The sequence below is a fragment of the Aegilops tauschii genome, chromosome 3, assembly GCF_002575655.3.
Source record: "Aegilops tauschii subsp. strangulata cultivar AL8/78 chromosome 3, Aet v6.0, whole genome shotgun sequence".
NCBI classification, from domain to species: domain Eukaryota; kingdom Viridiplantae; phylum Streptophyta; class Magnoliopsida; order Poales; family Poaceae; genus Aegilops; species Aegilops tauschii.
This window is the reverse complement of record NC_053037.3, coordinates 10,644,704-10,712,553: the sequence shown is the minus strand read 5'-3', so window position 1 is coordinate 10,712,553 and position 67,850 is coordinate 10,644,704. Positions and strand designations below refer to the sequence as shown.

General features: G+C 45.0%; 2 protein-coding genes, 1 long non-coding RNA gene, 1 other non-coding gene and 1 pseudogene across 4 annotated transcripts; 2 read left to right on the top strand and 3 right to left on the bottom strand.

Moving 5' to 3' along the window:
• Window positions 1-19,778: 19,778 nt before the first annotated feature.
• On the top strand, window positions 19,779-21,913 carry LOC120976350 (uncharacterized). Its single transcript, XR_005771648.2, has 2 exons — window positions 19,779-20,839; window positions 21,275-21,913. It is a non-coding gene; the product is annotated as an uncharacterized lncRNA (long non-coding RNA).
• A 23,176-nt stretch (window positions 21,914-45,089) lies between these two features.
• LOC120962190 (small nucleolar RNA Z103) lies at window positions 45,090-45,183 on the bottom strand (annotated as a pseudogene).
• Window positions 45,184-48,118: 2,935 nt separating this feature from the next.
• On the bottom strand, window positions 48,119-48,218 carry LOC120962189 (small nucleolar RNA Z103). The gene has a single exon (XR_005753037.1). It is a non-coding gene; the product is annotated as a small nucleolar RNA Z103 (small nucleolar RNA).
• A 3,214-nt stretch (window positions 48,219-51,432) lies between these two features.
• LOC109770143 (F-box/kelch-repeat protein At3g44120-like) lies at window positions 51,433-52,490 on the bottom strand. The gene is made up of 2 exons (XM_040402054.1): window positions 52,183-52,490; window positions 51,433-52,090 (listed from the first exon to the last, which is right to left on the bottom strand). The coding sequence occupies exons 1-2, from the start codon at window positions 52,488-52,490 to the stop codon at window positions 51,433-51,435; spliced, it is 966 nt and encodes a 321-aa protein (XP_040257988.1).
• An 8,564-nt stretch (window positions 52,491-61,054) lies between these two features.
• On the top strand, window positions 61,055-62,759 carry LOC109770164 (E3 ubiquitin-protein ligase SINA-like 3). Its single transcript, XM_020328877.4, has 2 exons — window positions 61,055-61,641; window positions 61,747-62,759. The coding sequence occupies exons 1-2, from the start codon at window positions 61,399-61,401 to the stop codon at window positions 62,476-62,478; spliced, it is 975 nt and encodes a 324-aa protein (XP_020184466.1). The 5' UTR covers window positions 61,055-61,398; the 3' UTR covers window positions 62,479-62,759.
• Window positions 62,760-67,850: the final 5,091 nt, after the last annotated feature.

The window sequence follows — 67,850 nt, the reverse complement described above, 5'->3', positions numbered from 1 at the left end:
ATCCCTTTGTAACAGATGAGTTTCCGTATGAAACCCTGATACTTCGAAAGAGATTGTCCGTTTTGTACACTAAGTGCATCTAGTTTTTGCCATAACCCTCTCAACTTTTTTGCACATGCTACGTGGGTGAAATGATGATACCATGCCAACTTTCAACCTTTTCAGAGTTCATTATCATAAAATAATTATCAAAGTATTTTCTATTCAAACATTAAAAGCAAAAAGAATTTTAGAAAAGAACTTTTTTTATTAGAAACTTTAATAGCAAAAACAATTATCATAATATAATATATATAAGTAGAAACAAAATAAAATAAATAAGTAGAAACAAAAAAAACTTTAATAAATAAGTAGAAACAAAATAAAATAAAATAAACTTTAATAAAATAAGTAGGTAGAAACAAAATAAAATAAAATAAACTTTAATAAAATAAATAAGTAGAAATAAAATAAAATAAACTTTAATAAAATAAAATAAATAAACTTTCATAAAATAAATTAAAAATAGCAACAGTAAGTATTTTGTTGTAAGTAGAAACAAAATAAAAAAATAAAGCAACAAAGAAAACAAAAAAACTGCAAAAAAATAAAAAAAAATGCCACCTACTGGGCCACCACGGCCTGAATACGACTAGAAACCCAGCTAGTTGGGCCAGGATTCAGGCCCGCGGAAGGCCCAGCAGGCCCACAGGCATAGCAGTGTCATATTAGGCCCATAGGCCTGCAGTTCAGAGGAGTTCGAGAGGGAAGAGGCAGCGGAGCTTATAAACAGGTGCCGGGCGCTCTCAACTAGCGAGGTGGGACTAAACTCCCACCACCACGCCGCTGTGCAAGGCCATTGGTCCCGGTTGGTGGCATGAACCGGGACCAATGCCATCCTTTGGTCCCGGTCCATGGCACCAACCGGGACCAATGCCCCCCATTTAGTCCCGGTTGGTGCCACCAACCGAGACCAAAGGCCTCTGCTTCCCGCCCTTTGGGCTGCTGAAAAGATACCTTTGGTCCCGGTTGGTGGCACCAACCGGGACTAAAGGGGGCATTGGTCCCGGTTGCTGCCACGAACCGGGACTAAAGCCTTTGATATATAAGCCAACACTTGTGAAAATTTCGTCAGTTCTTCGATCCCTCCGACGACGCCGCCAGGCTGCCCGAGCTCGCCCCGTCGACGCCGTCGCCGCCCTTTGCCCCGTTGACGCCGCCACCCCTGCCCCGACCACGCCGCCGTCGGCCCACCCTGACCACGCCGTCGTTGCCCCGCCCGACCACGTCGCCGTCGCCCCTGCCCCGCGACCACGCCGCGCGCCCTCGCCGTGCCTCGGCCTCGCCCTGCTCGGCCCGATCGACCACGCCGCCGTCGCCCCTGCCCCGACCACGCCGCTGTCGCCGCCCTCTACACCGACGCCGTGCCTCTGCCCCTGCCCCGACCACGCCGCACCTCTCCTTGGTCAGGCCGGCGCCGCCCCCCTTCCCCTGTCCTCTCCGCCCTGTTTTTTCCATATATATATATATATATATATATATATATATATATATATATATGATTTTTTTTCCAGATTATATGTGTGAGTATATCTGATTATATGTCCTTTTTCAGTTTTTTGTTGTTTTTTGCATTTTTAAAAATGTATATATGTATGTATGTTCTCTGTGTATATATGTTCATGTATGCAAAAGATAGATTTTTGGAAAAGTTTTATCTATGTATGTTCTCTGATTTAGTGCATTTTAGGTTAGTTTCATTTTTAGAAAAGTTATATATATTTAGGAAGAAGGAAGAGAAGGAAGGAAGAAGAAGAAAAAGTTTTATAAATGCAAAAGTTACATTTTTAGAAAAAGTTTTATATATCTAGCTAGGAAGAAGGAAGAAGGAAGAAAAAGAGAAACTTTTATATATGCAAAAGTTACATTTTTTAGAAAAGTTTTATCTAGGAAGAAGGAAGAAGGAAGAAGAAGAAAAAGAAGTGGAGAGGAAAAAGGAAAATTAGAAGAGGAAGAAAGAGAAGAAGAAGGAGAAGAAGAGGAGAGGAAGAAGAGGAGAGGAAGAAGAGGAGAAAAAAATAAGAAGAGGAAAAAAGAAGAAGAAAAAGAGGAGAAGAAGAAAGGAATAGAGGAGGAGAAGAAAAAGTAGAATTATTCTATTTTCTTCTTCTCCTCTATTCCTTTCTTCTTCTCCTCTTTTTTTCTTCTTTTTTTTTCTTCGATCTCCTCCTCTATTCCTTTCTTCTTCTCTTTTTTTTCTTCTCCCTCTTCTTATTTTTTATCGGGTATGTCGTTTTTGATATACCCCCTCCCCGATAACTTCGACATCAGGGGGGAGTCGATATACCCCCTCCCCGATAACTTCGACATGAGGGGTGTCGAGGGTCGCCGAGGGTTCGAGGGGCGAGGGTCGGGAACTAGGGTAGAGGTCACCGAGGGTCGAGGGTCGTCGAGGGTTCGAGGGGCGAGGGGTCGAGGGTTCGAGGGTGGTCAAGGGGCCAAAGGTTCGAGGGTCGTCGAGGGGTCGAGGGTCGAGGATCGCCGAGCGTTGTCGTCGAGGCCACGCCGAACCCTTGAAGCATTGCCGAGGCCACCCCAAACCCTAGAGAAGCGTCGAGGCCACTAATATGATTCCTTGTTGTGATTAGGTAGCTAGGTCTACGTTTTCCACTAATATATCCACCTGCTGTCATGTTTGTATAATAATTGCCATGTTGTAATATTTGCAGAAACAATGGAGCACGGACGAGACGAGGCAGCAAAACAGGTGTTGGGGGACATAATCTTAGCCGGAGCTAATGTCTTGTTGTATCTTAACGACAATGATGGTCTGGAAGGACAGGGTGAAGAAGCAGGCTACGGTGATCGAACAATGGAGGAGGAAAGACATGATTATGATGGCTCCGGTGACCGAATGCCGGTGCAAGAAGTAGACCGTGATGACGGCTACGGTGACCGAACAGAGTCCGGCCAGGTATATATATATATATAAAGTCTGTGCTGACTAGCTAACTGATGCATTCATTGTTTTGGTATGTACACATATTAATTAACTCTCGTCTTTCTTCTTTTTTCTAGCCCTCCGGATCGAGCACAACTTCGCTAAAGAAACGAGGCCCAAAGAAAAAGTTGTGCTCGGATGAAAGGTTTGAGATCACAGCAATCGCGCGCGATGGCCAACCGATTGGACCCATCCGGACCAAGAAAGCATTTTCTGCTCTGTGCGGGGTTCTTGTTAGGGACAAGATCCTGATCAGCATCCATCAATGGTTTAAGCCTAAGAAGGAAGACCCTGAGATGTCTTATGTCAACGATATGCAGAAAGATGATCTATGGACCGCGCTGAAGGAAAATTTCACCGTACCGCCAGAGGAGGATCCGGAGAAGCCAGTTAAAGAGAAATTGATCAAGTCTCATGCTCTTAAGAAGAACTATTTAGGAGGTGGAAGAATGAGTTGAAAACATCGTTTGTCGACCAAGAAAAGACACCAGAATTCACCGGCCGGTATGAGAAGATCAGAGATCACTGGCCCGCATTTGTGGCCCACAAGACATCGCACAAGAGTAAGAAGATGTCAGTGACAAACAAGAAAAATGCTGCGAAGAAGCAGCTTCACCATCGCACGGGGTCAGGTGGATACCTCAAAGCCCGGCCGTTGTGGGCCAAGGCTGAAAATGACCTGCTTCATAAAGGGGTCGAACCAGAGACATTGAACTGGCCAGACCGTTGCTGGACTTGGTTCTTCGGGGTTGGCGGAACCTTGGACCCTGTATCAGGGAAGTGCGTTTGGACGAACGACCAACTTAACATACCCTTCAAGAAGCTTCAGCAGTATATCAGTGCAGCGCAGCAAGGGACGTTCGTTCCAGACAGAGAGAACGACGAGCTCACAATGGCCCTCGGGAATCCTGAGCACCCTGGACGGACACGAGGCACCCTAGGCTCCGTTCCGTGGAAGGCTGGCTTTCCGAACGCAGGCGGTTACAATTGCTAGGAGAGGAGGAAGAAAATGGAGTAGACCCAACTCCAGGTGCTGCACGCAAGGGTACAAGGGCTAGAGGAACGAGAAGCAGTTCGCAGCAAGCAACCTGCCAAAGCTACCCCGTCATCTCAGCGGAGAAGCAGCGTGGCTTCCACCGAGCTGCTTCAGCTGGAGCCTGTCTTCACGGTTCCTGCTAGCTACCCCGTGGATGGTATCATGGAGTCTCAACATTGCCACCTTATGACACAATGGCAGAACTTCAAAGTCAAGGTGGATGTTGATGTCTACTACACAACCTTCTTCTTGTAGACGTTGTTGGGCCTCCAAGTGCAGAGGTTTGTAGGACAGTAGGAAATTTCCCTCAAGTGGATGACCTAAGGTTTATCAATCCGTGGGAGGCGCAGGATGAAGATGGTCTCTCTCAAGCAACCCTGCAACCAAATAACAAAGAGTCTCTTGTGTCCCCAACACACCCAATACAATGGTAAATTGTATAGGTGCACTAGTTCGGCGAAGAGATGGTGATACAAGTGCAATATGGATGGTAGATATAGGTTTTTGTAATCTGAAAATATAAAAACAGCAAGGTAACTAATGATAAAAGTGAGCACAAACGGTATTGCAATGCTAGGAAACAAGGCCTAGGGTTCATACTTTCACTAGTGCAAGTTCTCTCAACAATAATAACATAATTGGATCATATAACAATCCCTCAACATGCAACAAAGAGTCACTCCAAAGTCACTAATAGCGGAGAACAAACGAAGAGATTATGGTAGGGTACGAAACCACCTCCAAGTTATCCTTTCTGATCGATCTATTCAAGAGTCCATAGTAAAATAACACGAAACTATTCTTTCCGTTCGATCTATCATAGAGTTCGTACTAGAATAACACCTTAAGACACAAATCAACCAAAACCCTAATGTCACCTAGATACTCCAATGTCACCTCAAGTATCCGTGGGTATGATTATACGATATGCATCACACAATCTCAGATTCATCTATTCAAACCAACACAAAGTACTTCAAAGAGTGCCCCAAAGTTCCTACCGGAGAGTCAAGACGAAAACATGTGCCAACCCCTATGCATAGGTTCATGGGCGGAACCCCCAAGTTGATCACCAAAACATACATCAAGTGATTCACGTGAATTTCCCACTGTCACCACAGATAAGCACGGCAAGACATACATCAAGTGTTCTCAAATCCTTAAAGACTCAATCCGATAAGATAACTTCAAAGGGAAAACTCAATCCATTACAAGAGAGTAGAGGGGGAGAAACATCATAAGATCCAACTATAATAGCAAAGCTCGCGATACATCAAGATCGTATCACCTCAAGAACACGAGAGAGAGAGAGAGAGAGAGAGAGAGAGAGAGAGATCAAACACATAGCTACTAGTACATACCCTCAGCCCCAAGGGTGAACTACTCCCTCCTCGTCATGGAGAGCGCCGGGATGATGAAGATGGCCACCGGTGAGGGTTCCCCCCCCCCCGGCAGGGTGCCGGAACAAGGTCCTGATTGGTTTTTGGTGGCTACAGAGGCTTGCGGCGACGGAACTCCCGATCTATTATGTTCCCCGAAGTTTTTAGGGTATATTGATATATATAGGCGGAAGAAATACATCAGGGGAGCCACGAGGGGCCCACGAGGGTGGAGGGCGGGCCCAGGGGGGTGGGCGCGCCCCCTACCTCGTGCCTTCCTCGTTGCTTCCCTTACGTATACTCCAAGTCTTCTGGATTGCTTCCGTTCCAAAAATAACTTTCCCGAAGGTTTCATTCCATTTGGACTCCGTTTGATATTTCTTTTCTGCGAAACACTGAAACAAGGAGAAAAACAGAAACTGGCACTGGGCTCTGGGTTAATAATTTAGTCCCAAAAATAATATAAAAGTGCATAGTAAAGCCCATTAAACATCCAAGATGGATAATATAATAGCATGAATACTTCATAAATTATAGATACGTTGGAGATGTATCAGCATCCCCAAGCTTAATTCCTGCTCGTCCTTGAGTAGGTAAATGATAAAAGAAAGAATTTATGAAGTGTGAATGCTGGCAGGTGCATAAGTTTGATCAATGATAATTTCAATCACCTTTTCTAGCATCATTATATGTCATAACAGTAGCTCAACTCATAGAACTTTGCATGATCAAGTAAAGAACTATTCACATGTTAAAGTATAGATCATAAACTTTCTTGAAAACTAACAAACCGTGTTATTAGTCATCAAACAATTACAATTCATCTTATTTTCAGGAAGAGTCTATGTCAGAGCTTTGATTTAGCAAACTCCACATACTCAACTATCATTTAGTCTTTCACAATTGCTAACACTCACGCGATATTTATGGGTTCAAAGTTTTAATCAGACACAGAGAAAGATAGGGGCTTATAGATTCACCTCCCAACCTTTTACCTCAAGGGTAATGTCAACAATAATAGTTCATGATGCCTTACATCCAATTGGATATATATATCAGAATCTTTCCAACACGAGGTGCTTGCCAAAGGATAAAATGAAAAAAGGAAAGGTGAAGATCACCATGACTCTTGCATAAAATAAAATATAGGCCCTTCGCAGAGGGAAGCAGAGGTTGCCATCCGCTTTTATGGTTGGATGCACAAAATCTTAATGCGAGGGAACGTCACTTTATATTGCCACTTGTGATAGGGACCTTTCTTATGCAGTCCGTCGCTTTTATTTCTTCCATATCACAAGATCGTATAAAGCTTATTTTCTCCACACTAAAAGATCATACATATTTAGAGAGCAATTTTTATTGCATGCACCGATGACAACTTACTTGAAGGATCTTACTCAATGCATAGGTAGGTATGGTGGACTCTCATGGCAATACTGGTTTAAGGGATGTTTGGAAGCACAAGTAGTATCTCTACTTGGTGCAAGGAATTTGGCTAGCATGAGGGGGAAAGGCAAGCTCAACGCGTTGGGCGATCCATGACAATATACTTTATTTCGGATATAAGAAAACATAACCCAATACATTGTCTTCCTTGTCCAACATCAATATTTTATCATGTCATATTTTAATGAGTGCTCACAATTACAAAAGATGTCCAAGATAGTATAATTATATGTGAAATCTCTCTTCCTTCAATATTCTTTCATGAATTGTTCGAGTGACCAATACAATGTTTGCTAACCTTCAATAAATTTACCACCTCTACTTCTTATATGTAAAGTCATTACTCCCCATGGGATAATCATATGAAACATATATAATTTCAGATTTATGATATTCAATTCATTCAACCATTTACTCATAGGATATAAGGGAAGCACACGAGTAAATGACAAATTACTCCAAAAAGATATAAGTGAAGATCAATGAGTAGTAAAATAATTATGTAGCTATGTGAAGACTCTCCCATTTAATAATTTCAGATCTTAGTATTTTATTCAAACAGCAAGCAAAGGAAAATAAAATGACATGACGCTCCAAGCAAAACACATATCATGTGGTGAATAAAAATATAGCTCCAAGTAAAGTTACCGATGAACGAAGACGAAAGAGGGGATGCCTTCCGGGGCATCCCCAAGCTTAGGCTCTTGGTTATCCTTGAATAGTACCTTGGGGTGCCTTGGGCATCCCCAATCTTAGGCTCTTGCCACTCCTTATTCCATAGTCCATCGAATCTTTACCCAAAACTTGAAAAGTTCACAACACAAAACTCAACAGAAAACTCGTCAGCTCCGTTAGCGAAAGAAAACAAAACACCACTTCAAGTTACTGTAATGAACTCATTCTTTATTTGTATTGGTGTTAAATCTACTGTATTCCAACTTCTCTATGGTTTATAAACTATTTTACTAGCCATAGATTCATCAAAATAAGCAATCAACACACGAAAAACAGAATCTGTCAAAAACAGAACAGTCTGTAGTAATCTGTATCAAATGTATACTTATGGAACTCCAAAAATTCTAAAATAAATTGGTGGACCTGAGGAATTTGTCTAGTAATCTTCTGCAAAAATAATCAACTTAAAATCACTCTTCTGTAAAAAATGACAGCTAAATTCGTGAGCGCAAAGTTACTGTTTTTTTACAGCAAGATCGCATAGACTTCACCCAAGTCTTCCCAAAGGTTCTACTTGGCACAAACACTAATTAAAACATAAAACCACATCTAACCAGAGGCTAGATGATTTATTTATTACTAAACAGGGGCAAAAGCAAAGAAAAAATAAAATTGGGTTGCCTCCCAACAAGCGCTAACGTTTAACGCCCCTGGCTAGGCATGATGATTTCAATGATGCTCACATAAATGATAAGAATTGAAACATAAAGAGAGCATCATGAAGAATATGACTAGCACATTTAAGTCTAACCCACTTCCTATGCATAGGGATTTGTGAGCAAACAACTTATGGGAACAATAATCAACTAGCATAGGAAGGCAAAACAAGCATAACTTTAAAACTTTAAGCACATAGAGAGGAAACTTGATATTATTGCAATTCCTACAAGCATATATTCCTCCCCCATAATAATTTTCAGTAGCATCATGAATGAATTCAAGAATATAACCAGCACCTAAAGCATTCTTTTCATGATCTACTTGCATAGAAATTTTACTACTCTCCACATAAGCAAATTTGTTCTCATGAATAGTAGTGGGAGCAAACTCAACAAAATAACTATCATGTGAAGCATAATCCAATTGAAAATTAAAATCATGATGACAAGTTTCATGGTTATCTTTATTCTTTATAGCATACGTGTCATCACAATAATCATCATAAATAGGAGGCATGCTTTCATCATAATAAATTTGCTCATCAAAACTTGGGGGACAAAAAATACCATCTTCATCAAACATAGCTTCCCCAAGCTTGTGGCTTTGCATATCATTAGCATCATGGGTATTCAAGGAATTCATACTAACAACATTGCAATCATTCTCATCATCCAAAAATTTAGTGCCAAACATTTTAATGCATTCTTCCTCTAGCAATTGAGCACAATTATCGGAATCCTTATTTTCACGGAAGACATTAAAAAGATGAAGCATATGAGGCACCCTCAATTCCATTTTTTGTAGTTTTCTTTTATAAACTAACTGGTGATAAAACAAGAAACTAAAAGAATCGATTGCAAGATCTAAAGATACACCTTCAAGCACTCACCTCCCCGGCAACGGCGCCAGAAAAGTGCTTGATGTCTACTACACAACCTTCTTCTTGTAGACGTTGTTGGGCCTCCAAGTGCAGAGGTTTGTAGGACAGTAGCAAATTTCCCTCAAGTGGATGACCTAAGGTTTATCAATCCGTGGGAGGCGTAGGATGAAGATGGTCTGTCTCAAGCAACCCTGCAAACAAATAACAAAGAGTCTCTTGTGTCCCCAACACACCCAATACAATGGTAAATTGTATAGGTGCACTAGTTTGGCGAAGAGATGGTGATACAAGTGCAATATGGATGGTAGATATAGGTTTTTGTAATCTGAAAATATAAAAACTGCAAGGTAACTAATGATAAAAGTGAGCACAAATGGTATTGCAATGCTAGGAAACAAGGCCTAGGGTTCATACTTTCACTAGTGCAAGTTCTCTCAACAATAATAACATAATTGGATCATATAACAATCCCTCAACATGCAACAAAGAGTCACTCCAAAGTCACTAATAGCGGAGAACAAATGAAGAGATTATGGTAGGGTACGAAACCACCTCAAAGTTATCCTTTCTGATCGATCTATTCAAGAGTCCGTAGTAAAATAACACGAAGCTATTCTTTCCATTCGATCTATCATAGAGTTCGTACTAGAATAACACCTTAAGACACAAATCAACCAAAACCCTAATGTCACCTAGATACTCCAATGTCACCTCAAGTATCCGTGGGTATGATTATACGATATGCATCACACAATCTCAGATTCATCTATTCAAACCAACACAAAGTACTTCAAAGAGTGCCCCAAAGTTTCTACCGGAGAGTCAAGACGAAAACGTGTGCCAACCCCTATGCATAGGTTCATGGGCGGAACCCGCAAGTTGATCACCAAAACATACATCAAGTGATTCACGTGAATATCCCATTGTCACCACAGATAAGCACGGCAAGACATACATCAAGTATTCTCAAATCCTTAAAGACTCAATCCAATAAGATAACTTCAAAGGGAAAACTCAATCCATTACAAGAGACTAGAGGGGGAGAAAAATCATAAGATCCAACTATAATAGCAAAGCTCGCGATACATCAAGATCGTATCACCTCAAGGACAAGAGAGAGACAGACAGAGAGAGAGAGAGAGAGAGAGAGAGAGAGAGAGATCAAATACATAGCTACTGGTACATACCCTCAGCCCCGAGGGTGAAGTACTCCCTCCACGTCATGGAGAGCGCCGGGATGATAAAGATGGCCACCGGTGAGGGTCCCCCCCCCCCGGCAGGGTGCCGGAACAGGGTCCCGATTGGTTTTTGGTGGCTACAGAGGCTTGCGGCGGCGGAACTCCCGATCTATTCTGTTCCCTGAAGTTTTTAGGGTATATGGATATATATAGGCGAAAGAAATACATCAGGGGAGCCACGAGGGGCCCGCGAGGGTGGAGGGCGCGCCCCCTGCCTCATGCCTTCCTCGTTGCTTCCCTTACGTATACTCCAAGTCTTCTGGATTGCTTCCGTTCCAAAAATAACTTTCCCGAAGGTTTCATTCCGTTTGGACTCCGTTTGATATTCCTTTTCTGCGAAACACTGAAACAAGGATTAAAACAGAAACTGGCACTGGGCTCTGGGTTAATAAGTTAGTCTCAAAAATAATATAAAAGTGCATAGTAAAGCCCATTAAACATCCAAGATGGATAATATAATAGCATGAATACTTCATAAATTATAGATACGTTGGAGACGTATCAGCTGTCGGCTCTGTTCGACCTCCTGAACCCGACGCAACTTTTCACTGCCGTCCAATTCCAGAAGGATATGCTAGGGTGACGGTGGATGAAATAACGGAGGGATTTGAGGACCTCGAGCTTGACCACCCTACCGGTGAAGGGGAGACTCGGCTGGGTTCTGCTCTGAAGACTCCATGCCTATGGCGGAAGGAGCTCATCAACCTTCCGAACCCCGCCTCCTCCTCCTCCTCCTCCGGCAAGTCAGGGCACTCTGCCTCCTCCTCCGCCTCCTCCTCCGACGAGTGATCAGGGCACTCAGCCTCCTTCTCCGGCGCGTGGCGGCACTCCGCCTCCTTCTCCGCATGCGCCGGCGCGCCTGAGCAGCCAGCCTCCTCCTTCTCCGCCTCGTCAGCAAGGGCGGAAGAGACCCGCCGCCGCTCCGGCTGCTCCGGCGCGTCGTAGTCCTTCTCCTCCGCCTCGTAAGCAAGGAAAGAAGACAGCTGCAGCCGCTCCGTCTGCTCCCGCGTCTAGCAGTACAGCCAGAGGCGGGAGGCAATACAGATTCGGTCCATCTCTCAAGCCTCTAGAGAAGTTACCATACGAGATGACCATGGAGGAAAACAAGAAGATCGTGGAAGCCGAAGTGAGGGACTACTTTCAAGGGGTGAAAGCAAAGAAACATACACCTCCGGAGGAGAAGATAGATCCGGTGAAAGCAAAGCGCACTATCGATGCCCTGAAGCGAGCACAACCTTCTCCGCCGCAATCCAACTATGATCGCATTATTGAAAGGTCATATATCGAAGCGGAGCGGTCGGGAAGTACTATCAGTGATCAAAGGCTAGCAGAACGACGAGCTGGGAAAAAAATTGCCCAGCTTGGCGAACAAGCGAACCAATCGTGCCCCCCGCTCAAGGTGTCTAGCGATATCGTCGCTAATCATCCGGAGATTTTGCCCAATACCAATCTTGGAGATTACCTGCCCGACGATGTACATTATGATTTCTTGGAGGTGGACGAACACAAATACCATTACGGGAAGCCTCTCGTCAAAGATGAAAGATCTCTAACAACGATGATGCGAAGATTCCATGGTTGGTACATGAAAACCTACAGAGAGTCGGGGGGATGAATACTTTGACGCTGAGAGTTAAAGAGGAGCATGACCTCGTTGGAATTGAACTGTTGTCTATTCCATTTGAGGAGTTCTTCCAGTTTTTCAATCAAAAGGCCCTCGACAAATTAACGGTCACTTGCTACTGTCTGTAAGTACTACTTCTGTCATTAAGTCTCTATATATAGCTCAGCTCTTTCATTGCATGTATATATAATTATCCTCACTATATTATGTAGATTGAAGATCGCCGAATTGAAGAAAAGACAAATCGGTGATATTGGATTCATTAACACAAATCTCATAGATCAATTTACGGTTAAATTTCAGGCCAAAGATACCGAGGCCAACTTGCTACGATCGTTGGTAATAAATCAAAACAAAGATATAATACTCTTTCCTTACAAGTTCAAGTGAGTGTTACTGTCTTGTGCATATTCGGTTTCCCTTATTAGTCGAGGTTATAGTAATGTAATTGATGAGTTATGCATGCATGCGCAGGTTTCACTATATTCTCCTAGAGATTAAGCTTGAGTAGGGACTAGTAACCGTCTTAGACTCGAGACGAAAAGTTCTCCAGGAGTATGCGAACATGACTGAAATGCTCGAGAAGTAAGTTAAATTGATCATTATCGCACCATATCGGCAACTTTGTTCACTTCTTGATATCAAGTAATTGTTTTCTTTGTCTGGAAGGGTTTGGAAAAAATTCACCGCAAAAGCTCCGGGACTGCCGGCGAAGCTGCGATTTAGACACCCGAAAGTAAGTACTACTAGCTAGTTCCGCGCATCTCTTAGTGATTCAAGCGTTAGTTTCATCAATACCATTTAGCATGCTTTCTTATTAGTTTGATTGACCTCTATTTCTTGTAAAGTGGTTGTGGCAGGAAGTTGGGAATAATTACTGTGGATAGTACGTTTGCGAGTCCATCCGCCACACGACCTGTGAGCGGGGTTACTCTAAAAAACAATATGAAGTGCGTAAGCAATAATATTCACAATTTTATTTTATTACCATCATTTGTGTTGAGTTTCATTCATTCATATATATGTATTGACCCCCTTCTTCAATTAATAGATGTTTCAGATGCGGGATGAACTCCTAGCACCAGATCGCATGCGAGCAATTCAAGAGGAATTGGCGGCATTCTTTCTTGACCACGTGATCAATAAAGACGGAGAATACCACGTGGACCCTGAGTTCATATATAATTAGGGGATTATATTGTAAGAGATCTTATATTGTATATATGTAGCCAGTAGCGTCGGATAGATATACGAAAACTTGTTGTTCGACCAATCTCTCGGAGAAGGAGAGGTCGATATCACTTCTCTCTGTATGCATATGTTCATGACAATCTTCTGTTTCCTTCATTTGCTTACTAGCTAGTGTGTTGAGTCCTCTCTATACGTATAGTACGTAGCGTCGACCAAGCACGGAGATAAAAGAGGACACTTCTCTCTATTAATTAGCTAGCTAACACAATATATGAAACACCTAAATTAACCTCCCCCCCCCCAAAACCCCCTAAACCCACCCCCTTTAAAAAACAAAAAACATCAGCTCCTGCCAGCTGCTGACGCGTGGATGCCTTTTGGTCCCGGTTGGTGCTACCAACCGGGACCAAAGGCCCTCCTTCCTGGGCTCGCCGCAGCGGCCACGTGGAGGCCCATCTGTCCCGGTTGGTGTAAGAAACGGGACTAAAGGTATAGGGCTTTAGTACCGACCCTTTAGTCTCGGTTCCCCAACCGGGACAAATGGGCCTTATGAACCGGGACAAATGGGCCTTTTTCTACTAGTGGAAGGCATCATCGTGTAACTTATGTTGACCCACTCGTGCTGCTTCGGGGGAAACCCTAAGATCTGGTCGTCCAGATCGGACGATGGCGGTACTGCGGTGTTGTCACTCTCTTGGGAGCATCGTTTATGGAGCAGCGCTGGAAGATAGAGGCATGAGGTGGAGCGGCTAAGTCTTGCACGGAATTTTGGTGGAGATGTCAAGTCATGCCTGGCCGACAGGTGCTACGTTGTGTCATGCCTGGTCCGCAGGCGCTACGCACAATAGATCTTCCAGAGTCTTCGCGTTTGGATGAATGTGCACAGGGTGGTGGCGACGTTGGGCGCCGTGGTGGCGTCGACGGATGTCTGGACTCGCAAGGATGATTCGGATCTCTATCCTGAAGATGGGTCAGCGGTCCGAGGGTGATGGCGGCTTCTGGCTTCTAAAACGTGTGCATGTGGTGCACGCTTTAGGTCTGCTGCACCGGCTGTTGGTCCCGATACGTTATGTGGATGGATCGGCGACGACACCGGCTTTAGATATGGGCGGTGAGAGTACTCCACGTTATCGAGTTTTAGGTGTGAGTGATGGCTTCGGGTGGCTTGATGTATTTTCTTGTCAGATCTTTGTGAAATAATTAATAAAGATCACTGTATGCATCGATTGATGCAGAGGCTGGGGTTTAACCTCCTTTTCCAAAAAAAATGATTGGGTTTGGCAAATGACTACTTCTGGAAATCCTAGTTAGCTGTAGCTCTCAGTTTCTGGAGGAGGCACTGGTGTTCTTTTATTCTTGATTAGATATTTCATCCGATTGTTCGTGGATCTGCAGAAGACGTCTGGCTGCTCCGAGGTAAGCCAGGCCGACCACCACTCTGTCCTTGAGCCACATAGGCCTCATGGTTTGATTACTACATATGAATTTTGTAGCCATTAGTAGTTACTTCCATTTGTTTCATGAAGGACGTACAACAAAATGGCGTACAAAAGAACAGAAGGTTGTGTCCGCCCGTTGTTACTGCCAAAACTAGCTTGCAGCCCTGTTACTATGTACATTTGTAGTCCATAGTGGAAGAAACTGTACATTTTCTCGGTGTTTCAGTTCGTGTGTTGACGCCAATTATTACTGGAGCTTGTGTAATGGGAAATAGGTGTGATGAGTTTCTGCGAGTCGCATTTGAATGCCATTGTGGTGATTGGAGATGATTCTTTCGCATGGTTTGCTAAGGTTCAAGTTTGCCAAGGCAGTATATTCTCATGAGCTAGTTGTGTTTGTCTGCTGCTGGTCTACTGCATAACGTACCATGTAATCTCTATTTGTGTTTCTCATGAGCTATTTTCCGATCTCATGTGCTGCGCTGCTATTGCATAACGTATTATTATTTTTCTTCTATTTGCCCTCTACATAAGGGCTGATGCATTCCACTAAGAATCCGCTAACGGGCCGCCTTTTTTTTTGCGGAAAAACTTCCAATCTATTCATCTTCAGTCATGGCAGTACAACGAACACCAGAAATAAAAATTACATCCGGATGCGTAGACCACCTAGCGACGACTACAAGCACTGAAGCGAGCCGAAGGCGCGCCGCCGTCATCGCCCCTCCTTCGCCGGAGCCGGGCACAACTTGTTGTAGTAAACAGTCGGGAAGTCGTCGTGCTAAGGCCCCATAGGACCAGCACCCCAGAACAGCAACCGCTGCCGATGAAAATAAACATAGATCGGAAGGATCCGAACCGAAGACACACGAACGTAGACGAACAACGACGAGATCCGAGCAAATCCAGCAAAGATAGATCTGCCGGAGACACACCTCCACACGCCCACCAACGATGCTAGACGCACCGCTTGAACGGGGGCTAGGCGGGGAGACTTTTATTCCATTTTCAGGGAGCCGCCACCGTCTCGCCTTCCTGAGTAGGACACAAACCCTAACAAGATTGAAAAAAACGACTACAAACGGAGCCCTCCCGCCGGCCCTTGCCAGGATCCACCGCACCTCCATGGCCCTTGGGCCACCGGAGACGAGGCGGACCTGCGCCGGCGCCGGCGAGAGGCATGAACCCTAATTTTCTTTCTTGGAGGAGGAGGAGGAGGAGGCGGAGCCCTGGCTCTAGGTACGGGCCGCCTCTTTGATTTGCAGGATTATGAAAATACAGCAATGCAAAAAGTATATGATTAAAGTGGCACATCCACTTAAATCCAATAGTGGTTGATGCCACAGGAAAAAATAAAGATATTGTAAAAAGAAGTTGGAGCGGATGTTAGATTTCTTTTGAAATGTAGTACAAAAGATTTCATAGGAAAGATTTCTATGGAATCCAATCCTATAGATTAAGGGGCCAATTGTAGAAAATATTCATAAGAATTTTAATCCTCCAGATTTTTTATAGAATTTCTTCAAATCAAAGGAGCCCTATCAGTTGTGGTTTACGAACCTGCACCCTGATCGGCATTAGCTTGCTTCTTACAGCCGTAGTCTTCCAAACAAGCTGCAAGTGCAAGACACATTTGAGATGACCTGACTTCTTACTTTAAGCCATGCAGATAAATGCCATGGAACTAAACTTTGAAACACCCATTTCCAGTTCAGTTAGTATTTTTGCCTTCATTTATATATAACACTCTTCAAAAACACATTCGAAACATGTGAACGAGTAAATGAAAAATGTTAAATAAGTATTAAAAAATGTTGAACATGAATTAACAAAATGTTGAAAAAGTATTTGAAAATGTTGAACAAGTATTAAAAATGTTGAATAAATATATTACAAATGTTGAATAAGTATTAAAATTTATTGAACGAGTATTTAATAAATGTTGAACAACTATTTTAAAATATTGAATAAGTATTAAAAATGTCCAACAAGTATTTGAAAATGTTAAATTAAGTATTAAAAAATGTTGAACGGGTATTTGAAAAATGTTGAATAAGTATTAAAATGTTGAACAAGTATTTTGCAAATGTTGAATAAGCGTTCGCACAATGTTGAACACGTATGCAAAAAATGTTGATCACTTATTATTATTTTTTGACATATATGAAAATGTAGAGTGAAAACGAAAACAAACATTAGAAAAAACAAAAATAAAAACAAAAATGGAGAAGAAGAAAAAAACCAACAAAAAATAGAGAACAAATAGTGAAAACCACGACTCATTTGGACTTAAGTTGCCTCATCCTACTACAATGTAACAAACCAAAGGATGGTGTAGGCATCAACGCCTTTGCTCCAAAGCCAGGGTTCGATTTCCTGATGCGCTCTATTTTCTCTTTGCACTTTTTCTTTACTGTACATGTGTGTGAACAGCCGGACCAATTAGTGTCGGGCCTTCAGCGAGTGATCCTCTTTCAGCTCGCTTAAGGCGAGAAATAGATCTCGCGCGCATTCTGCAGCAAATACATGCCGCATCGAACAGGGTGCGCTCGACTAGGCCGGCCCATTGTGGCGTACCGCATATGCGATGGTTAAAATTAGTAAAAAGGTTGCTCGTGATAGCTGGGTCTGGCCGGCCCCATTAGTGTTGAGGCTTCAACGAGTTTCGGCTCGCTTAAGGCGAGAAATAGCTCTCTCCTGCATTCTGCAGCAAGTACATGGCCCATCGTACGGGGTGCGCCCAACTGGGCTAGCCCATTGTGGTGCGCCGTGTATGCGATGGTGAAAAGTTGTAAAAAGGTTGTTCGTGGTAGCTGGGATTCGGACCCGCGCCTGACACTCACGCACGCTCACTGCTAGCCACTATGTCCGAAGACATCTCGTTACAGATATACATAGCAATGGTTAGAAACTAATAGCAGTAGCAAACTTAACACTATTTGACAGAATCCCGAACAATATTCCGAAATTGAAGTAATTTTCTGAAATTACGAACAATTTTTGACAACCCCGACAATTTTCAAAAATGGCGAACACACTTTCAAGTTGCCTAATTTTTTTGTAAACAGGAAAAAAAATCGAATCTGTGAACAAACTTTCAGAACATGAAAAATTTTATAATCATGCACATATTTTGAATTTTTAGAACAAATTTCGAAACGGAGAACAATTTTGAAAATCCCAAAGGAAAGTGAAGCGCGAACAATTTTTGAATATGTTAATTTTTGTAATTTTTTAACCTTTCTGAAATCAGGAATATTTTTTGTAATTTTTGAACATTTTTTGAAATCAGGAACATTTGTTGAAATCCTTGTCATTACTTGAAATGTTCCGAAAAATTTGAACAAAAGCATTCTGAACAATTTAACAAAAATGAAAACATTTTTGAAATTCATTAAAAAATTTGAAAAAATGCAAAAAAATGAGTTTAAAAATAATTTATGAAAACATGATCATTTTTAAAACATTTGAATGTTTTATGAAGGCACGACTACTTTTTTAAGTTTCTGAACAATTTTCGAAATATAAACTTAAGAAATGGAAAATAAACTTGAAAAAAATAAAGAGAAAAGAAAAAGAAAGAAGAAAAAATGAGCAAAAAACGAAAAAAAATACTAAAAACTATGAAAACCAAAAAGAAACTTGGAAACAAAGTTCCTAAATCTAGAAAAAACCATCTTGGAAAATCTAGATTTTTTTTAATCTATCTTGAAAACTCTAGAAGGTTCCCAAACCGAAAACCTGCAACACGTCAATGGTCCGGGCCGGGTCACCGCTCGCCAGTTGCCTCAAATTGCATTTTACCCGATTCAGGAGACCCGCTGTGTTACGGTGGATCCTATATGTCGTTCGCCAGCGTCAAATCAGCGCACCTTCGCTAAAGCGAAGCGAAGTTGGCGACCGACAGGAGCTGGTTTTGGGAATTTTCCAGAAGGTTCTCTAAACTGTTTTTCCATGTTTTGTTTTCTCGTTTCAGAAAATGTTCTCGTTTTAGAAAATGTTCTCGTTTTAAAAGTGTATATTCTAAAACAATTACGATTTCCAAACAATTGGTCGCATTTAAAAAACTGTTCACATTTTTGTCCAAGAAATGTGGAAAAGGATGAAAAACCTTGGACCTTCCGCTTTTTTTTTGTTTTGAAATAGAGGCTTACCCCCGGCCTCTGCATCATAATGATGCATGCAGCCATCTTATTAAAAGTTCGCAAAATAGCACAAAGTCGTCAAAGTATTACAGCTCGCAAAGAGGAGCGAAAATAAAAAAGACAAAGTTCATGCCGACAATGACAACCGGAATGGCAATAAGAAGGATAACCTCTCTAGACTCCTATCCTGTTATGCGACCGCCATCCGAACCGGTTGAATAAAGCCCGTGCTACCATCTCCCATTGGTTGCACCCAGTAACCAAAGGCTCCCTGGATCATAGGAGTGAGTAAGGACCACGTACGGATCCAAGCAGTAGCTCTGAAGATGACCTGCAAGAAAGTTAAATTGTTTTGTCTTTTAAAAATCAAATCATTCCTGCAATTCCATATAGCCCACAAAAGCGCATATATTACAATCCGAATATGAGCCATCGTAGTATGTTCAACCCCAGTTAACCACGTTCCAAACAACGATGTAATGTCAACTGGAGTAGTAATGTTAAAGGCATTAAAATGGGGGAGAATTTCACTTCCCGACCTCTGCACCAACTATGGATGCGTACGACCATTTTAGTATGAGTACCAAGATAAACATGGTCCTCAGAATTTTTTAAACGAGTATCAAGATATTTTTTGATGAGTGGTTTCATCACACATCAAACTTGATCCTCAATAAATGGGAGAAAACCCCTATGCATCACCTGTCAATTCTAGAAATTAAACTCGGGTCGTTAGGTTGCACAACCACATGCCCAACCAGTGAGCGAAGGCTCTCTTTGCACCTGCCGCTTTTAGATTGTACTTCATGTAGTACTCCATATCAGCCGTACTCAGTCGATAGTTTAGCTGGCCAGCATCACTACGCATCGCTAGCGCGCTTTTCTTTTTGCGATTCGCTCGGCGGCTGCTCTGGGCTGGCCCATTTGTCCTTTAGCGAAAGCAGCTCATTTTGACGCTCACGAGCCTTCCTAATGGACGCACATTGCGCCAAGTTGCCGCTGTTTCACAAATAATATTATATTTTTTCTTTTTCTTTTTCGGTTTCTATTTCTTTTCTTTTCCTTTATCCATTTTCATTTTATTTATTTCTATTTCCATTTTCGTGCATTATACACAGTTCATTATGTGTTTATATACACAAAAATGTTCATCTTATATTTAAGGAGAGTTCACCCTATATTGCGAAAATATTTAACATTTTTTAAGTGTTCATTATGTATTTCAAAATTGTCTACCGTATATCACAAAAATATTCATTGCGTATTTAAATATACAGTCATCGTATATCATAAAATTGGTCAATGTGAACATAAATATTGTTCAAACTATATCACAAAAATGTTCAGTGTATATTTAAAAAAAAATTCAGATCATATTAATTTTTCCAAATATATATTTAAAACATGTTCATCAAATAAAAAATTCAACATTTTTAGGTAATTTCAAAAGTCTATTTATGTTTTTCAAATTTTTGTTCACTGTATGTTAAAAATGTTCAACGCCTATACGAGAATTGTTCTGCACCCATTGCGAAGAAGTATTATTCTCACAAAAGTTACAAATTAAGTATTTAGCATGTTTTCTTTAAGGAGAAGTATTTAGCAGGTGTTATGTCTTTTTTGTTTGTTGAGAAAACAGCAGTTTTTTTTTTCAAGAAATAACAGCAGGTGTTATGTGCGCGTAGACATGTAGTAGTGTGTACGCATCTTCTAATTGGGCCATTGCTCGGCCCAGCTTCTCACCTATCTCCCCTTTCCTTCTTCTTTCGGCTCCCACCTACAACGCCAGGCAGAAGACCGAATAAAGGGGGACAAGATCCCAAGACAGAGAGAGGCGGCTCGCTTCCAGCAAGAGCAACCATAAATCTGCGATCCGGCGGCTGGCCTCGCCCCCGCCACTGCTTTCAGCGGAAGGAAGGGAGGAAGCGATGGGAAAGCGGGAGGAGAGGGAGAAAGATGAGGGCGGTGTCAGACTGTCAGCCAGAGGATGAAGGTCGGGGCGGCGGCCCCCGTCTTCACCATAGACGACCTCGACGTCCTTGACTGCTCCGTCTGCTGCCACCCCCTGCGCCCTCCCATTTTCCAGGTAATATCCCTTGTGTTTGATTCGATCTCTGCTGATACAACTCAAGCCCTAGGAGCTTCTCAGAGGCGATAGCATATCAATAGATCTGGGGAACTATCTGGCTGTCTTATAATATTTCGAATTTCGTTAATTATTAGATTCGATTACTATTATATTACTTCCAGTTCGTCTGACTTTGTCCGCAAACTGCAAGATTTTCCCGAAATTATTTAGTTAGTTAGAATCGGATAGGCTGATTACAAGATTGTATGTTTTTGGATTGTAGTTGCAAAATTGCAAGTTAAGGTTGAAAATTCTGAATAATCAGAACAACATCACATCCGATGCACACATTATTAGTCCAAATGGCTAACAAAACAGATCGTTGCATTTTTGTCATTAGCATAATTACTGACCCATATCATATGCACTGATTTGTTGTTTCTGTTTCATCAGTGTCAGTACACTGTGGGTCGTAGCATATGTTCGTCTTGCCATGACAAGCTCCCAGGCAAATGCTGGTTCTGCTCCCTTCCCACAGTCTACAACCGCTGCAACAGGCTAGAATATGTGGTAGAATCCCTCAAAGTTGCTTGCCCCAATGGATGCACTGCGAGTATAAAATACTACAAAAAAGAAGAGCATGAGAAAGAATGTCCGCAAGCACCATGCTTCTGTCCCATAGCCAACTGTGGTTAAGCGGACCAACTGCAATGCTCCTGGAGCATTTCTCAGCCAAGCACAACTTGCGCGCCTTGGAAGTTCCATACAGCGAGTTGTTCGGGATATATATGCACGTCAATGCTGATCCTCCGACATCAGAAAACCGCTCTTGTGGGTCAGGATGGACACCTTTCCTGGTCTACATGAAGCTGGAGTCCTTCGGTGGTGTCGTCAAGGTCTGCTGTGTCCAGCCTCACAATACTGGGATTAAGTTCAAGTGCGGGCTGGCATTGTCATGTACTAAAACGGGCTACTCCTTGGCTACGGAGTTCCAAACGAGGAACACTAATCTGTATGATGGGCTTCCCGATGATGGCTTCCCGTTCCTTGTGCCGAAGGTGTTACTTCCAGCTGCCGGTACAAGTGCCACAATCGTAGTGCATATGGAACTCACGCCACAATAGGCCCCATTTGCGGGTGATGGGGCACTTGGGGATCATTGGGTTTGACTAGTGACTATATCTGAATCTTTCAGCTTTGGAGAGGGCAATATTGTTCTTTTGGTCTTTATTAGACATCCATCATATCGCATGCTGTCGGTGTCAAAACCGGCGGATCTCGGGTAGGGGGTCCCGAACTGTGCGTCTAAGGTCGATGGTTACAGGAAACGGAGGACACGATGTTTACCCAGGTTCGGGCCCTCTCTATGGAGGTAATACCCTACTTCCTGCTTGATTGATCTTGATGAATATGAGTATTACAAGAGTTGATCTATCACGAGATCGTAATGGCTAAACCCTAGAAGCCTAGCCTGTATGACTATGGTAATGAGTATATCCTTTCCGGACTACACCCTTCGGTTTATATAGACACCGGGGGATCTAGGGTTACATCGAGTCGGTTACATAAGAAGGAATCTTCATAGTTGGTCGCCAAGCTTGCCTTCCACGCCAAGGAGAGTCTAATCCGGACACGGGTACAGTCTTCGGCCTTCATGTCTTCACAGCCCACCAGTCCGGCCCATGGATAACAGGCCGGACGCCCGAGGACCCCTTAGTCCAGGACTCCCTCAGTAGCCCCTGAACCTGGCTTCAATGACGAGGAGTCCGGCGCGTAGATTGTCTTCGGCATTGCAAGCCCTTTTTTCCGAACTCCAAGATAGTCTTCGGACGCGATGATAGTATCCGGACCTGTCACACACACCATACACAACCACAGAGAGAATATAATTTTACACGAGTCTAATCCGCTAACAAACTATTGCAGCAGGACATCACGCCCGACCGGTCATAATTCCGAACCGTTTTGTGCCCGACGCTCCACGTCCCGAGACGCGGTTGCCATTGGCACGTCTTGTCAAAGCAGAGATCGTGTCCATTTATCGTGGGATTCTCATCAATGCGGACATGGGAAACCCAACCGTGCCATTTATACAGGCCTTGGGAATAGGCGAGCCTTTAGGGCGAGTGGGGAGGCGCTTGATATTTGCAGCCTTTATAAGGGGATAAGGATTTCTTTCTTCACCCACACCCTTTCTCTTCTTCAGCCCTTCCGTCCTTGAGCTCCAGCGCCCAAGCTTTTCCTCGTTCGAGAAAGTACTCCAAACATGTCCGGATCCGGAGCTGGAGGCAAGTGGATGGCCTCCTCCGTGAAGAAGAAGGACATCAAGGAGCTCCGGGAGGCCGGATACCTGGCCAAGGAGATCGCTCACCGACTCCCGGCCAAAGGACAGATCGTCCCTACTCCAGAGCCCCATGAGAAGGTTGTGTTTCTCACACATTTTGTCCGCGGGCTGGGATTCCTTCTCCACCCGTTCGTCCGCAGACTAATGTTTTACTACGGGCTAGACTTCCATGACCTAGCCCCTAACTTCATTCTCAACATCGCAGCATTCATTGTCGTGTGCGAGGCCTTTCTCCGCATCCCACCTCATTTCGGTCTATGGCTGAAGACCTTCAATGTGAAGCCGAAGGTGGTGAGCGGTCAACAAGCAGAGTGCGGAGGCTCCATGGTGGGCAAGATGCCCAATGTTACCTGGCCCGAAGGCTCCTTCGCGGAGACGGTGAAGGGGTGGCAATCGGGGTGGTTCTACATCACCGAGCCGCGCGACACTGACTAGGCGGCGGCCCCCGGATTCCGATCCGGAATCCCGATGCGGCTCACCTCCTGGCAAGAGAGGGGCCTAACCTGGGGTCCCTCAGACGAGCTGAATGGGCTCCAAACGTGCGTCCAGAACATGATAGACAGGAAAATCAAGCTTGTCAATGTGATCCAGGTCATGCTCGTTCGTCGGGTCCTTCCGTGCCAATGCCGGACTTGCTGTCTATGGGAGTACGATCCGGCCAAGCACCAGACGCTACAAGAGCTCTTCGGCACGACGCACGAAGACATCTTGAAAGTGCCCTTCAAGGCCGGCGAGACACCACCGCCCACGACCGAGGATCGTGGGCTTAGCTTAAAACGCCAGGCTAATTCGGTAAGTTCTTTCATGTTTTCAAGGTATGCCCTTTACTAGCGTATTTTGAGGAAAAAGTCTAAGCCTCCCTATCCATGTTTTCAGGCCTGGATCGAGGTAGCAGAGGGGATTAACTGTCCGGCTCCGCTGCCCGAAGACCCAGAATTCCCCTTACTGACGAAAATGTTGTTTCCAGCACCTTATGAGGTGCCGGAGAAGATGGCCAAGAAAGCGGCCAGAGGGGCCCGGGGGGGCCCTCGCCGAAAAGGCGCTTCGGACGTGATGTCCGAAGACGAGACTCACTCTTCGTCCGCCGAAGACGATGACGAGGAGGAGGAAGAAGAAGATGACTCCCCACCTGAGGCGGGGAGGAAGAAGAGAGCGGCCTCCACTAACCTGGAGGCGAAGGCGTCCAAGAGGGGGAAAGGCTCCCTCGCGGATAACTCCGCGTGGGACGTCAATAGCAATCCGGAGCGACCTCCTCGGACCAAGCCTCGGGCCGCATTGTAAGTATCAAAATCTTTATGCACGCCCAAACGTCTGGCCTTTCCGCCTTGTAATATTGATATGTTTGAATCATGTTATTGCAGTCCGGCCCGGGACAGTTCTCCGCGATCTTCATCAGAAGATTCGCTAGACCCAAAAGAGAGGGCCAGCCCGTCGCCGCCGCCTGCTTACTCTCCCTCGGCCAAGGGTGATGATGAGGAGGTGCCTCGAAGGACCTCCTCCGACCGGGGGAAAGTTCCGGAGATCATCAGGGTGGCGCCCCAGGATGACTCCCGGGCCGCCGGACATATGGAGGAAAAGCCAATGTAGAGACGGATGACGCGGGTCGAGTTCTATTCGACCCTCAGCCGAACTCTATTCCGGAGACCTATACGGCTCCAGAGTCAGGCGAATGGCCTTCCCTGAAAAGAGGGGGTGTGCCACCAGTGACCTCTGTCCAACCAGAGGTGCCGGATTATCTACTAGAAGCGCTGCAAGGTGCCTCCATTGTGGATGAGCACCGTGCCCATATGGGTATGGTGATCAAAAAGGTTCAGTCTGCCAAAAACGGCTGACCGAAGCCTGCGCTAGCCTTCTAACAGGCTTTGAGGTGAGTAGTGTAATTGTAGGAAGAATATCACAGTATAGACAGTAGCCCCTGATGCTCTGTTCGGTGTCCGGAAAGAAAAAGCCGAACAGAGGATCAAAAATAATTTCCGCAGGAGTCTAACGTAAGGTGTCTATGTGAATAAGCAGGCCTCGTTGTGGGCTGCTACCGCTCAAACCGCGGAGGTCTCCGGACTGAAGCAGAAACTGGAGCGGGCCGAGGAAGATCTTGGCCTCATGAAGAAGCAGCTGGAGGATAACCAAGGTATGCAGTAACCTGCGTGTATATTGAAGAATAAATGGTTCAAGCTGACTAAAGTGTCATGAACTTTAATAGGGGCCATGACCGAGGTGGCGGCCCTAAAAAAGGTGTTAGCCGAGGCCGAAGAAAAAGCGGCCAGGGAACATGCCGCACGCGAGAAGCACGAGGCCAGGGTCAGCAAGATTCAGCAAGAGCTCCAGGACGCCGTCAAGAAGTACGAGTCCTTGGAGCGTGATTCTAGGACACAAGAATCCGAACTTGCTAAGGCCCGCAAGAGCGCGCAAGATGCCCGAGCCGAAGCCTAGAGCGCCATCCAGGAAATACAACGGCCAAGAAGATTGCGGCGGGTAAGGCTTTTCACTATGCAAGGCAAGTATGCAAAGGAAGCGGTCCTTGTACTTACCCGAACTTGTGTTTTCCAAGGATGTTTACCGATCTGCCGCGCAGCGTATCAGATGCTGCCGAGTTCTAACGGGCCGAAGAAGGGATGTCTACAGAGAGGCTGTTCTGGTCCCAATATCTTGGACCAGAACATCCGGTGCCTTTAGCGACCACTTGAAACAATTGGTCGAGCTGCACAAGTTGGCCGAGTTAGCCATGAAGGACCTGATAGTCCGGCTGTGGCCTGCCGAGCCCGTGCCCGGCAGCTACTTTGGACTTGTGAATCGGCTTGTGAGTGCCTGCCCACGGCTTGAAGTCGTGAAGCGGTCGGTCTGCATTGAGGGTGCATGGATGGCGTTCGCGCGCGTCAAGACGCACTGGGCGAAGATGGATTCCAAGAAGTTGATGACCGAGGGGCCACCTGAGGGCAAGGAGCATCGTCGACCCGAGCTGTATTTCGACGATGTCCTTGAGGGATCCCGCCTTGTGGCGGAGCAATGTGCGAAGGACGTGATATTCCCATGAAAACATTCGGGTTGTCCTGTAATCTGAAATAAGATCAGTATGTAATATGATGCTTGTGATTAAATTTTACCTCCTGTGCGGCCGTTTATGAAAATCTGAGGCTTGACCAGTCATCGGCTTCTGCCCCACGTAGATAGTACGAGGGTGTTCGGGATAAATCTAAACACTCTTTACTCCACATTCTGGTCCTTAAAGGAGGTGTTTAGCGCAACGAACAAGGCAATCAGACTATACGGCCTTTATTACCCTCACTTAGCCATAGGAGTTTGACCATGAAAATTTCGGCGAAGCCCCTGGTGTTTGGAAGGCCGAACTAGGGGCGTTATACACGCCTAATCGGAAAAACCCGATTCCTCGCATAAAGCGGAAAAAATCTCTAGGGATTTGAGACCTCTCGAACAGCTGACCAGCTCTCGCCACATCATGACAGTCAGTTTTCGGCTTTCTCTACCGAGGTGCTCATCCGGAAGAACTGGGACACAATCGCAGTAGTTCTCCCTTTACTACCCTAGCCGATATAGCGGAACGTAAGGTAGCAAACATAGGAGTCGGGCAACCCAACTATTGACCAAAGACATGATTCGGAGCCGATGCATATAATGCTATAAGTTCGGGGTGCCGAACTGTACTGCAAAAGTGTTCGGACTTTTGTTGCCGTAATGCGGGGCATGATGAAGCCCCTGGCGCAGTAATACGTACCAGAATGTACGCGTGCAACGAGTAATAAATACAAAGGAAAAAAGGGGAAGATTAAGTAATAAACTGACGCTGCCCTTTATTTTTGTAATGTGATTAATACGTCGAGGCATGTTTGTACATGTAATATGATAAGCAAGAAAGGTTATTTAACATGCCAAGACCAAGTGCAAGCTGCGTGTAGGTATGTAAAACAGGTATAGCAATCGTTAACGGAGGCCACCTGGGGTTCCCTTGTGCGCCAAAGTTCCTTGCCTCCTTGGTGTGTCCGACAAACGGGTTGTCAGAAGAAATCTCGAAGAGAGAGCAAGGACCTGAAATTGAAAAGAAAAGGTACGCGAATCCTGGGGTCGGTCGAGCCGCACTGTGGATCGCGAGCTAGCTATGCCTCCATCCATATCCATGGGTTTTTGGGCGGGTAGTTATGTACGCGTGGTGTGAGTGCCACTCCCTTATCGGGGCTGGGGCGGAGGCCGAATTGCTAATCAAGCTCTTGACGAGCCGAGCTGTCCTGCTGCAATGTAGTCCGGACCCTCTTAACGATGTCCAGGGGCTCGGCAGCCGGATTATAGTTCTGCTTGAGAAGGCCGTTCTGTACCTCTGCTGCTAGGGCGGCTGTGTGCTCCTCAGTACGGAGGGAGCGTTCCGTGTTTCCATTGACTGTTATGACGCCGCGTGGACCGGGCATCTTGAGCTTGAGATAAGCATAGTGTGGTACCGCGTTGAATCTAGCAAACGCGGTTCGTCCGAGCAGTGCGTGGTAGCCGCTGCGAAAGGGGACGATATCGAAGATTAGCTCTTCGCTTCGGAAGTTGTCCGGGGAACCGAAGACCACCTCCAGCGTGATTGAGCCCATACAACGGGCCTCTACGCCTGGTATGACTCCTTTAAAGGTAGTCTTCGTGGGCTTGATTCATGAGAGATTAATGCCCATTTTGCGCATTGTATCCTGATAGAGCAGGTTGAGGCTGCTACCACCGTCCATTAGGACTCCTGTTAGGTGAAATCCGTCAATGGTTGGGTCGAGGACCAGTGCAGCCGAACCGCCATGACGGATACTAGTTGGGTGATCTCGACGATCAAAGGTGATCGGGAATGACGACTACGGATTGAATTTTGGGGCGGTTGGCTCTACCGCATAGATGTCCCTGAGTGCGCGCTTGCGCTCCCTTTTGGGGATGTGTGTAGCATATATCATGTTCACCGTTTTGACTTGAGGGGGAAATTTCTTCTTCCCCCTGGTGTTCGGCTGCCGGGGCTCTGCATCGTCGTCCTCACTTTGCGATCCCATTTCCTTGCTCTCGGTATTTGACTTGCTGGCGTGCTTGAAAACCCGGCAATCTCTGTTGGTATGATTGGCTTGTTTGTCTGGGTGCCGTGTATCTGGAACGGACGATTGAGTATGCGGTCCAAGCTGGATGGTCCCTCGCTGTTCCTTTTATAAGGTTTCTTTCGCTGGCCGAACTTGGAGTCACTAAATCCGGCGTGAACTGCAGTGTCATCGGTGTTATCGCCATTTCTTCGGCGTTTGTGTCTATTGCGCCGGGTCTTGTCGGTGCTGTTTTTGGCCTTGGAGGGGCCTGCCTCGTTGGCTGTGTTTTTACTACGAGCCAGCCAACTATCTTCACCCGCGCAAAAGCGGGTCATGAGTGTCGTGAGGACTGCCATAGACTTCGGCTTTTCTTGGCCGAGGTGGCGAGCGAGCCATTCGTCACGGATGCTATGTTTAAAGGACGCTAGTGCCTCGGCATCCGGACAGTCAACTATTTGGTTCTTCTTGGTTAGGAACCTAGTCCAGAATTTTCTGGCTGATTCTCCAGGCTGTTGGACTATGTGACTTAGGTCATCGGGGTCTGGTGGCCGGACATAGGTACCTTGGAAATTGTCAAGAAAAGCTTCTTCTAAGTCCTCCCAGCTGCCGATGGAACTTTCAGGCGGGCTGTTTAACCAGTGTCTAGCTGGCCCTTTGAGTTTTAGTGGGAGGTATTTGATGGCGTGGAGATCGTCTCCTCGGGCCATATGGATGTGGAGAACAAAATCCTCGATCCATACTACGGGATCGGTTGTTCCGTCGTATGATTCAATATTGACGGGCTTGAACCCCTCGGGGAATTCATGATCCAATACTTTATCTGTGAAGCAGAGCGGGTGTGCGGCGCCTCTATATCGGGCCGCGTCACGGCGCACCTCGGATGAAGTCCGCCTGCGGTTATCGGCCCGGACGTGACTAGGTTTGTCACGTCCGAATAGGTAGCCATTGTCGCGAGTCGAAAGGCGTCCTGGCGATCCGTAGATTGATCTCGTGTGTCCTACTCTACTGTCCAGGTCATGCCGAAGGTCGTGTGTATAGTCCCGAGCTGTTTTGTCTCCGTTTTTACGAGGCGGTGGGGCGGCTGCTGTTCGTCCTGAGTTGCCGTTTTATCCCGATCGCGGGGTGGTCGGTCCGCCGCACTATCCCGACCACGTGGTGGTCGTTCCGCATTGTGCGAGGGAGGTACGGGCTCCGGTGCCTCCTCATCGAACTGAGGTACCAGTCTGCGTTTCGGGTAACTCTTGGCTGGACGCTTGAGGCTGTATTCTTCGGCTGCCAGGACATCAGTCCATCTGTCAATGAGTAGGTCTTGATCAGCTTGAAGCTGCTGCTGCTTTTTCTTCAGGCTTCTTGCAGTAGCTATTAGTTGGCGATTGAGGCGCTCCTGCTCGAGGGGTGCCTCAGGCACGATGAAATCCTCGTTGCCGAGGCTCTCCTCATCCTCGGAGGGTGGACGGTAACTATCATCATCCGGGTCGTTGGGCATGGCCTATTTATCAGGATTAACTTGCCAGTTGTCTCGTTCCTCCTGTTCGGATGTTGCTCCCAGGGTCTTCATTGTTTTTGGCGTCGTCCGGAGTACTATTTTCTCCGGTGCCAGTGTTGCTATCTTTTGAGCGACGTGACTTAGAACGGCGTTTAGGGCGCCGGCGCTTGGACTGTGTCTCGGAAGGTTTATTCGCAACTGGGTCTTCTTTGTCATCGCCGCTAGCTTTTTTAGGTGTGTCAACCATGTACACATCGTACGAAGAGGTGGTCGTCCAACGTCCAGTGAATGGCGGGTCTTGGCCTTGCTCCTTGTCGGCATTGTTGTCCATACCGTCGATGTCTTCGGAGCCATAATCAAGCACGTCGGTTAAGTCCTCGACAGTGGCTATGAAGTGGGTGGCGGGTGGGAAGCGAAATTCTCCATCATCAGCCTCTAGTTCGAACCAGACATAGTTCGCTGTGAGTCCCCCTCCAAGGACAAGTTTTTTAATGAATCTAGAACATCGCCCAAGGGCGAGTGTTGGAAGACGTCTGTGGCACTGAACTCGAAGATCGATGACTGATCCAGGTCGGTGTCCGCAGGCGTACGCGGTTCGGAACCTATAGCCAGAAACGAGTCCGGAATTCCGTTGACGCAAATATTCCCAGGTGTTGAGTCTGTGTGCGGCTCCAATGTCGCGGACACCGTGGCTTCGGATGGCGCTATCTGCTCCGGATCTAAGGCCGTGGCAGTTACAGGAACCATCTCCTGAATATGGTTCGATGACAGATTTAAGTCATGTTCATCAGAGCGAGGGGGAGCGATCGTCGTGGTCTCAAATTCGTTGAAGATCAACTCTCCATGGATACCCGCGATGTAGTTCAAGCTTCCTAATCTGACCTGGTGGCCAGGGGCGTAGCTATCGATCTGCTCTAGATGGCCAAGCTAGTTGGCCCGCAGTACGAAGCCGCCGAATACGAAAATTTGTTCGGGGAGGAAGGTTTCTCCTTGGACAGCGTCACTATCGACGATTGAAGGGGCCATTGAACCTTTCGTTGACGGCACAGCGGAACTCTCAATGAAAGCACCAATGTCGGTGTCAAAACCGGCGGATCTCGGGTAGGGGGTCCCGAACTGTGCGTCTAAGGTCGATGGTTACAGGAGACGGGGGACACGATGTTTACCCAGGTTCGGGCCCTCTCTATGGAGGTAATACCCTACTTCCTGCTTGATTGATCTTGATGAATATGAGTGTTACAAGAGTTGATCTACCACGAGATCGTAATGGCTAAACCCTAGAAGCCTAGCCTGTATGACTATGATAATGAGTATATCCTTTCCGGACTATACCCTCCGGTTTATATAGACACCGGGGGGATCTAGGGTTACATAGAGTCGGTTACATAAGAAGGAATCTTCATAGTTGGTCGCCAAGCTTGCCTTCCACGCCAAGGAGAGTCCAATCCGGACACGGGTACAGTCTTCGGCCTTCATGTCTTCACAGCCCACCAGTCCGGCCCATGGATAACATGCCGGACGCCCGAGGACCCCTTAGTCCAAGACTCCCTCACATGCTTAGCACTATGTTTGTAATTTTGGCTAATTTTTGCTTCAAATCATCGAGAATCAGCACAAACATACATTGCTGAACTCGATTTTTCAGCAACATGCATGATATGTGCACCATGTTTTGTTTTATCAGCACTTGAACTTGTATCGAACCATCATTATGAATGATCTACAAAAAGATTTGATAGCGAAAATTGCCTAAGGCTTCCAACAGTAATTACATGGCCATGTTGCAAAAGCCTAAACACTGCATCACTAGTAGGAAAAGGGCCATTTATCCCGGTTCGTAAGGCCCATCTGTCCCTGTTGGGGAATCGGGACTAAAGGGTCGGTACTAAAGCCCTATACCTTTAGTCCCGGTTCTTACACCAACCGAGACAGATGGGCCTCCACGTGGCCGCTGCGGCGAGCCCAGGCAGGGGGGCCTTTTGTCCCGGTTGGTAGCACCAACCGGGACCAATAAGCGTCCACGCGTCAGCATTTCAGGGGTTGGGGTTTTTGTTTTTTTAGGGGGGGGGGTTGGGGGTTTTGGGGGTTTTGTAGGGTTAATTTAGGGTTTCATATATTGTGTTAGCTAGCTAATAGAGAGAAGTGTCCTCTTATATCTCCGTGCTTGGTCGACGCTACGTACTATACGTATAGAGAGGACTCAATCGACACGCTAGCTAGTAAGCAAATGAAGGCAACCATTAAGTACAAAAGATCGTCATGAACATATATATACAGAGAGAAGTGATCGACCTCTCCTTCTCCGAGAGATTGGTCGAACAACAAGTTTCCGTGGTCAAGATACAATATTAAGATCTCTCACAATATAATCCCCTAATTATATATGAACTCAGCTTCCACATGGTATTCTCCGGCTTTACTGATGACGTGGTCAAGAAAGAATCCCGCCGATTCCTCTTGAATTGCTTTCATGCGATCTTGTGGTAGGAGTTCATTCCGCATCTGCCACCTCTAATTTGAAGAAGGGGGTTAATACATATATATGAATGAAACTCAACAGAAATGATGGTGTAATAAAAAGAAATTGTGAATATTATTTCTTACGCACATCATATTGTCTTTTAGAGTAGCCCCGCTTATTCTTGGTCGTCGCGTTGTAGATGAACTCGCAGACGTAGTATCCACAGTAATCATTCCCTTGTTCCTGCCACAAGCACTTTACGAGAAATAGAGGTCAATCAAACTGAAAATGAAGCATTATAAATGGCATTGATGAAAGTAGCTAGAATCAACGGGAGATGCACGGAACTAGCTAGCTAGTAGTGCTTACTTTCGGGTATGTAAATTGCAGCTCCCCCGGCAGTCCTGGAGCTTGTGCGGTGAATACTTTCCAAACCCTGCGAGACAAAGAAAACAATCACTTGATATCAGGAAATGAACAAAAAGTTGCCAATATGGTGCGATAATGATCGATTGAACTTACTTCTTGAGAATTTTAGTCATGTCCGCATAGGTCTCAGGATCTTTTCGTCTCGAGTCTAAGACGGTTACTAGTCCCTGCTCAAGCTTAATCTCCAGGAGAATATAGTGGAAGCTGCGCACGCATGCATAACTCATCAATTACATTACTATATATAACCAAGAGTAATAAGGGAAACCGAATATGCACAAGACAGTAACACTCACTCGAAGTTGTAAGGAAAGAGTATTTTATCTTTGTTTTGATTTATTACCAACGATTTGAGCAAGATGGCCTCGGTTTCTTTGGCTTGAAATTTAACCGAAAATTCATCTATGAGATTTGTGTTAATGAACCCAATATCATAGATTTTTGCTTTTCTACATTCGACGATCTTCAATCTGCATAATATAGTGAGGATAATTATAAATACGTGCACTGAAAGAGCTGAGCTATATATAGAGACTTAATGACAGAAGTAGTACTTACAGACAGTAGCAAGTGACCATTAATTTATCGAGGGCCTTTTGATTGAAAAACTGGAAGAACTCCTCAAATGGAATAGATAACAGATCAATTCCAACGAGGTCGTGCTCCTCTTTAACTCTCAGTGTCAAAGTATCCGTCCCCCAGACTCTCTGCAGGTTTTCATAACCCAATCATGGAATCTTCACATCATCGTTCTTAGAGTTTTTTCATCATTGACGAGAGGCTTTCCGTAATGGTATTTGTGTTCGTCCACCTCCAAGAAATCATAATGTACATCGTCGGGCAGGTAATCTCCAAGATTGGTATTGCGCACAATCTTCGGATGATTAGCGACGATATCACTAGACACCTTGAGCGGGGGGCACGATTGATTCGCTTGTTCGCCGAGCTGGGCAATTTTTTTCCCAGCTCGTCGTTCTGCTAACCTTCGATCACTGATAGTACTTCCCGACCGCTCCGCTTCGATATATACCTTTTCAGTAATGCGCTCATAGTTGTTTTTTGGTGGAGACTTTGGTGGTTTCTTCAGGGCATCGATAGTGCGCTTTGCTTTCACCGGATCTATCTTCTCCTCCGGAGGTGGATGTTTCTTTGCTTTCACCCCTTCAAAGAAGTCCCTCACTTCGGCTTCCACGATCTTCGCGTTTTCCTCCACGCTCCTCTCGTATGGTAACTTCTCTAGAGGCTTGAGAGATGGACCGAATCTGTATTGCCTCCCGCCTCAGGCTGTACTGCTAGACGCCGGAGCAGACGGAGCGGCTGCAGCTGTCTTCTTTCCTTGCTTACGAGGCGGAGGAGAAGGACTACGACGCGCCGGAGCAGCTGGATCGGCGGCGGGTCTCTTCCGCCCTTGCTGACGAGGCGGAGAAGGAGGAGGCTGGCTGCTCGGGCGCGCCAGTGCAGCCGGAGAAGGAGGCGGAGTGCCGCCACATGCCGGAGAAGGAGGCTGAGTGCCCTGATCACTTGCCGTAGGAGGAGGCGGAGGAGGAGGCGGAGTGCCCTGACTCGCCGGAGGATGAGGAGGAGGCGGAGGCGTCCAGTTCGGAAGGTTGATGAGCTCCTTCCACCATAGGCATGGAGTCTTCAGAGCAGAACCCAGCCGAGTCTCCCCTTCAACGGTAGGGTGGTCAAGCTCGAGGTCCTCAAATCCCTCCGTTATTTCGTCCACCGTCACCCTAGCATATCCTTCTGGAATTGGACGACAATGAAAAGTTGCGCCGGGTTCAGGAGGTCAAACAGAGCCGACAGCCGCCTTGACTTTGAAGTTCTGCCATTGCGTCATAAGGTGGCAATGTTGAGACTCCGTGATAGCATCCACGGGTTAGCTAGCAGGAGCCGTGAAGACAGGCTCCAGCTGAAGCAGCTCGGTGGAAGCCACGCTGCTTCTCCGTTGAGATGGTGGGGTAGCTTCGGCAGGTCGCTTGCTGTGAACTGCTTCTCGTTCCTCTAGCGCTTGTACCCTTGCGTGCAGCTTCTGCGTTTTGTTATGCTCCACTTTCCTCCTCCTCTCCTGGCATTTGTAACCGCCTGCGTCCGGAAACCCAGCCCTCCATGGAACGGAGCCTGGCGTCATCGTGTCCGTCCAGGGTGCTCAGGATTCCCGAGTGCCATTGTGAGCTTATCGTTCTCTCTGTCTGGAACGAACGTCCCTTGCTGCGCTGCGGCAATATAGTCCTGAAGCTTCATGACGGGTATTCGCAGTTGCTCGTTCGTCCAAACGCACTTCCCTGATACAGGGTCCAAGGTCCCGCCAACCCCGGAGAACCAAGTCCAGCAACGGTCTGACCAGTTCAATGTCTCTGGTTCGACCCCTTTATCAAGCAGGTCATTCTCAGCCATGGCCCACAATGGCCGGGCTTTGAGGTAGCCACCTGACCCCGTGCGATGGTGATGCTCCTTCTTCGCAGCTTTTATCTTGTTTGTCGCTGACAACTTCTTACTCTTGTCCAATGTCTTGTGGGCCACAAATGCGTCCCAGTGATCTCTGATCTTCTCATACCAGCCGGTGAATTCTGGTGTCTTTTCTTTGTCGACAAACGTTGTTTTCAGCTCATTCTTCCACCTCCTGAATAGATCCGCCATCTTCTTAAGCGCATGAGACTTGATCAATTGCTCTTTAACTGGCTTCTCCGGATCCTCCTCTGGCGGTAGGGTGAAATTTGCCTTCAGCGTGGTCCAAACATCATCTTTCTGCATATCGTTGACATAAGACACCTCAGGGTCTTCCTTCTTAGGCTTAAACCATTGGTGGATGCTGATCGGGATCTTGTCCCTAACAATAACCCCGCACTGAGCAGAAAATGCTTCCTTGGTCCAGATGGGTTCAATCGGTTGGCCATCGCGCGCGATTGCTGTGATCGTGAACCTTTCATCCGAGCACAACTTTTTCTTCGGGCCTCGTTTCTTTACCGAAGTTGTGCTCGATCCGGAGGGCTAGAAAAAAGAAGAAAGACGAGAGTTAATATGTGTACATAATAAAACAATGAATGCATCAATTAGCTAGTCAGCACAGGCTTAATTAATATATATACCTGGCCGGACTCTGTTCGGTCACCGGAGCCGTCATCACGGTGTCCTTCTTCCACCAGGATTCGGTCACCGGAGCCATCATAATCATGTCCTTCCTCCTCCATTGTTCGATCACCGTAGCCTGCTTCTTCACCCTGTCCTTCCAGACCATCGGTGTCATTGAGATACGATAAGACATCAGCTCCGGCTGCGATTATGTCCCCCAACACCTGTTCTGCTTCCTCGTCTCGGCCGTGCTCCATAGTTTCTGCAAATATTACAACATGGCAATTATTATACAAACATGACAGATGGATATATTAGTGGCAACCGTAGACCTAGCTAGGTATTTAGAATAAGGAATCATATTAGTGGCCTCGACGCTTCTCTAGGGTTTGGGGTGGCCTCGGCAACGCTTCAAGGGTTCGGGGTGGCCTCGACGACAACGCTCTTTTAACATGGTAAATTTGGGTGGCCTCGGCAGCGCTTCTAGAGTTTGGGCCGGACCGCCTCTCTCATGATTGTCCGACGTCCGGACCAACAAGGGATTTAACAAAATGGCGCCATTCTGGATGTGCAGAAAATTGTCTAGTGTCAAAGGATTCAACAAAACCATGTCTTCATCATTAGGTGAAAGTAACAGGCGCATGATGGTACGAAGCTCTCCAAAGTTATTTTGGAACGGAGTCCCAGATAGGATAATTCGCTTCTTGGTACAAAGTTCAGCAAGAGCCTTCCGAATATCGCTATTTGGAAGGCCTTTGCTGAAATTCGTACCAAAAAACGAATTATCCCATCCGGGACTCCCTTCCAAAATAACTTTGGACAACTTCGTACCATCATGCCCTGGTTACTTCCGACTAATGATGAAGCCATGGATTTCTTCAATACTTTGACACTAGGCAACCTCTCGACCCTAAACCCTGGACGACCCTCGAACCCTCGGCCCCTCGACGACCCTCGAACCCTCGACCCTAGACCCTTGACCCTAGACCGCTCGGCGATCGTCGACCCTCGACCCCTCGACGACCCTCGAACCCTCGGCTCCTTGACGACCCTCGACCCCTCGAACCCTCGACGACCCTCAACCCTTGGTGACCTCTACCCTAGTTCCCGACCCTCGCCCCTCGAACCCGCGGCGACCCTCGACCCCCCTCATGTCGAAGTTATCGGGGAGGGGGTATATCGACTCCCCCCTCATGTCGAAGTTATCGGGGAGGGGGTATATCGACAACGACATACCCGATAAAAAATAAGAAGAGGAAGAAGAAGAAAAAAAAAGAAGAGAAGAAGAAAGGAATAGAGGAGGAGATCGAAGAAGAAAAAGAAGAAGAAAAAGAGGAGAAGAAGAAATGAATAGAGGAGGAGAAGAAAAAATAGAATCTTTTTTTTCTTCTTTTTTCCTCTTCTTATTTTTTTCTCCTCTTCTTCCTCTCCTCTTCTTCTCCTTCTTCTTCTCTTTCTTCCTCTTCTAGTTTTCCTTTTTCCTCTAGTCTTCTTTTTCTTCTTCTTCCTTCTTCCTTCTTCCTACATAAAACTTTTCTAAAAATGTAACATTTGCATATATAAAAGTTTTTATTTTTCTTCCTTCTTCCTTCTTCCTAGCTAGATATATAAAAGTTTTTCTAAAAATTTAACTTTTGAATTTATAAAACTTTTTCTTCTTCTTCCTTCCTTCTCTTCCTTCTTCCTAAATATATATAACTTTTCTAAAAATGAAACTAACCTAAAATGCACTAAATCAGAGGACATACATAGATAAAACTTTTCTAAAAATCTATCTTTTGCATACATGAACATATATACACAGAGAACATACATACATATATACATTTTTATAAAAATGCAAAAAACAAATCATCATATATATGAACAAAAAATCTAGAAAAAAGGACATATAATCAGATATACACACATACATATACTCACAGATATACATATAATCTGGAAATAAAACATCATATATATGTAAAAAAACCAGGGAGAGGACAGGGGAAGGGGGCGGCGCCGGCCTGACCAAGGAGAGGTGCGGCGTGGTCGGGGCAGGGGCAGAGGCACGGCGTCGGTGTAGAGGGCGGCGACGGCGGCGTGGTCGTGGCAGGGGCGACGGCGGCGTGGTCGATCGGGCCAGGCAGGGCGAGGCAGAGGCATGGCGAGGCAGAGGCACGACGAGGGCGCGCGGAGTGGTCAGGGCAGGGGCGGCAGCGGCGTGGTCGGGGCGGGGCGGCGGCGGCGTGGTCGGGGCGGGGCAACGGCGGCATGGTCGGGGCGGGCCGACGGCGGCGTGGTCGGGGCAGGGGCGGCGGCGTCGACGGGGCAGAGGGCGGCGACGGCGTCGACGGGGCGAGCTCGGGCAGCCTGGCGGCGTCGTCGGAGGGATCGAAGAACTGAAACGAATTTTTCACAAGTGCTGGCTTATATAACAAAGGTTTTAGTCCCGGTTCATGGCAGCAACCGAGACCAATGCTCCCCTTTAGTCCCGGTTGGTGCCACCAACCGGGACCAAAGGTCTCTTTTCAGCAGCCCAAAGGGCGGGAAGCAGAGGCCTTTGGTCCCGGTTGGTGGCACCAACCGGGACTAAAGGGGGGCGTTGGTCCCGGTTTGTGCCACGAACCAGGACCAAAGGTATGCATTGGTCCCGGTTCGTGGCACCAGCCGGGTCCAATGTCCTGCGCCTGCCAAAGCCGCGGTGCGGTGGGATGTTTAGTCCCACCTCGCTAGCTGAGGAGCGACCACACCTGTTTATAAGCGATGCCCCGCCATCTCCATTGAACTCCTCAGAACTGCAGGCCTATGGGCCTAATCTCACACCGCTATGCCTGTGGGCCTGCTGGGCCTTCTGCGGGCCTGAATCCTGGCCCATGGATAGGTTTCTAGTCGTATTCAGACCGTGGTGTCCCAGTAGGTGGCATTTTTTATATTTTTCCCAGTTTTTTTGTTTTCTTTTTTTCTTTATTTATTTTATTTTGTTTCTACTTACAACAAAATACTCACTCTTGCTATTTTATTTATTTGATGAAAATTCTTTTTGCTTATAATGTTTTGAACAGAAAATACTTTAATAATATTAGTTCCATAAATTTTATTTATTTTATTAAAGTTTAGTTTATTTTATTTTATTTTATTAAAGTTTATTTTATTTTATTTATTTTGTTTCTCCTTATATATTTTATTAAAGTTTATATTATTTTATTTTGTTTCTACTTACTTATTTTATTAAACTTTATTTTATTTTATTTTGTTTCTACTTATTTATTAAAGTTTTTTTGTTTCTACTTATTTATTTTATTTTGTTTCTACTTATTTATTTTATTTTATGATAATTATTTTTGCTATTAAAGTTTCTAACAAAAAAAGTTCTTTTCTAAAATTCTTTTTGCTTTTCATGTTTTGAACAGAAAATATTTTGATAATTATTTTATGATAATGAACTCTGAAAAGGTTGAAAGTTGGCATGGTATCATCATTTCACCCACATAGCATGTGCAAAAAAGTTGAGAGGATTACGACAAAAACTAGATGCACTTCGTGTAGAAAACAGACAATCTCTTTCGAAGTATCAGGGTTTCATACGGAAACTCATCTGTTACAAAGGGATTTCATTTTTTGAACTTATTTCAACTCCAGACTTTTTGTGTGTTCAAAATGCACCATTCAAAGCCACATCATCAATTTTCAACCCTTTCTGACTTCATTTGTTATTTTCCATGCATTTACTGATTTTTTTAGCTATAAGACCCTGAAATTCAAAAGCATTTCAAATGAACTCTGAAAAGGTTGAAAGTTGGCATGGTATCATCATTTCACCCACATAGCATGTGCAAAAAAGTTGAGAGGGTTACGGCAAAAACTAGATGCACTTCATGCACAAAACAGATAATATCTTTCGAAGTATTAGGGTTGCATACGGAAACTCATATGTTACAAAGGGATTTCATTTTTTTTGAACTTATTTGAACTCCAGACTTTCTGTGTGTTCAAAATGCACCATTCAAAGCCGCATCATCAATTTTCAACCCTTTCTGATTTCATTTGTTATTTTTCATGCATTTACTGATTTTTTGAGCTAAATGACCCTGAAATTGAAAAACACTACAAATGAACTCTCAAAAGGTTGAAAGTTGGCATGGTATCATCATTTCACCCACATAGCATGTGGTAAAAAGTTGAGAGGGTTAGGGAAAAACTGGATGCACTTCGTGTACAAAATGGACAATCTCTTTCGAAGTATCAAGGTTTCGGACGAAAACTCATCATCATCGGGCACATCGTCTGGTTCCTCTTGATCTTCAGCAGCTTCCCCCATTGCAGCATCACCGTATTCAGGGGACACATAGTTGTCATCGTCCTCTTCTTCTTTGTTGTCTTCCATCATAACCCATATTTCTCCATACTTCGTCCAAACATTATAGTGTGGCATGAAACCCTTATAAAGCAGCTGGGTGTGAAGGATTTTCTGGTCAGAGTCAGACTTCGTATTCCCACAATTAAGGCATGGACAACACATAAAACCATTCTGCTTGTTTGCCTCAGCCACTTCAAGAAAATTATGCAGGCCCTTAATGTACTCGGAGGTGTGTCTGTCACCGTACATCCATTGCCGGTTCATCTACGTGCATTATATATAATTATGTGTGCCAAAACCATTACAGATTCACATGGATAGATAAGTGACCAAATTAATAGAAGTTCGTCATCACATTAAAAATAAAGTACATACATAGTTCTCATTGAACAACATATAGCTCTCCAGAGCATCTAGTTAAACCATACATTGAAACTATGTAAAACCTTTCAATGCAACAACAAATGCGATCATAATCACAACCAAGGTAACAATTGATCCAACAGCATAATGATACCAAGCCTCGGTATGAATGGCATATTTTCTAATCTTTCTAATCTTCAACCGCATTGCATCCATCTTGATCTGATTATCGACGACATCCGCAACATCCAACTCCAATATCATCTTCTCCTCCTCAATTTTTTTATTTTTTCCTTCAAGTAATTGTTTTCTTCTTCAACTAAATTTAATTTCTCGACAATAGGGTCGGTTGGAATTTCCGGTTCAACTACCTCCAACATAAATAAAATCTATGTCAAATGGTCGGCATAATTGTCATAAACAATAAATGAACCAAATAGTTATAAAAAGATAATATATACCACATCCGAATCATAGACAGGACGAGGGCCGACGGGGGCGGATACCAAAACCATCGCACTATATAATAACAAGCAATAATAAAAGTAAGAAAATTAGACAAGTATCTATCTAAAGTAAGAATATTTTTTCTTTCAGAAAGAAGATAAGAAAAAGAGGCTCACCACGGTGGTGTCGGCGACGAGATCGGCGCGGGCGATCAACGGCGGAGAAGACGGGGACGGGACATGACGGACCGCTAAACCTAGACAAATCTCGGGAAAAATGGAGCTCGGAGGTCGAGTTTCGAGAGGAGAGAGCTTAACTAGTGGCTCGGGCATTTCGTCGAACGCCTCATGTGCATAGGAGGTGAGCTAGAGCACCACAAAGCTCTCCCATCGCCGGCCATAAAAAACAAAGCAGTGTGGAGTGTTCTGCTCGCCGGCGAGGGGGTATATATAGCCACCTCATTGGTCCCAGTTCGTGGCTCGAACCAGGTCTATAGGCTACCCTTCTGTCCCGGTTCTAGGCACGAACCGGGACCAATGGCTGTGGGCCAGGAGCGAGGACCATTGGTCCCGGTTCATACCTAGAACAATGAGCGCTAGCAACTCACCGTTGGCCGCGGATTGGCCATGTTGTAGGGCTCCACAACCACCTGTAAGTGGGACTCATTGAATGGGAGGCTGGTCAGCAGGTGCACACCTCCCGCAGTACTCATACATCTTCAGAAGGCCACCCTTATTCTTCAATGTCTCAGAGTTGTCCAGGTTCGGATGTTCTGTTGTTTTCTCGTGCTGGAAGGGGCATTACCAGCTCTCGTCATTGGACGCGATCACAAACTCCTCGCTCTGAGATGGGCTGCCTAAGAGCAGTTTTTTCAGCTTTGTGCCCAAGTCATCTACCGTGCTCACAATCACCACAGATACCGAGTTGATGCGTGATGACAACGATGATGAGCTGGAAGAGGAAACGACTGATGACAACGACGGCGGTGACCAGCAGGGGCTGATTGATGGATCGTCTCCTGGTAGGATGCGGAAGATTTCGGTTTATTTTGGTGCTTCTTATCGCACTTTGTTGCAGCATGTGTTGAGAGTTGAAACTCTACAATCGACGAAGTAGGTTCTGTTTTACTGTCATTAATCTGAACTGGAGTAAGGGTAGCAGTAGAAGTGTAGATGAGTGTTCGAATTAGTATTTCATCGCACCAATTCAATCAGCCTATCTTCAGTCCGTATGCTACAATATTCTTTTTTTTTTTTTGCGAAAAAAGAGCTTCCGATCTATTCATCTTCAATCACGGCAGTACAACGAACACCAGAAATAAAATTACATTCAGATCCGTAGACCACCCAGCGACGACTACAAGCACTGAAGTGAGCCGAAGGCGCGCCGCCGTCATCACCCCTCCAGAGCCGGAGTCGGGCACAACTTATTGTAGTAGACAGTTGGAAAGTCGTCGTGCTAAGGCCCCATAGGATATGATTACTCTGAGAATCACTTGCTCTGTCCAATAAAAATATTACGGAAACTAAAATTGCTATCTTGTGAAAACATTATAAACAACACATTTCTTTTCAAAGATATGAAAGGAAGTTTTCAATAATCTAGTAATAGAGGTCATAGCCACTTTCATAAAAAAAACATATGTAATAATCCCACCCGCCGCTAGCGCGCTCTTCATAAGCTCCTCGCTAGCGCGGGACTACGCACCCGCCGCCCGTCAGCGTCTCTTCGTCCGCACGATGACATGGACGACTTAATTAGGACTTGGGGCTCCTGCTTCCTCGCCGCCGTCGACGCCCGGCGCCGGCTCTTCATACGCATCTCACTACCGGCGGCCGGGGCTCCTCATATGCGTCGTCAACGTGATGACCATGCTCCTTCTTCCTCGCCGCCGACGTCCTCGCCCAAGTCCCTAAGTCCTAAGTCACACACGCGCACCCCGCACGCGGATGGATCACTGTTTCTAGTACATATAGCCATGGACGCCTTAGATAGAAGAAGAAGGAGGAGGAGGAGGCCGTGGTGCCGCGGATCGATGAGGTGGCGCAACCCACGCCCTTGATGATGGATGGCAACCAACAGATGAAAAAAGAGGGAAGGAGTAACTAATGGGGGAGGAAGAGGAGGAGCGCAGCAATTAAAGGGGATCGGGATACGAGAGGACCTCTGCTGTATAGGAAGATCTGTTGCTCGTTTCCTCCTCAACAATTCCGTTGCTGGTTTCCGTTTATTTCTTCTATATATAATGTGAATGGATGACGTCAGTCACTCGCATATCTCACCTGTTGTCTCTCCTAAACAAATTTTTGCTTCCAAATCCTGAAAAGAACAACTGATCTTGCCTAGCTAGTACTGTAGATTTTATTATTATATACTAACAGTAGTACGTAGAATAGATTAGAGAAAAGAACAGAGGCGAAAGAAAATGGATGGCCTTTTTGTATTCTTCTGTTTCAAATTATAGGCTGTTTCGGTAGGCCAAAATGTGTTACAAATTTGACCTAAAAAAATGTCTTACAAATTTGGACGTAGGCGGTAGTATATAACCCTACGTAGGCCAAAATGTCTTACAAACTAGAATGATGAGAACCTACCAAGCTGCTAATTACTGACCACATGGTCGAGCTGAGCCATCATCAAAATATATTCAAGACTAGCAATTCTCTTCAACTTCCTTGTCACATAATCTTCAAGCAAATAAGAGTAATAATATCAAAAGAGAGAAAGGGATGTGAACCCCAATCCGAATCCAACACAAGATAAGGTAAAACCTCCAGTTTCGACACTGAAACTAGCATCATCCATGTTTGACTGTCGACAACTGCCAGCTCCCGTTCCTTTTTCTAATGGCATGTAAATTTGAAAACAAGCAACCAGCTGCTTTCCACATCAACATACTAGATATCTTTTCTTGCACCAGTTATTATTATTATTATATATATATATATATATATATATATATATATATATATATATATATATTGGGTAAATCACTCATGGAGAATTGCTGCCATTTGAGCCAACAAAAAACAAAAACACATTCATTCAACCAACCAATCCAATCTCTTGACATTGACTAAAAATACAATGCAAACTCCATCCCCGCTGCACAATGTACAATCCAAAATTTACAACCTGACCCGACGGGAGAGAGAAGTAAAAATTAACACAAAAATGCCAATCCGTAATCTTCAACATTCGCCCGCCTGGGTCTTCTTGTATTTCAATATGTATCACCATTCCGCGCAGACACTTTGAGCCATAAGATTGGGATATCTCTACAGACGCCTCGGTCCATCCAATGGCAAATGTAGATTGCTGACATATGCCCAATGAACTCCCCCTGCCTTCATCCAATAGGGACACCTTGCTACACATGGTCAAACCCAACTGTCATCAAGGTTCAAAACTAGTAACTCTCGCATAATTAAAACACACCACAGATCATTTATCTTCATGCAAACAGTAGTAATACCAAAAGAGAGAAAAAGAATCTGAACCCAACAATAGGACAGGCTCAAACCTCCAGTTTCGACACTGAAACTAGCATCCATCCGTATTTGATTGATTGTAAGAAACTGCCAGCCAAACAAACAATCCTCTGCTTGCTCCAGTTCGTTTTTCTAATGGTAAATGTTTACCATTAGGACACCCAACCCAATGGGAAAGAAAAGTAAATATAAACACGAAAATGCCAATCTGCAATCTTCAAGATTCGCTTGCCTGAGTCTTCTTCTTGTATTTCAACATGTATCACCATTCCGCGCAGACACTTGAGCCATAATATTGGGATCTCTACAGACCCCTCTCGGTCCATCCAGTGGCCTGCCTGTGCCTGTTGATGGCTGAGATACATCCAGCGGATCCCCCTGCCTTCAGCCTATAGGTCCACCGTCCACTTCCAAGGACTTCTCTAGACCGGCATGGCGTATTCAACCGGATCCATTGTGGTCGCCCACCATCCTCCGTCCATTCCATGGCACGTAACCAGACGGCCATAGGAACAGAACTTCCAAATCGGAGCTTCAAATACACATGCAACAAGTTCAAGAATCGGTGACCAGACAAACTTCACAAACTAAATGTTCTATAGCTAGTGATCAAAAAGGAGACTAGAAAGTCAACCAGCAAGGTGCATCAGTTCTCTGGTTTGTAATCCTCTGACAAAGGATTCCATTTGCGCACAGTATTAGTAAGAAATGATCCTCGAATCCATTCAGTTTCCGAGTACTGGAAACAAAAAAAAGTTAAAAAAACAAGGTGGCAAGGAGAACGCAATATAATTATAGTCGACCAGATTTCTGGCTTGGAATCCTCTGATAAAGGATTACATTTGAGCACAGTATAATTATAGTCGATCAGCTGGAGAACGCAATCTCAATTAGCAGGGAGAAAGAAGGATCCTGTAATCATACTGATGATGTCCCTCGGATATCACAGGCGATTCTAAAAAATGCCTTTAGCCCCAAGCCATCAACTCTCAGAATTGAAGGGATAGCTTGAAGCTTAAACCAGTCATCAACAATCTTCGGACCTGAGTTTTATCTTCACTAGGACATCAATTACGTACAGTGTATAACTGAAAATTCTGGACATGCCTGAGAGAATACAATATAGATATCCACAATATCCACAAGTGCAAATAAAAGACTAAAATGACTTGAAGCTAAAACTAGTCGACCGTTGCAATTTGATCTTCATGGGGACACTGCTACTTGAGCCGATACCACGGGCAAAGCTACTCAACAGGACAATAATACACTCGGATGCAAAGTAGAAACCAAAGGAGAAGAAATGATTCGGTAATCATATTGATAGAGTCCCTCAGATCTCATAGCTAATATGGCCATCACGGACGAAGCTAAACAATGTTTTTAGCCCCAAGCCATCAGCTTGTCAAAACTGCAAGACAAGATGGCTTGAGGCTAAAACCAGTTATCGATCGTCTTTGGACCTAAAGTTTATCTTCACCGGGACGTCAAGCAACTACATAACTGAAGAATTCATGGCCAACTCGACATGTAGAAATTTTGGCAAATGTGGCTATGCGCAGCAAAGCAACAACAAAAACATGCATTCGAAGTAAAGATCGGATCCCAATCTAGATCGTTCCGGGATCAATACAGACCGGAGGGAGCTCACTCCCCAACTCGCTGATATCAGTGGAACCGCAACGGCCGCTAATACAAGTTGGTCGGCCGTGGCTCCGTTGCCCGTCTACCATAGATGGCGGCAGAGACACATAGATAGATGCATATACAAAGCCTCCTTAAAGCAGAAAGATAGCATTAAAGCAAAGGAAACCCAAGACGGATGGTGGTTTGGTTTCACAACAAAGAAGAAGAGTAACTAGTATTTGGGTAAATAAACCATTTTAACAAAATAACTGCAGGCATAGTCAATGGCATTATTTGACAAACACATGTATCTAATTCGCTTTAAGCATTATTAGGCATAATTTTTGTGAATCTGTATGCATCTAACTCACATGTAATCTGCTCCACATCTAATAAGTGAGAATGATCTGATAATAAGCAAACAATCCGATTTTATTTATGTACAAAAACCGAAGTGCATTGGGTCAGATCAAAAATTAAAACAGAAGTGCTACAAGTAAATATGCTCAAGCAATGATCATCTGAAAAATCTCTTGTCTTAAGCAGAAGCATTTTATATATGTTGGCAACGTGACACTAAGAAAACCAGGGAATGTATAGCTGCCATAGAAGTGGCAATTCCTTAACTTAACCGTAGGCAACAATTGACAATAAAAAAAGCAAGATTATAAGCTTTTAGTTTCTTAGCACACCTCAGATTAACAAGCGTTGGCTTATACTACAAAGTGACGACAGAAAAAAGGGAATGCTTTGCTCAAACCCAAAAAGGAGAGAGGGAACCAAGATACCCGGGCCGCTGAGCTAGTGCAAATAAGAACGTATGGTCACGGACACCCAAGTGTTGGCGCTTCACAGTGCCACTATTTGGACTCGCTCGTCCAAGCAAGCAACATCGAAAAAACCTTGTTGTCAAGCTAGGATTAGTAGCCTAGCTCGTTTCGTTGGCATCACAAATTAACTAGACAGGTAGACGTCACATCCATCACAAATTAGAGTTAGATGCCTGGACTTCCAGCAATGCAGAGTTCATTGAACTGCTTAGTTAGGCAACAAATTTTTTTTTTTGAAGAGCTATACAGCATGGTGTTTGAAACTACCAGAGATGCAATTAAATAATAGATCCAAACACTAAATCAACGGCACGGTGGCCAGACCATCTCAGAGCAATAGAGAGAGGGGGGGGGGGGGGAGATAAGGACTGACCTGAACCAAGAAAATGTGTAGGACTTCCCTCCCAAAGCCTGCGACTTCCAGGGTGGTTTTCCTCCCTTTCATATTCAATGAAAACCGCCATGTCAGGTCTCTCTCTAAGAACACAACCCAAAAAAGACAACATATACACAAGAAAGTTTCAGGGTTGATAAACACTATGCACCACTCATTTCCAAGAGAGCGAACATACAGAACGCATACTCCACTGCATCAAATTCATCACAGAGAGCAATCAACTACCTAAACACTTTATCCATGATTAGTGGTTCAGGTGCCAAGTGTAAACTACTGAGCATTAACTCAGTTCCATGTGTTGCGGTAATCAGTGTGCAGTGTGAAACTTCTATGGTCGCAGAACTCAACCAATGACAAACCACTACCATGGATCGATGGACGTGTAGAGGAACCAAAGTGGCTTACCTATGGCAGAGTGGATGAAGAAGCGGCCACCCGAGGCGCTGGGCAGGAGTGAGCGATGACAAAGGCAGAGCAGCTTCGCTGACAACCAAACTCATGCCGAACGGTGTTGTCTCCACAACATGGTCGCCAAAGGTACACCCAGCAAAAACACTGCTCGACGGCCCAACCATTGTGGTTCTGTACTACTTGTAGAGATGAGGATGCAGAGCTCCACTCTAGTCGACGCCGAGCTTCTCGACCATAGAATCTGAGACATATAGAAACAACAAGAGAGTGCATCAACAGCAGACATAGAAAATCCAGCTATTCATCTCTCACAGCAAACTAACTGATACTAGTAAAGATATTTAGTAGAACGAGCAAAGGTTGGTCTATGTAGACTTCTAAAGTTCACGCACCAAGCTTACGAAAACAATTGCACAGATGTTCAGAGGACAACAGTATATAGACAATCGCAAGAAAAGAATGTAGAAGTTACATTCCAAGCATTCAAGACCACACACTCCTTCAGTTTCTGAGTACTGAAAACAAAACAAAATAAAAAATCAAGGTGGCAAAGATAACAAAGATGGATCAAAATTTCTGGCTTGGAATCCTCCGATAAAGGATTACATTTGAGCACAATATAATTATAGTCGATCAGCTTGAAAAAGGATCCTCACTTCCATCTAACACAATCTCAGAAACCAAGTAGAAGGAAGGATCCTGTAATCATATTGATGATGTCCCTCAGATCTAATAGCTCGTATGGCCATCACCAGCGATTCTAAAACAATGGATTTGCCCGAAGCCATCAACTCTCAAATTGTAGGACAGATGGCTTGAAGATAAATCCAGTCATCAACCATCTTCGGACCTGAATTATATCTTCACTAGGACATCCATTACATAGACAGTGTATAGCTGGAAAGTCTGGACATGCTTGAGATAATACACAAATCTGACGATGAACACGTTTCTAGCATTGCATAGATGAGTGATGAGCAATGCTGCTGCCACAAGAAATTTCACATTTTGGTGCAAGGAGTAAAGATTTCACGAATACTGGTTCACAGGGATCGCACCAATGCTACAATCAGCTTTTCATCAAGTTCACAAATGTTACTGTCAAATTTGGTAGAACACAACAGGCAGTCTATGCAAGAAAGCGGCTGAAAAATAGCCTCATGTAGTGTGGCGAAACATATATATTTTGCACACTGGCTGATAGGTCTAATTACTTATGGTTCAAAGCTTCAAGAGAAAATAGAAGAGCGTAAGTCCACCTAACAAGAAAAGAAGCTAGGCTATTTCGCGAGACAACTTGGGGCAGTCCAACCGGAACAACTGAAATTCTTCAGACACAGGTTTTATATTGCACCTTGCAAAGCAAATGAGGGTGACCTAAGCTGAAATAGAAAACTTGTCTCGAATGCTCATCTCATATCTATGGGCCATCACAGATGAACTTCAAAGTAAACTAGTTTTAACCACAAGCCGCAAGTGGAAATAAAAGACTAAAAATGGCTTGAAGCTATAACTAGTAGACCATTCATCTTTGGTAGTGCAATTTGTTCTTCATGGGGACCCGGCTACTTAAGCTGATACCAGACAAAGCTACTCAACAGGACGACAATACACTTGGATGCAAAGTAGAAACCAAAGGAGAAGAAAGGATTCAGTAATCATATTGATGGAGTCGCTCGGACCTCATAGCTAATATGGTCATCGCCGACGAAGCTAAACAAGGTTTTTAGCCCCAAGCGACCAGCTTGTCAAAACTGCGGGACAAGATGGTTTGATGCTAAAACCAATCATCAATCGACTTTGGACCTAAGGTTTATCTTCACTGGGATGTCAATCAACTACATAACTCAACAATTCGAAGCTAACTTGACATATAGAAAATTTGGCAGACATAGATATGCAGAGCAAAGCACACATTCAAAGTAAAGATTGGATGCCAATCTAGATCAACTGGGATCGCTATAGACCTGTAGGAGCTCGCTCCCCAACTCGCTAATCTCAGTTGAACCCAGAAAGTGGAACCGCCGCGGCGGCTAATACAAGTTAGGCGGCCGTGGGCTCTCCCCTGTTGCCCGTCTACCCAGGTCAGAGTATCCGGGAGATGACGACGGCGGACATTTGTGTTGAGGTGATTTTTTACCTTAGTACTGCAAGAGATGGCATCCTCCCACTTTGCTTGTTGTATGCACCACTGATGTTTGGCGTCGTCTCATTGTAATCCATCCTGAAAATTCACATCATGACAGTGCTCATTTACAGAGTAATAACTCACTGGTTTCAAGAGTCGATATCATGAAATAGAAGAGTTCGATTAACCATTGTTGCATACCCGACGGCAAAGAATGAAAAACCATCCAGATGGAGATGGGTAGGTCTGGACATGGGTTTCATTGTTCTGGAAGAATCATTCAGTAGAGAACCCTGTAAGGTTATGAAGATCAACAATGGCGACTCGTTCTTTCTTCAACAGAAGTGGGCATGAGAGGGACAGGGCGAAGGGGAACAAATGAGCTTACCGATGCCGGGGTCGATTATGTCCACCAGACACAAAGGGAGAGCAGAGCCGCATGTTGGGGTGAGCAGCAGGGGCACGGCTCTCGACCTGATGCGGCTTAGGATTCGCCGCTGCGTGCCTCCGTCGCCATGGATCCACGACATAAATTAGCAAGACCCCTGTGATCCATATCAGTAAACAGGTGAAGACACTACAAAAAAACAGAGTAGAAACATTTGTTAGCTCTTGCGTACCAAGTTTTCAGAAATCACAAACAAAACATTCAACAAGGTTAACAACAAAAATGTTTGTTGAGCAGTGATTGATATGAGTATTTCTCGAGATGCTCAAGCCATACTACTGAATACGGCAGAAATACCAACATCTATGAAATTCACCAGGTTCTTGTTAACAAGACCGGAGAATAGAACAACTTAATACAACAGGGCAATATCTATGAAATACCAACATCCGAAATCAGTGGCCTTTGGAAATAACGCATCCAGCCAGCTCACAAGGACAAAAAAATGAATATTTTTAAGCCATGAACATCAAATCAGTATTAGGAGGGAGATAAAGCCATCCACATCAGCATGTCCAAAACTAATATCGGAACAAGCACAGCAAGAAATAGCTAGGGTTGTTCGTATAGGGACTCCAGTCTCCAGCACAGGGCCATGGCATAGCTTTACAGGAGATACAAGAGCGCTAGGAATAAAACAAGCATGCATTTGCGTTGAGGTGATTTTTTACCTGAGTAGTAGTGCGAGAGATGGCCTCCTCCCACTTCTCTTGTTGTATGCACCCCCTGCTGTAGCCCATCCTGAAATTCACAACATGATATTGTGCTTAATTGCATGAGTAACTCGCTGGTTTCAAGACTGGATATCATGGAACTAAAGAGTTCACGCACCTATTTATTTAAAGCGTCAATTTTGAGTAGAATAATATGGTATGGTATATTTCCTAGCTACTTTCACTCAGACCTTGCACAATTGCTAATGATATTACAGTGGGAGAGATTCAGAGTAACCCAGTTCGATTGGCTTCTCTCAACCCGCCGTAGAGTGTACAATTGATTATTTGGTCAATTACTGACATTTTATCTTCACAACATGGTAAACGTCCTACAGGATGGTGTCAAGGAAATGATTGCGAGATAGCACGAATACTTGATTCAATTCCATCATCCATGTGCAACAACTTGAACATCCATTCGGGATGATCCAGAAAACAAGCACACATCATCACTACCAAAGATCCACTTGTACAGGTAATAAAGTTTCTACTCGATTGCAATGATCTAGGAAATATAGACAAGATGCGCATACTGAAGATATCTCCCACACATGCAGTGCATACTAAGCCAGCCGGCTTTTCAACTAGACCGGAACTAGGGATGGAATGTAGGGGATCACCGAGTCATGGGGGTGATATATCAAGCGATCTAGTCCAACTATATCCTTGAGAACTTGTAGGATAAACATATCTTTGCATAGATGGTACATGGCGATGTCGAGCCCTTCAGCCGGCTGGGGACAATAGTTGTTGAAGATGTAACACAGCGTCCATTCTGGTGGGTTGGTGTCCACATCGTTGCACGTCCAAATCTCAATCGACTCACAGTTGGGCCCAGGATGAGCCACGCTCAACTCCCCATGCAGCTCAGACAAGTAGGACATCTCGTATACGAGCCCTTCGCAACAAGGAGGCGGCGGCGTGACGCTGAACGATTCGTCCTCTAGCCTGAAGCGGAGAAACCCTGATGGGGATTCTCCACCCACAGGTTCGGTATGGTCGATGGTCCAAAACAATGAACCCCTCGAGAAGGCCGAGGTTCCTGTAATGTCAACGGCATAGGGTGGCTTCTCCACCGTCTCACGCCAATGCTCGTCTACCCCGATGGTGTAAACCTCCATGCCAAAGTTGTGGTGGTAGCCGCCCGTCGGGGCGGGTTCTTTTGGGCGGAAGAAGAAGCGGGCAACCTTGTAGGTGTCGCCGCGAAGGTCGTATCCGATGCCAAACAATTGGTGAAAAACGCTGTACAAGCCCTCGGTCGGTGCTAGTGATACACCGTTGGGGCTCCAAGGCAGTGGAAGTAGGCGCCGTGTGGCAGGGTTGAGCACGCGGACCACGGCATCAGCACCAGCCCGTTGCAGTGCGAGAAGTAATACGTATGGTCTTCAGGAAAGTCTATGGTGTCTGCGAGGGCAGCACTCTCCTCCGACACGTACAAGCCGATGGTGGTGACCTTGTTCATCCGGTCTTCCTCCGTGCAGGTCGAGATGAGCAAGCGTGGAGGCTGAGCACGGAGGTGGGCGCGGTGGAAAGCTGCATCGTCGGAGATTGTGTCGCGCCACGCCTTGCAGACGCACCTGAACCGGAGCAGCGACTTCACGGGCAGCCAGGCCACGATCTCCAGCACGAGCTCGGAGGGCATGTGCGGCGGGGTTGTGTCGCCGTTCATGCCGACCAGATAGATGGATCTGTCGCAACTTGCCTGGCCAGATACGTGCCTCGATCGTATGAGCAAATGATTTTCCTTTGATGATTTGTGTCAGGCCTTCAACGTTTTATAGATACGAGATGGAGCAAATAAAAGTCAATCGGAGTCGGATTCAGCATCCTCATCAACATATAACGACGAGGCGTGGGCGATAGTTCTACGCCGGAAACGGCCTTGTCGGCCTCCTACACGAGTCAGACTCAAACATCATACAACTATTCCTAGAACATGCAGTAAACCATGATTTTCAAAATAAAAAATGAACATGAACTAACCCTATCTGACTCGAACAGGGACTGCACGTATGCTACTAGGAGACGGACAAGTTCGGCCCATCATGAACTAGAATAGTAGAATCATAGTGGTTAGTTTGAATGGTAAAGTCGTAGAATCGTATAACAGAATCGCGATTCTGACAACCTTGCGCGCATGTATCATCTACTCCTACGATGTTCACCATGCCCGGCAACTATTCAGTGAATTGCCCGAGCTAAATTTGGCATCGAGCAACTCACGAGCAACTGAAGAAAGATCTGATTGATGAGCATCTGCGAGCGCTTAAGAGGAACAACAATGTTGGGGTGTACTATCTGAACTTTTTAAAATTAGAACCACTACTGCATTTGAGCTATTTTAGAATATATATGCGGCTAATGAGCGTGCATAGTTATAAAAAATGGGATCGAATGCATGCGGGTAGCCTTGGATGGCCGGCTTCCGCATGCGTGTCCGCGGACTGGTTCCCCTTTATCGGCAAACGGATGCGGGAGAGAATTTACGGGTCACCGTTGGAGATGTCCTTGTTAAGAATGTGTGCCATACCTTTCGAGTGTACCCATATGTACGGTCATTTGTATGTGTGAGCATGGATTGTACGATTATATTTTGAACAAGAACTCTTAAAGAAAATGAGTGAGAGAGAGAGAGAATCTTAACTGTAATTTGATTTTTTATGTTCATGATTTTTTTGGGCAGGTCCTTTAAAAAAAATCTTATTAGATTATAACCTTTTTTTGCGGACATATTAGATTATAACTTGTACTAGCTTTTTTAAACGCGACATGCGGTTTACTGCAGGCTATCAGCCCCACCGCGTAACACAAATCATAGAATCTTCACTATCAGGATCGTAAAAACGTATATTCTATGAACTAGAATCGTAGAATCATAGTGGTCAGTTTGGAGGGTAAAGTGGTAGAATCGTATAATAGAATCGCGATTCTGACAACCTTGCGCGCAGGTATCATCTGCTCCTACGCTGCTCACCATGCCCGGCAACTGTTCGGTGAATTGCCGAGCTAAATTTGGCATCGAGCAACTCACGAGCAACTGAAGATCTGATTGATGAGCATCTGTGAGCGGTTAAGAGGGACAACAATGTTGAAGTGTACTATTTAAACTTTTTAAAATTAGAACCACTACTGCATTTGAGCTATTTTAGAATATATATGCGGCTAATTGAGCGTGCGTAGTTAAAAAAATGGGATCGAATGTATGCGGGTAGCCTTGGATGGCCGGCTTCCGCATGTGTACATATGTCAAGTAGTTACCAAATAAAAAAAATTGGGGAAAATATTTTTATGTAGAATTTTTCTAAAAATACTGTCTCGGAATAATTACAAGTTTATCAAATACATGGTTGAATAAAGTGCCAAGGGTAAAATAAATAGATAAATACATATGCGAGCAAACCAGACAATAATAAATGTTGCAACCTTGACGACTACTGATGGCTGATGCAAACCCTACAATACTAAATGTTGCACCCTTGACGACTACTGATGACTGATGCAAACCATACAGATGTAAATGTTACACTCTTGACGACTACTAATGGCTGATGCAAAACTTACAGTAGTAAATGTTGCGCCCTTGATGATTGGAATAGAAAACAGATTGGGAAGATGAACAGCGATGCCACAAAAATGTCCACAAAATTTTGACTAACATATTAATACCAAAAGCACCGCACTTCCATATTCCGCAAAAGAAACGTAGTTGTGTCAAGATCAAAGGAACATAGATACTTCACTCGAGGGTTAAAACATTTCCACAACAAAAGTTGAGCATCAGACAAAACATCCGGTGACAGCATAATCAGTCAGCCTAACACATTGTGCAACTCAATTTAAAAAGGAACACATTGTGCAACTCAACACCACGAAACACCGTAACAACCAAATTTCCGAAGATCTAACATCTAGCGGATTCATCATGGACATTGAGACAGTGCCGTCGATGCCTATACATCAATAGTAATCGTTGCGGCTCACCCTCCTCCCAACTTTCATCATCCTCATCGCTAGACTCATTATCCTCGTGGTTATCACTATCCTCCTCCTCCTCCTCCTTGTTGTAGCTCTCATCATCCTCGTCTTCATCGCTGTCCTCGTCCTCATCTTCCTCCTCTTTGTAGCTCTCATCATCCTTGTCCTCCTCCAGCTTGTCATCATCTGCATACACCATCTCTGTATCAATGGTCACGCTAAGCATGACACGGGCGCCACCTCCACGGCAGGCCTCGGGAACAGTGAGGAAGTATAGACATAAGCAAAAAGCCAAATAGAAAACGAAAAAAAAACTCAGAGAATACAGGCTGCAGCCTCACGCTCGCGTGGGCCGGCCCATCTGGCTCACTCCCTTCAGCGAGTTGGATGGTCGCCTCGCGTGAGGCGAGAAATAGGGCACCCTGCCCCGCCAACCCCTTCCCGAATGGTTGTTCCAGCCAGCGTTGGCTTCCTCTTATTCGATTCCAGACTCGACGGCTAGGGGATTGCTCAGCTTCAGGCCAGGGAGAGATCCCTGCTCGGCTTGCCGGTGCTGGCAACGACGGCGCTCGTGGGTGTCGTTTCCTTCTTGGAGGCGCTGCCAAGGCCTTCAGCTACGCCCCTCTTCGATCTCAGGAGAAACCCTAGGTCTGGTTCCCCGGACCGGATAGCGATGGCGTCTCGGCTTCGTCTTCCTTCGCAAAAAAAAAAAAACAAAGAGCTGTGGCGGGACGAGGCTTTGTGTTATTAGTCACATCTCTTCTCCAAGGCTTGATAGTCTTTCGAATGCGATTTGATTGGCCTTTGATTTCTAGGTAGCGGTTGGGCCTGAGCGGCTTGGGCTTTCGGGCCTTTGGATCGAGCCGGAGCAAGGATAGTGTCGCATTCACGTCCACAACCTCACCGCCGCCCTCGTCTCCTCAAGCGCCGGCAGACAGACACGGAGCAGCACGAGCAAACCCCCAGCGCCGCAATCCCTGCCTCCCAACCCGGTGAGTCGAGCTCCGCTTTCGCCGTTTCGGATCGGTTTCTTCCAGCGCCTGGCCGACGCACCGTTCATCTTTTACTTTTGCACCTTCGCCATCGTTGGCGCGCCCGACCTCTTCGCGCCTGTGGTGATATTCCCGAGCCCCATTTTCTATATATGTGCGGTTTGGTTTCCACGAAATCGCATTGTTAATTGTTCGTCGCAGATCGCCGCCATATATATTATAAACCCCCCATAAATCTGCAGTACTGTAAATTAAACTGTTCGAATTGAGCAGTGAGGTTCTCTAATCTGCAGTGTTACAGGAGGAACTGACTGCGATGGAGATGGAGGGGAACAGCAACGGCGTGACCAAGGTGGTCAAGGAAGGAGGAGATGATCGGCATGAGGGAGAGGGCATCGTCGCCAAGAGCAAGAAGCAGGATTGCACCAGGTGGATGGACGTCTTGGACTGCCCCAACCGTCTCATTTCTCCCATCTTGCAGGTAACTCTCTTTGCGTCAACTGTTTCCGATCGAGGCTTGTGTGATCTCTCGGCAATCCTGCATGGATTCGCCCTCTGATCACGGTTAAAATAAACTTAGTTGTTTTCTGTCAGATTTTTTCAGTTTCAGTTTCAGTTTCTAGCTCCTGGTTTAGATACAGTTTCAGTAGCAGCAATGTCTTTGTAATAGGCTGACACATGGATTTTTTTCCAAAACTTTTTTATAGCAAATTAGGAAACTATAGCACCTAATGCAAAAAAATAAAACTATGACCCCGTCAGCCTCGTGTGGGCCGAAGAGGGTGTTTTCGGTCGGCGGTTGGCTGAAAAGGACTCTTCAGTCACGCATTAGCCGAAGAGATCTGTAGCTGGGCCGAAAAGACCTTTTTGGTCAGTAGTAGGCCGAAAAGTACTCTTTAGTCAACAATAGGCCGAAAAGTCTCTGGGGCCCACCTTTTCGCGTGAACGGGAGGCCGAAGCTGCATGGCTGCGCTCTTCGGCTTATGTTAGGCCGAAATGTTTTTTTTTATTTTGACTTATGAATTTGATCAGGAGACATATATTGTTTTATGTATGTGAGCTACTAATCCGCATTGTTATTTGAGTTACATTTTCAAAGAAACTGCAACCGATAATTAAGATACAGGTACATTTGAATTAAACGGTAGGGGTGAACTTAAAAAATACAACTTATATACTACATGAAGGCATCATCGTCATCCTCCGTCGATGCAGCACTCTTGCCCTTTGACGATGTGGTACTCTTGCCCTCTGTCGATGCAGCACTCTTGCCCTTCGACGATGCGGTACTCTTGCCCTTCAACGGTGCGGTACTCTTGGCCTTGGTGCTCGGCATGAAGATATCGTCTTCGTCTTCGATGTCGGCAGTCCATAAATATGTTGCTCTGTTGCAGTCCTTATGAAATTTTCACTCTTCGTCTGCACTACCTTCTTCCACCTTCCATGCAACCTAAGAAGTTCTTTACGTACCTCCTCATAGGTCCTTTCAGGCCACCCAGACCTACGTAATGCTTGAGCCAACTCATTTAGTATGGTGTCACTACCGATGAGTTCGCCTCATGAAACTATCCTTGGCTGATTTAGCTAGAATTGTGAATGAATAACTAGATCTTCTCCAATCACGTGAATACAAAGTTCGAACTAATGCGGAACTTGGAGCATAGATTAAACCTGCATTTGGAGACGCCATCAAGTCCTTGTCGATGAGCAAATACACGTAGTTGTGCAGTCATTCCGGCCTCCGGCACCTTGCCGGATGATGGTTGGATCTTCACGTCAATCAGCTACACGTCCAGATTGGTTTTGGAGTAATTTTCAGTAGGCAGGTGACAAATGTGATAGGTGCCTCATATGTGTCCTGCCCCCTTATTTATAACTAGACGATACCCCGCACGTTGTTGCGGGAACTGTAGCGAGAAAAAGGGGTATATTAGGCAAATCGACAAATGAAATACTCTTGATAACCATGTCGTCTCTTATCTAAAATATAACTGTTTCATGAGATTGAACAATATACATAACATATCCTTTAAAAAACATATGAACATTAGTGGTTTCAGTTCCCATTGACAAAATATAGTGACCCCCCAAGCATTCGTGCATCAGAAACATCTCGCCCACAAAGAACAAATAAATAGACCACAAATCAAATAGGCATTAATGATTTTCTTGGGAGGTGGTAATGATTCTTAGTTGCTCGTATCATAGCTCACTGATTATTTCATCTGGCAAAGACAACAAACAATCTTCTATATTAATAGGAATAGAACGGTGACACTTGAAAAGTGGAAAAGGAATGATGTGCAAGAAGAGTTCATGACGCTGAGAGCAAGAATTACCAATTCAGTTTGCACCATAAGTTCTGCACACACACAAAATCAACCTCTACTACATTTAGTTAAGGCAATATTATAAAACATTTAGCATGAAAAATAAGTTTCATATTGAAAGAAAATGGTGATACAATTTTGACTTAATAATGCAAGACCAGTCAAGGGAGAATGCTTTTAAACTTAGCATGGTGATGAACTTTGGGTCAATAATTAAACATGACAATCCATAAGCATATTATGCATTCTATCTGTTTTGTTCCAATTAAAATTGGAAGTCTGTAATAGTAATGATTTGGGAAGTCAGGATAGCCTGTTCCAAAACAACGACATGTACGTAAACCTAACAGCTATGCCAATGAAGAGAGAACAGTGAAGTAAATCTTACTGATTCCGCAAATCCGAATATATTAGACTAAAGATGTAGAACTGAAATAATTCTATAGGAATCAAAGAATAACACAATCTATAAGGATAACTAAAGGAGGGTATATTCTTACTACTATAGATAGGGAAACGGAAATTAGCAGTTGAGGGCACAGCCACCAAAGTTTCATCGTAGATAACAAATAAAAACTCACAAGGGAAAATATTGAAGAGAGAGGTTAGCAAGCAAAATGAGCGATGAGTCCTGATGCTTATCCACCCTAATTTTGGCAACTTAAACAATATGCATCTTGTTTCATAGTACTATTTTTTGATTGATGAAAGACTAATGGGAATGGATGGAAAAATAGGTTGACCTTCCTTCAACTATTTTTGTATCATCTTACTTCAACTGTTCAGGCCTATACTTGTCAACAATCTCGTGTGTGCATATATGCTGATGTAACTCACATGATTAAAATTTGAGAATGATTGGAAGAGAATTGTGCCTTTTTTGTAGGGTAATTTATTCAAATTTCTTATTTAGCGATGGCCAATACAGTCTGCAAATTAATGCAATCATACCAACAAAATGGTGCAGCAAGAGTTACCTCTAGTGGATGGTAGCATCGTACTATATCACAAAGAAATTTAGTTAACATGAGTGATGCATCCTGTTAGAGCAAATATCAGGTCAATAACAAATCTGAAACTTGAAAGTGTTAACTGGTATCTTGGGTGTACAACTGTACATATGCTCTTGGCTCTTGACTGCTAGTGTCTCTTCTCATCGCAACGTATCATGATGCAGTTGTCCCAAAAAAAGTATCTGAGGCAGCAGCTCTCCTCCTTTTGACCAAGCCAACAATTCCATCGGCTGATGCTACTGCTTGCGGCAGTGCACTCTAGTCGATTAGGTGGATCTGTGGGTGGTGATGGTAGTACGTGGGACAGAGCGCTGCAGAGCTCTGCATCAAAGGAGAATAAGAGGACGGATGCATGGATGAGTTAAGCAGCGAATGTGCAGGAAATGGTAAGCATCCATCAGAAGCAGGCAGCGGCCGGTTGTGAACTGAGGTGGTTGACCGGCCGGTGGGATTAGGAGGCCACGGCTGCGAGCAACAACGCCAACAGCTGGAGCACGACCACCAAGAAAGCCGCCTCGCCGGCGAGCCGTCGGTCCGAGTCTACCGCCAGTCTGAACCTTTACCTGAACCACGACCACTGAGGAGGCCACCGCGTCGGAGAGCCGTCGTTCCGCCTCTGCCGCCGGCCTGAACCTTTACCTGAACCACGACTGCCGAGGAAGGAGGCCGCCGCGCCGGGGAGCCGTCGCTCCGCCTCCGCCGCCGGTCTGAATCTTGACTTGAATCTCGACCTCGACGTCTCATCTTGTTGGCTCTGATGTGATCGATCGATGCCCCTGTGTAAATATAGAGCTGGATCCTTTCCACTCGCGATTTCAAGGAAAAGATGAAGGGGGGAGGCCGGGATGGGTAGCGATTGGGAAGCAGAGGCGGCGCTGCCATGGAAAAAAGAGAGCGATGGAAAACCGTGCGGGAGCAGGATTAGTGCTAACGTGGCAGCATGGGAATGGATGCTGACGTGGATAGGCTGCATGCGTAGAGAAATATGATAATGGGGATGAACTATTTAAGTATTATAGATGTGTAGCCTTTGACCATGGGACCTCACCATAATTTGAGTAATTGAGCCCCCCAATCATGGGCGCGATTGGTTATAAATAGTACACTTTCATATTACTTCATCCGTTTTTATTTACTCCGTATATTAGCTTTGACCGAAGTCAAACTTTATAAAGTTTGTAGAAAACATTCTTCACTATGTTATTTCTAGGATAATAGGTGAAGCTTAGCACTATTGTAATTTTGGATGTATGTTCTAATCTCTATGTTTTGTGGCCTGGTGGTTAGCATAGGTTGGTTGGGAGCCGATACTTGATTTTGCACATCATCCTTGGTGTTAGCTTTTTCGTGCTCCGGTAACGTTGTTCAAGCCTTTCTCATGCACCGATGCGATGATGATCTTGGTTGGTATCCTCTCTGGTTATCCCCTTGTGTGGATAACCTCCAGCTACGGATACCTGCTTAGAAGTCTCTGGACTGGGTGGTTGCGTGGTGTGGTGGCCGATGGATTGCTCATTGTTTCTTGATGGCATCTGCCGAATCAAGGGTTTATTTCTCCTACTCCATGCAAACAGCTAATCAAGATTTTTGGCATTGGGGGTCTCCAAAATCTAGTACCCTTTCCAGGGATCTTTTGCAGGCTTGTGGTCATGTTGTTGTTATTTGCTGGTGGTAGCCAGCACATCAGCCATGGCGTATGTGTCGGTCGATAACAGTGAGAAAGGTGGGATGTGTCGTGACGTGGGTGAGAAGTTGTGACGCGTTGTGTGCTCCTTTGTAGTATTTGGTTACGTGTGTCCCTTGTGCTTACACATGTATCCTTTTCTTTTTATGGGCTCCCACGTGTTTGATGGTGTTATAATCTGGCGATGGAGTCAAAAGTACTCCACCGTGTATCAATTAAGCAGGAAACTACGGAAAGAAAATGCGCTTACATTTATGTTCTTCAATTTTTCTAGAACAACATGGTTCTGCAATAGTCAACCTTTTATCGCACACTTGTAGGTACTTAAAAGAAAGACAACATTAATATATAGATAAACTAGCAATAATGAAATTGATTAAGAGCACAGCTTATATCTATTCCATATAAGTTTGGGAATGGAAACCACATTGAGGAAGCATTTATAGTGTAGTTTGGCTGCCTCGGCACCATTTGTTCTTCTCCTCTCCCACCTCCTGGAAAAAGTTTGGCCCGAGACACACAGACAGCGGTTTTCTTTCCCCAAAGGCCAACCAGGATGCAAGGCGCCGCCGTCGAGGGGAGGAGTAGGGATTCGCCGGACAAGGCCGGCGAGAGCGCCAAGAAGGCGCGGCTGGACCTGCCCGAAGGCCATGTGAGGCAAGAGGCGGCCGGAGGAGGAGACGGAGGCGCCATCGTCGCGGCGGCGTACAGCCCGCGAGTGGAGCTCGCCGTGAGGATCGACAAGCAAGTGCTCCACTGCCCCCTCTGCACCGTCCCCTTCAAGCCTCCCGTATTCCAGGTTCCTCTCTTTCTTCCTCGATTAGTGCCGGTGAAATATCGATTATTTCGTTCCTCAAGATTTGCTGATTTACCGGCCATCTCCGATTTGTGTGCCTGCGTGCAGTGCAAAGCGGGGCACCTGGCCTGTGGTAGCTGCGTGGCCCAGCTGCCCTTTGGGCAGTGCAAGCCATGCGTGAACGGCGGCGGCTTCTTCAACCCCTGCCCTGCGCTGGATGCCGTGGTGTCCTCTACCAGGATCGGGTGCCCCAACGCCGGCTGCCAAAGGTACGTGACCTACCACGAGGTCGCCGAGCACCAGAAAGCGTGCCCGCACGCGCCCTGCCACTGCATGGAGCCCGGCTGCGGCTACGCCGGCGCGCCGCAGGCGCTCGCCGGCCACCTCTACACCATCCACTCGGTGCCGGTGCGCGCCGTGCAGTACGGCAAGGTCAGCAAGTTCCAGCTACCGGTGTCGGCACCGCGGCTGGTACTCCTCGGCGACGATAACAACCACGTGTTCGTCCTGACCGTGGGCGCGCTCGGCGCCGGCGCGGCCGCCGTGTCGGTGGTGTGCGCCAGGGCGAGGGCGGCGACGCGGCCCCGATTCACGTGCAAGATGTGGGTCAACCTGGAGCGGCCCCCGGCGGCGGCGGCGAACTGCAGCAAGCAGGACATGGTGCTGGTGGACATGCATATAAGGAGCAGCTCGTCGCCCGGCGCGGTGGCCGCCGCGGACGAGCCGACATTCCTGCCGGTGCCGCGGATGTACCTGGTTCCAGCAGCAGCAGGGGAGGGGGTGCCCATGGAAGTTCCCCTGCACATCCGCATCGACAAGGTCTCCCCTTGGTCCGTGTGATCAGGTCCACCGCTTCTGTGTTGATGGGAAACAAACGATGCATTCAAGGCAGTTCGTGCTTTCTTATTTTGGAGTTGCAGCTGAAACTATTCGGGTGATGTTAATTATAGTAGATACAGTTCATCTTTAATGTTATTGTAGGGTACTGTATTTAAGTCGGAGGATATTATGCTTGGTGCTAATCCTGTCGTGAAATGCATCGTCTTCCGTTGTCATGTCATTCCAACTTGCAAGCATTTCGTTTGCATCTGTTGCAATCTATGTATCTCAAGTCAGGAGTAGAGCTCAATCTCATGTCAAGAAATGTTATCCATGCTACGGAACCGATGCTTAATGTGGGTTTACTGGAGGATAGTGAGGAAGAAAGGAGGCCTTCTGTCAAACAAATCTCCCAAGCAGGATACGTAGCCAATGTTGATGCAGCATATAACCCTGCAGTAATTGCTCATGAAGCTTCTCTCAGAGTCTTCCTAAGGAATGAATCAAATCCATCTCCTTTCTAAGGGGGAAACTTATCTCTGTACACTGCTTAAACTGCTAATACTATAGTGTTAAGACCTTTTTGAGGGCTGCAGTAAAAAAAGCTAGTAACTTCTACTACACGTGGCCATAATTCTTTTCTAGATGAATGAGCTTTCTGAGCAAAAAAATAATCTGTTTTCTAACAAAATAATCTTTTGATATTAAAATGAAAACAAGCCATCGATACTATAAGGGTAAACATCTATTTACAAATGGAATGGCGGCCGAGAGTTACCCTACCAAACCATTGGTGTTTACTGATGGGCATGACATGCGTTTGGATAACTCCCAAAATTTAGATCTCACTCACTAACATTTGATTTATTTTTTGCTTTTATTGATAGTAGAAGACTACGCTAGTTAGTGGAGCGTGAAAAAACTTTCTTTTTTAGTTGACCCTCTTGATTTTGAGGACGAACCATGTCGGCATATTTAAAACCGGGGTACCCAGAGGCCAGGGTATAACTATTGATGGACCAGCCCAAAAAGCCATGTCGGTAAGGTTTTTTAATTTCGGACATGGAAAAATTTCGGACGTCACCGAAATATGCAAAAATTCAAAAACTAGGAACTTAATTCAGATTTTGAGTTTCAAAAATCGATAATATTTCATGTTTTTTAACATAATTTAAATTTTAGTTTGAATTTGGCGCAAAATTTCATGGTTGCAATTATTTTGAACCCCACCGAAATATGTGAAATTTCGTTGAAATTTTGAACCCTCAGTACATGAAGAAACTACGCTGGAATTCCTCTTGACAATTAGTACTACAACATCCTGAAGGAGCCAATTACATGGCGGCATGCAGACCTTTGTGTAGATTTACTTCCAAGTAAATCTACCCTCATTAAACCATATCTGCAAAAAACGTCAGAAGTGACGTTTTGGGACGGTGCTAGGTGTCCCGAACACGCGCCTCCTCAGCACAAGTGCCTCATATGCTGAAAACTTTCACAGAGGCCGTGTGAGGTCACGTTCCCGACCACGCATTCAATGTGTGTGCAGGCTACGGTGCATAGCCTACCGCTGTCAGGGGTGACAAGTGTCGAGAAGTCCGCCTCGATCATCAAATGCGACTTCCACACACCGCCGACTCTCTTGGTCAAGGCTGTCAACGCCACATGCTCCCGCATGGACTTCATGGAGTTGCTCTTTCTTGCGGACATCAGGCAACATATATCTTTTTATATTATAGAGTGCGACTTAAAAATTTTCAATTTGTCTCACGCAAGCGTTTGATTGCTAATATATGGCTATGTTTTTCTCATGGCTTTTCAGCAATATTATTGATGCGTAATGGTATGATGCATCAAGCATGCCATGTTCTAGGTATTAGCGATTTATCTTTTTCTTGAATCTCGGTAGGATTTATTTTGGCAGCAAACTGATTTTTTTATCCCCAATTAAGCCTTTCACTTACTATCTTTGTTACAGGTTATGCTGCATTATACTTGCTGAGATGCAATTCCTTTCCTCTGACTTTGGACTTGTGATGTTTCTGACAACATTACATAAAATTTTGCAATTTGGTCCATCCAACAGGTTATGTAAAAGCGCCCTTCCCAATAGGTCATTATATATCAGCTGAAAATTGAAGACATCGACTGATAATGTATTTGCAGAGTCTATGATATATATACCCATCTTTAAATATGTTCCCTAGTATTTTTCTTTCCTATTAACTGATTCATGAAATGATTCCATGAGATGGCCAAATACATTACTTACGTATAATGCATATATGTGCTCCAATTTTCTCTGTTAACACCTTGACAAATTGATATTAATTGTAATAATTAGTCTTAATTTTTTTATTTGTCGGTGCATGTTTCTTGCCTGCTGGATCATGCCCATTTGAAGAAGGCACGGTCAATTATTATTAGACCTTATTTTGTTAGGTGCTTTTGTATCGCTTATTTATTCCTACCAGAATGTAGGAACATATATCAATAGATATATTTGTTTTCTTGATTTTCCAAGAAGAACCGGCACAGGAAGCTGAGGTCACTGCTTTGATTCTTAAATAATTGTTTCCTATTAGTACATATTTTTATCCTCCATTGGTTCCAGAACTAAATTATGTATTAGTTTGCATCCATGCAGTAGGGGAAATATTTTGAAAGTTGTTCACATCCAGTTAACATTGATTGTCACAGATAGCGATCATGTCCAATGTGGGAAAGGTGATACTCTCATTATTTGTTTGCGAGACTCGATAATAGATGAGTCCTTTTTCCACTTATCTGTTGGAGATGATGTTTGTGGATTTAGTGTTCAATGCAGCGGCTTGTTGCTTTAGGATAGGTTGTGCCTCACACCCGAAATACGCTTCGATTAGTTTTATAGTTGAAATATTGCATCACTTAGTATAATATGATGTACTCACTACTAGGGAAAACCTTATACACAGAGGTATAACAGTAGCTCTCGTCAGAAAAAATTCGCCACTGCTACTTAGCAGTAGCGCGCGTCAACAAATGGCGCTACAACTATGATGGTAGCAGTAGCGCATTTGCACGTAAAAGCGCTACTACTATAATTCCCACACAGTTGCCGGTAGGCTAGGAATAGTAGTAGCGATCCTGCGGAAAGCACGATTCCGCTAAGTTCCTTGTAGTAGCGCGTTTATGATGCAGAGCGCTACTGCTAAGAAAAAGAAAATAAAATAAAAAAGAAATAGAAAAGTAAATGAAAATGAAAGAAATAGAAAAGGGAGAAACGAAAAAAAGAAAATGTAAAGAAAAAAAAAGAAAAAGAAAAATATAGGAGAAAGGCATAGCAGTAGCGCTTGTCCTCACAAAGCGCTATAGCTACTCTAGCAGTAGCGCTTTTTATAGGCCGCGTTATTGCTGAGTTCCTTAACTAAAGGAAAAGAAAAAGGAAAATAAATAGCTACTTCCCATAGCAGTAGCGCGTTTTGGCAGAAAGCACTATAGCTAACTTAGCTATAGTGTTTTTTTTTCTACAAGCGCTACTGCTATTTTGAGTTAACCCCGCGCGGGCTCAAAATTTTACTAAGTCCTTTCCCCCCTCTCCTCCTATCCCCTCACTCCTCTATCGCCGCCGTCGATCGTCCTGCCCGAGCACGCCCTCGATGCCGGCCGTCGCCCGAGCCCGCCCTCGACCTCACCACCTCCGCCCTCGACCTCGCCGCCGCCGCCCGAGCCCGAGCCCACCCTCGCCGCCGATCGTAAGTCTCTCCCTCTCCTCTCCCCTGATCTCCTCTCTCTCTATCTCTCTCTCTCTCTCTCTCTCTCTCTGCTAGGGCAAATTTCATATGTTGCTGCTGTGATGATGTTCATATGAACCGTAGGTGTCAATATGAATCCTAGATTTGTTTCGGACTATAGGATTTTTTTAGCATTTAGGAAAAAAATAGCAATTTTTTTAGGAAATTAGCTAGGGAAAATTTTTATGAAAATGCCTAAACAGTAATTCCATTTAGCTTTAAATTTACAGAGGGTATATAAATAATAGCATTTAGTTAGGGCATTAACAGAGGGTATATAAATTAGCTATAAATAACAAACAGTAGCATTTAGCTATAAACAAGAAACAATATCATTTAGCTATAAATAAAAAACAGTAGCATTTAGCTATAAATTAGTTTTAAACAAAAAACAAAAGCATTTAGCTATAAATAAAAAACAGTAGCTATGGCACTTAGTTATAAACAAAAAACAGAATTGTTTTTCTTTTCAAAAACTTAGTTAAAGTAATTGTTGCTATATAAACAAAAAACAAGATTAATGTTATATGATATATGTCATTGATGTTCATTTGCATATTCCATTATTGTTGATTATATCTTTTCATTGAAGTGGTCATGTTATATGCAAATTCCTCAATAGTGTTTGCTCATGTATATCTACTGTTGTAGTTGCTCATGTACAGGTTCTTAAGTGGTCCTGTTATATGCAACATTGAAGTGGTTCGATTGTGCCCAAGTGGCCTTTTGTTGTTTGCAGGGAACGAAGCCGAGTGGCCTATATTTTGCCGGAAAGTTGATTCATTTCCGTTTCAGCAAATTTCAGGTGCTCGATTTGTCCACTTTGTAGCAAAGGTCATGCCGAAATTTTCCATGAATTTCGGCATGACTTGTGCTACAAACTACGACATATCGAGTGCCTGGGATTTACCGTAACAAGAATGAATCAACATTCATGCAAAACATAGGCCTTTTTTATGTTATTATTCATTTTATTAGGTCTAGAATTAATTGACTAGACTTAATCATAGGAAACATGGCTAGCAACGATGAAGGACAGGGTTCTGGTGATTGCAACGTCTACAAGGCGGCAAACACCTATTTGAACCTTCTTGAGGAGCAACGGTTGTTGCAGTGCCCACCTGTCACATCCGAGACTGAGACCGACATTGAGACCGGCGCCGAGACCAGCGTTGAGACCGACACCGGCGCCGAGACTGGCGAAGCCGGTGTAGAACCGAAATCGAAGAGAATACGGCGCCCAAACCAGCTCAACACTACTAAAATGGTGGTCATGGAGGTGGACTCCGACAATTTTGAGCCAAAAGAGCCCGCGGAAGCGCGTGCGTGCTACTGCAATCAAATGGGTTGCATCCTACGGGCAACCACCACCATCAACGATCAGAAACTAAAGAAGATACCAAATATGGAGCACTCCCTCCTAAGGAAGCTGCACCAGGTATTCTTGTTCCCGGGCCGGGATGAAATCAAATATACTCGACCATGGCAAGACCCGACAATGAAGAAGATAAACAAACGCGCCATGGGCAAGTTTAGTGGCGCGTTGTCCGCCTGGAAAGTAAGGGTGAAACATCGGATCATGTCAAAAAGGAACCATACTCCAAGATTGTAAAGGATAAT

What these genes read in the sequence shown, in the direction of transcription:
- LOC109770143 (XM_040402054.1), bottom strand. Translation starts at nt 52,490, where the DNA reads ATGCCCTCCGAGCTCGTGCTGGAGATCGTGGCCTGGCTGCCCGTGAAG. An exon ending in GGGCTGGTGCTGATGCCGTG is followed by an intron (nt 52,091 to 52,182) that starts GTCCGCGTGCTC and finishes GGGCTTGTACAG; the next exon opens with CGTTTTTCACCAATTGTTTG.
- LOC109770164 (XM_020328877.4), top strand. Translation starts at nt 61,399, where the DNA reads ATGCAAGGCGCCGCCGTCGAGGGGAGGAGTAGGGATTCGCCGGACAAG. An exon ending in TCAAGCCTCCCGTATTCCAG is followed by an intron (nt 61,642 to 61,746) that starts GTTCCTCTCTTT and finishes GCCTGCGTGCAG; the next exon opens with TGCAAAGCGGGGCACCTGGC.